This window comes from Phocoena sinus, chromosome 7, assembly GCF_008692025.1.
Source record: "Phocoena sinus isolate mPhoSin1 chromosome 7, mPhoSin1.pri, whole genome shotgun sequence".
In the NCBI taxonomy this organism is placed as follows: Eukaryota; Metazoa; Chordata; class Mammalia; order Artiodactyla; family Phocoenidae; genus Phocoena; species Phocoena sinus.
Window position 1 is genome coordinate 101,204,022 of NC_045769.1, and position 72,089 is coordinate 101,276,110.

General features: G+C 37.7%; 2 pseudogenes; both read right to left on the bottom strand.

Annotated features, from left to right (window-relative positions):
- Positions 1-5,497: 5,497 nt before the first annotated feature.
- Positions 5,498-15,519, bottom strand: LOC116756389 (annotated as a pseudogene).
- Positions 15,520-17,422: 1,903 nt separating this feature from the next.
- Positions 17,423-45,000, bottom strand: LOC116756390 (annotated as a pseudogene).
- Positions 45,001-72,089: the final 27,089 nt, after the last annotated feature.

Consider the following 72,089-nt stretch of genomic DNA (forward strand, 5'->3'; position numbering starts at 1 on the left):
AAGCTAAATGCATAACTAGTCTCAGCAGATTTCTATGTATGAAAATGTTCATATCCAAAGGTTTTCAAAAGGTTTCTGTTGAAGTAAAACTTAGCAGTGATATAAGGGAATACACGTTCACCTAATCATATGACTTATCAGGCTACTGAAGATAATTGAGGACTTGAAGCATTTTAGGTAAGAACAAAAATCTTAGTTCCAGGTTTCTTTTTCCAGGGAGACATAGCATCAATGGTTCTGCAGAACTGAGATAAGCATAGCTATACCAATCCCCCAAATTCCCAAATATAAAATTATGTCTCATGGCCTTATCAAATTTTCTCCTGTTCTGGGTTGTATACCAGTGAAAGGGAAATGCACTGGTGTACAATGCTTTAGATACTTATGATTAACAGAGAAAACAGAAATTATAAGGCCATATAACTGGATGGATGCTCATGGGAACAATGAATACTATAGATACAATTAACAAAGCAGGTCTCCCACCCCAAAGTCAAGATTCTGATTGGGAAGGAAGGAAACTCTAAGATTCGAATTTAGTGACATCTGGGGTGATGCATTTAAAAATCTTGAGTTCCCATGGCATTTACTATTGTCCTGCTCCTCCCTATTGAAGGCCAGTTCTATCCCCATACTGGAAGATGATTAAAAACCTTTATTGATCTGCTTTCAATTACTTTTTGGCCATTACGTCATTAAAACAACATAATAGAGTCAAATAAGTGCTGGACCTTGAAAGGAGGAAGAATACTGTACACTAAATGACCTGCAGAACTAGCTATTAAGTACAAGCAAGAATTGGGAGTGTATTTATATGAATGGATTCTGAGACTTCTAGATCAAGGGCCTTAAACATGAAATTGGATAAAGTTGAGATTGTTCATAGGGGATCCATCTTCTATTTTATAGGATTTTACACTCCGGAAAAGACCCTTGGAAATAGAACCAACAAGTGGAAACCAGAAATGCCCTAACCACTGTGACAGATAGTGGACACAGGGATCAAAAGGCTCAGAGAATTAGATATGCTAGAGAGGAGATCCTATGAACACTTTATATTAGGGACTTAATGTGAAAAACTGTAAAGAATAAATATAACCTCCTAAACAGTACTCCGGGATCAATTTAATTCAAGGAATAGTAAAGAGCTATTTATTAAACTCTCCCAAGGGCATATAAACAGAAGAACTTGCAAGGTAAAGAAAATTAATTAAAAATTTTCATAGAAGAACAAATTCAAGACAATAATTTATGACTATAATGTTTAGAGAATGGGAGAAGGAAAAGAAAAAGGCTTTTCAAGGTGTTAATGGATGTGGATTGAACTTTCCAATCCCATATTAGAGTGAAAATGTGAGGAGTAGGGAAGGAAGGACATAGAGCACAGACTGGCATTTTCCCAATTGTAACATGTGTTTACAGGTTTAAATTTCCCCAGGGAACGAATGACAATATTTTTAATGACCGAGGGGATGACCTCTGCTTCTGTGTGTGTATTGGAGCTAAGCAGTTTCGTCAGTCTGGGGCATCTTCTAGCCTGCCTTGTGTCTCAGTTGAGTACATTTAAAGGGAATGGGAGTATAAATATCTCTTAGAGACACGGATACTGTGTTGATTGACAATATTATACAAATAAAGAAAATGTGAAGTAAGATAAGTGTTCAAAGAGAGGTAGTTTATGTATGGTAGTGCAACTCTAATTTCTATTTGTCAGAACTGTTGTATCTGACATGTGAGCCTTATGTAAGGATTTAGATAAAATCAAACATAATACCCATAACAAGCTATTAAAACTTGGATTATTTTCACTAAAATCCTTCAAGTTATGACTACATCAAGAACAATAATATTCATTTGCAATATGCCTGATGCTTACCTGCCCATACTTCCTGCACCTCTGCTCAAATTTTACATATATGATTAAATTTATTACATAAAATTGTATATGAGTATATATATATATTACATATAACTGTATGCGATATAGTTACATGGGTATGTATATACTTATACATATAATTTATTTTTAGGTTTGAAGGTGAATTCCTTGGAATTTTTTCCTGAATTCAGTTTAAATTGATATGTGTAAGAAAAGTACTTCGAAGGCAATCAGCTTATTGTGTTACAGTGTTCTGAGGAAGATAAAATTACTTTGGCCTAAGGTGACAATAAAGTTTCCTTGATAAATGGGATAAGCTTTCTAATTTTTTTCTCTTTTCACTTGGAGGTTGAAGGGAGAATGATGAAATGTTCAGAAGTAATTGTTCTATCACTGTCCATGGAGTTGCTGTCGTAGCCTAGAACCTCTTGTTATGGTGTCTTAAACTATTCTTTTTTTCTTTTTTCTTTTTAAAACATCATTATTTTCATAATTATGTTTCCTTATAGAAGGATCAGCATGAAAATCATCAGCCTTGTATTCAAGATCCATTATGGCTTGAAAGTAGCCAGAATTCTATTTATTGCCACTTGCCCATAAGTCACAGTAGAAACAACAACAACAAAACAACAACAAAAAATGTTATCTGGACACATAAGACCATATTCTTACTTTTAGTCAGGAAACTTCCCCATTTTTCACCCATTTAAAAGTTATTGTTGAACACTCCAAGGGGAAGATACTGTGCTAGACTTAAATCAGTCCACTTATATCCTAAACTTTCTTCAGGACCCATCTTAGTAGACCTCAAAAAAAAGTTCTGGATTCATCCTGACTTAGATGAACACCCTTGGTTTTATTCCCACATAACTTAGGTGTACCTAAGTAGGCTCTGAATTATTCCAAGATGTTCTAGAACATGTTCCCTTGAAGTTGTACTCAAGCCATTTAAATTTACCTTGATAGCTATTGCTGCCTCAAATAAAGTTTCTTCCTTAAGAGCAAGGAACCATTTCTCTTTGTCTTTCCCATTTTTCTTAATAGAGAGTAGTACAATACTACAGTACTTAGCAATGTATTCCATATTTGAATACATCTTATTTTATAAATATGCTCTATACGTCAAATTTTATTTTGTGCTGTCCTCTATTGGTTTATGTTACAATTATGGCAGCTCTCTTCTTATTGATCACCCAACTTCAGTTGGCCATACCACCACTCTAATTCCTTTCTCTCTCTTACCTATCTGTTTGCAGCCACAAAGGCTGTTAGTTAGCTGGTTGGTTACTTTAAACAGTGCTGGAAGGTACTAGGGAAGCTGGCTACCTAAGAAACTCTGCAAAGACTGCATCAGCATTATTTATTTTCTTAAAAATGTAATTATCAACAGAAATTCCCAATGTTATCAAACTACCCTTCTTCCAGACATATCCAAATTATCTTTGGGACCTGTCATTTGATAACCTGGGTTTATTTTAAAATATTTATTTATTTTATTTTTGGCCGCATCAGATCCTAGTTGTGGCATGTGGGGCTTCTGTAGTCGTGGTGTGCGGGCTGCAGAGCACACAGGCTTAGTTGCCCTAAGCGGCATGTGGGATCTTAGTTCCACCACCAGGGAATCGAAACTGCATCCCCTGCCCTGGAAGGCGGATTCTTAACCACTGGACCACCAGGGAAGTCCCAATACCTTGGGTTTTCATAACCTTGTAAGGTCCATAGTTTCATGGGTAATGCCCTTCTGGTATCATGCTGTGTTCTCTCACTCTCTAACTCCCTATCTCTCTCCCTTTCCATCTTTGTTCTTCAGCTGATGGATACTTAGGAAACCTCCTAGAAGCGAAAACAGCATGACATTATTTATTACACAACTGGATGATGAGAAATTCCCCTCTCCAGTATGGAAACAAGACGGAAAAGAAGACAGTACAGTCAGCTTCTTTATATACTTGAAGTTAAAGGAATTATACAGTTGCATAAAATGAACAGTTAGTGAGATATAAAAATATAAACTGTCTTCTATTGTGCCACTTCATATGAATTCTATCATATCAAATCATAACAACCCTGTGAAGGTATAATAGTCATTGTAGCAGCCAGCATGTATCTAATTGGAAAATAACTGATTAACTACTCTATGACCTTAGGATGTATATCTGTAGGAAGCTCTCCATATGTTAATTCAGTGCCTACAGAAAATGTGATTGGTAGGAGAGTCAACTTTTTGTTTGTTTGTTTAAATGAGGCCTACAGAACCAAGAAAGTTCCCCAAGTTATACAGCTAGAGTGACATTTTATGGATAAAATCTAAGTTCTTGTCATCCCAAACCTAGGCCTTTTCTCCAAAGGCCTATTTGTGAAATAAGAGAAATTGTTTTAACTCTTCCCCCTTAAACCCTCTCTGTCCATCTGGACTTTCATAGTCTTGAATAATACCATTGGTTCTCAAGACACCTACATCTCTCCCCTCTCTTATAACCTCCCCAAAAGCTGTGTGTTTTTTTTTTTTTTTTGCGGTACGTGGGCCTCTCATTGCTGTGGCCTCTCCCGTTGCCGAGCACAGGCTCCAGACGCGCAGGCCCAGCGGCCATGGCTCACGGGCCCAGCCGCTCCACGGCACGTGGGTTGCTCCCAGACCGGGGCACGAACCCGCGTCCCCTGCATCGTCAGGCAGACCCTCAACCACTGTGCCACCAGGGAAGCCCAAAGCTGTGTTTTAATAATAAAATATTTAAAAGATCTAATTCACACTGTAATGAGAATGTTAAGAATAGCTTAATGTGCTACTTTTTCAGATATGTTACTTTTTTTTTCCAAAATTACCTTCTTTTTTGATGTTTATACTCATAAATTTCATCTTTCACATTTTGCTTATCCTCACCCTAAAAATGTAAACTCAATTACAACAGGTCTATTGCCTGTCTTATTCAATACGTCATTACCAGTGTAATGGTATGGAGTGAGTATGTGATAAATACTAATTAATGAATTGTTTGATACTGGTTATTTGTTTGAATGAATCCAATATTTTTTAAAGATTTTTTTGATGTGGACAATTTTTAAAGTCTTTACTAAATTTGTTACAATATTGCTTCTGTTTTATGTTTTGTATTTTTGGCCACAAGGCAAGTGGGATCTTAGCTCCCCACCCAGGAATCAAACCCACACCCCCTGCATTGGAAGGTGGAGTCTTAACCACTGGACAGCCAGGGAAGTCCCTAATATCCTAATATTTTTCTTTCTTTCTTTCTTTTTTTGGCTATCCATCTAATTTTTGTGTGTGTGTGTGGTATGTGGGTCTCTCACTGTTGTGGCCTCTCCCGTTGCAGAGCACAGGCTCCGGACATGCAGGCTCAGTGGCCATGGCTCATGGGCCCAGCCGCTCCGCAGCATGTGGGATCTTCCCGGACCCGGGGCACGAACCCGTGTCCCCTGCATTGGCACGCAGACTCTCAACCACTGTGCCACCAGGGAAGCCCTATCCATCTAATTTTAATTATTCTGCTTAAAAGGTGGAATGAATTCCATAGCACAACTCTATTCCTAAGGCCTGTCAGTATTATGAATAAAAATCAACAAAATTTAACAACTGATTATCAATTTATTAAAAATGTTGATTTAAGCATCTTCAATGGTGACTTCAACCTCGATTCCTGGCTCAATACTGATGGAAGTGATCTGCTTGACAGTCTCAGAAGGATGTGCAGGTCAATGAGTTGCTTGTGGATCCTCATCTGAAAATGATCCCAAGTCTTAGAACCTTCACTGCAAGGAGTTTTCCTTGTAGTTTCCTTGTTATTCTCAAAGTTTTGGTAGGGATCTGAACCGGTCCTTTCACTTTGAGATTCTTTTCCTTCGCACCAATGATCAGATCAGCACATACCTTCTCCAAAGGCTTCATGTTGCAGCTGGTGAGGGTGATTCTAATCTGGTGAATCACCACCTGTGTCTCCATGGGATTCTTTCTGCTATCTTTATTGTTTTATTTTATTTTTCTGGAGTATAATTTTATTTTATTTTTTTGGAGTATAATTGCTTCCCTCTTAAGCTTCCCTCCCACCCCCCAATCTCACCCCTCTAGGTTGTCAAAAAACACCGAGATGATCTCCCTGTGCTATGCAGCTGCTTCCCACTAGCTATCTATTTTGCATTTGGTAGTGTATATGTCGCTACTACACTCACTTTGTCCCAGCTTCCCCACTGTGTCTGCAAGTCCATTGTCTATGTCTACATCTTTACTCTTGTCCTGCCATTAGGTTCATCAGTACCATTTTTTTTTTTTAGATTCCATATATATGCATTAGCATACGGTATTTGTTTTTCTCTTTCTGACTTACTTCAGTCTGTATGGCAGACTCTAGGTCCATCCACCTCACTACAGATAACTCAATTTTATTTCTTTTTATGGCTGAGTAATATTCCATTGTATATACGTGCCGCATCTTTTTTATCCATTCATCTGTCGATGGACATTTAGGTGGCTTCCATGTCCTGACTATTGTAAATAGTGCTGCAATGAATCTGATTGAAAAATGAGCAGAAGACCTAAATAGACATTTCTCCAAAGATGACTTACAGATGGCCAAGAGGCACGTGAAAAGATGCTCCACATCACTAATCATTAGAGAAATGCAAATCAAAACTACAATAAGGTATCACCTCACACCAGTCAGAATGGCCAACAAAAAATCTAGAAACAATAAATGCTGGAGAGGGTGTGGAGAAAAAGGAATCTTCTGCACTGTTGGTGGGAATGTAAATTGATACAGCCACTATGGAGAACAGTATGGAAGTTCCTTAAAAAACTAAAAATAAAACTACCATAGGACCCAGCAATTCCACTACTGGGCATATATCGTGAGAAAACCATAATTCAAAAAGAGTCATGAACCAAAATGTTCATTGCAGCTCTATTTACAATAGGCAGGACATGGAAGCAACAGAAGTGTCTATCAACAGATGAAGAGATAAAGAAGATATGGCACATATATACAATGGAATTTTACTCAGCCATAAAAAGGAATGAAACAGTTATTTGTAGTGAGGTGGATGGACCTAGAAACTGTCATACAGAGTGAAGTAAGTCAGAAAGAGAAAAACAAATACCGTATGCTGACACATATATATGGAATCTAAAAAAAAAATGGTCAGAAGAACCTAGGGGCAAGAAGGGAGTAAAGATGCAGACCTATTAGGGAATGAACTTGAAGATATGGGGAGGGGGAAGGGTAAACTGGGATGAAGTGAGAGAGTGGCATGGACATATATACACTACCAAACGTAAAATAGATAGCTAGTGGGAAGCAGCTGCATAGCACAGGGAGATCAGCTCGGTGCTTTGTGACCACCTAGAGGGGTAGGAGAGGGAGGGTGGGAGGGAGGGAGAAGCAAGAGGGAGGAGATATGGGGATATATGTATAACTGATTCACTTTGTTATAAAGCAGAAACTATCACACCATTGTAAAGCAATTTTACTCCAATAAAGATGTTAAAACAACAACAACAACAACTCTATAAACAATAAATTCTGGAGAGGATGTGGAGAAAAGGGAACCCTCCTGCACTGTTGGTGGGAATGTAAATTGATACAGCCACTATGGAGAACAGTATGGAAGTTCCTTAAAAAAACTAAAAATAGAGCTACCGTATGATCCAGCAATCCCACTGCTGGGCATATAGCCTGAGAAAACCATAATTCAAAAAGAGACTTGTTCGGCTCTCTTTAAAAGCCATGACTGTAGCACATCTTCCTGACCGACTTGTTCCTCAGCAAAAGTGAAGAGCGGTGAGTCAGGAGCAGATGCGTGTGACCCAAGGCTCCTCTGCAGCGGTGACAGAGTCTTCCTCAAAGAGCTTCTTTCATTTTTAATTATATTTTTTATCTTATATTTCCATGGCCCTTCCACTATTTGCTTTTAGCTAATCACTAATCCTAAAGTGAGAGACTGTATCAAACTTCTGAGAGCAGTAAGTAAAAAATCACCTGTGGGGCTTCCCTGGTGGCACAATGATTGAGGGTCCGCCTGCCAATGCAGAGGACACGGGTTCGTGCCCCGGTCCGGGAAGATCCCACATACCACGGAGCGGCTGGGCCCGTGAGCCATGGCCACTGAGCCTGCGCGTCCGGAGCCTGTGCTCCGCAACGGGAGAGGCCACAACAGTGAGAGGCCCGCATACCGCAAAAAAAATCACCTGTGTCCACATTACCGAGGTGACAAATTCACCTGTAATTCATAACACACATGATTTATCTCCACAGCTTAGTTTCTTTTTCTTTTTTCCTATTTTTCCCATTTTATTTCTTATGTTCAACTCTTTTATACATCTAACATTATTTTTATGTGCCATGTAAGAAAAAGATCTTTGATTTTTTAAATATTAGCTCATAATTTTTGTAAAATAATTTACTGAGGAAAACACGGGTTTGAAAAGGCTAGTCTAGGCTTGATATAGAGATTTGAACATTGTGAGCATAGAGATATATTTTTTGAAGCTGACAGGTTGGATGTGATCTCCAGGAAAAGTGTTCTGAGTATGAAAGCATATACCCTTAAAATTTTTTTCTACTCAAATTTATTTATTCTTGGATGAATTTAAATAACTTTTTCTGAATTTTCTATTTCATTCCATCTATTTGTGTATTTATTCTTATGCATACATAAGAATGTACAAGATTATAGATTATGCAGTGTTTCAATTTCCAACTATATTTCTTGATATCTTCTATTATTTATTTATCCTTATAAACTCAAAAATCAAGTACTCATGATATCTGCTTTGCCCCACAAAATGTCTTAGTAGCTTCTACCTAACAGCCTGTTCTTCATACTAAGCTAGGGTTTATAATGAAGGATCAATGAATTTAAACTATATTACTTCTTAAGAGAGCTAACATCTGAGAAATGTGGAGAGAGTTCCATTGACATGACTGAGTATTCTCTATTTCTGGTGAAGCTGCTGAACTAATTGTTGATTTTTATATGTTCTGTATAAAGAAGTCAGACTTGGACAGAGAGAAACCTCTGAAAGCACTTGCTTTAAAATTAAAATCAGTTAAAATCATGAATTTGAAGATAAATCTAAGTGAGGTAGTTCCTATGGACCCTGTATTAGTTTGCTAGGGCTGCTAGAAGAAAGTACCACAGACAGAATGGTTTAAATAACAGAAATTTATTTTCTCACAATTCTGGGGATGGAAGTTCAAGAACAAGGTGCCAGTAGGATTGATATCTACTGGTTTCTCTCCTTGGCTTACAGACAGCCACCTTCTTGCTGTGTCTTCACATGGCCTTTTTTCTGTGTCCATACATCTCTGGTGTATTTTCCTCTCTTTGTAAGAACACAAGTCTTATCAGATTACGGTCCCACTCATATGACCTCATTTAATCTTAATTAACCCCTTAAAGGCCCCATCTCCAAATATAACCACATTGGGGGTGAAAGCTTCAGCATATGAATATCAAGGGGATACAGTTCAGCCAATAATAGATCCTATGGACTTGCCATGCTTTCTTTACCCCTCTAGATTTGGGAGTTTTGGTGGGACTATGCAATAAGTATTTCTATATTAACGCAAAATGTTGTTTGCTTCCTCTGAAAATGGAATAAGTTCTTGATGTCATTTTCAGTTGGTTCCTTTATGCACTAAATTTTGTTTTAAATAAATTACTTGTAGTTTTTTTCTTCCTGAATAGTGACAACCTTCTATATTTTCTAATGTTTCTGTAAGAATATTTTTGCTTTAGAAAACTTATCAACAGTATTCAGATACTACAATCACATATGCAAAAATCAAAAATCAATCATTTAATTCAATTAATCTTTGTAGTTTATGAAGTTTCATATGCATAGTTTTAGTTGTTCTTCCAGACTCACTTGTAAGATAAGTTGGGTGTGGGTGGATATGAGGCTATTCAGAGCAGATTTGACAGGAGGTAACATGTAGGAGAACTACTGAAGAATCATCCTGAGATGAGCCTTCGACAAAAGACATCAATGTTAGTTCCTTTTCCTCCCTACTAGGAAAAAAAAAAGTAAGAGTAGCAATCTCTAATCTTCTTGATGCTTAGAAGGATCAAGTTCTAAGAGAAAAACTAAAATGAAAGAAGAATTTAAGGCAAGAATTTTATGTGAAGGGGCCACCCCTTGACTGGTAGCAAGATAATGGCTACAAAGCGCAAAGAAATTCCCAGGCATACAGAGAAGAGTGTACTCTGTTTATTCAGAGCACTACAGCAGGTTGGCAAGAGAGATGTGTGGTAATCTCCTTGGGTTACACTGTTACAAAGGGTAAAAAAAAAGTGTATGTTCTATGTAAAAGAAAAAGCAAGGAAAATTCCTTTTCCTGCAATACCTATAACCCCATGACTTCTCACCTCTTCATAACCTTGGCTTTGAGTTGAGGAACGATATATTATATACTAAATTTTACCTCATTTTGTATGAAAACAAACATAAAAATTACTCTTTCTCTGTGATGACTTTGTATACAACCCAGAAATGCCCTTCTTGTTTCCAAGCCTCTCTTCACAGATCTACTTCTTTAGCCAGATTTTTAAAATAAGAATAGTTGCACTTAGTGTATACTCAAACGTACAGTTTAAAAATAAGATAGCAGGGCTTCCCTGGTGGCGCAGTGGTTGGGAGTCCGCCTGCCGATGCAGGGGGTGCGGGTTCGTTTCCCGGTCCGGGAGGATCCCACGTGCCGCGGAGCGGCTGGGCCCGTGAGCCATGGCCTCTGGGCCTGTGCGTCCGGAGCCTGTGCTCCGCAGCGGGAGAGGCCGCAACAGTGAGAGGCCCGCGTACCAAAAAAAAAAAAAAAAAAAAAAAAAAAAAATAAGATAGCAATATTCTGAATATTTCTGAAAATAAATGTTTTCTTGTTTGTATTTTACGTTTGTGGAGTCAGTGATACAAGTACAAAACAGGAGATGCCAAGAAGTCAAGAGAAATAAGTGAGTTACTCACAATGGGCATGAAACTGTTAAAGAACAAAGCCTTCTCCAGGTGCAGGAAGCTTAGCCCTATGATCAAACAGGCTCTTGGTAGTGCAGGTATGTGTAGTAATCATCATGAAGTAAGCATAAAGACAACATCTTTAAAATGGTGGTGATGTAATGCTGAGGCTAGAAGATATTTCTTCTTCACTTTCTTATGAAGATAGCCTGTTTCCAGGAAAAGGAGATATTCAAATATCTGATCCCACTTGAAGGGAAACATACAGGACAGCTATAACTTGTTATTCAGTAAAATATTTATTAACCTACTAGGTATATATTAAGTGGAAGGCACCAGAGGTGTAGAAATGAGCAGATTTGTGCAATAGAGTTTTGGACACAGATAAGAATAAAAATGCGCAGACATGAAAACAGAAACAAAAATAGAAATGAACAACTCCAAGCATAAAAGGTACAATGTCTATAGTAAAAGGAGTAAGTTTGGATTAATTAAATACTGTAGAAAAAGAAATTAACAGTAATAGTACCTGATGTAACTGAGAGGACTGAGAAAAGCATGAACCTGGTTTCCTCCTGACTCTACTTCACATTTTCCCTTTGTTAATTTTGCTTTGTATCCTTTTGCTGTAGTAAATCATAGTCATGAGTAAGACTATACTGATTCCTGTGAGTTCTGCCCTGACATAGTTGGTGTTAGAAGTGGTATGTGCTAGCGTGACCTTGACCCACTGAAATATGGCAAAAACATTGTTTGGGAAAAAGCAAGTTAAAAGGGTGGAGAAGGATAAACCTCTACTTGTTGGGTGTCTATAAGTTAGCCATGGTATGAAAGAGCAGCTGAATTGCTGTCTATTGTGAAAAGTAAAAGTTACATATGGAATTTAAAAATGATTTATCTACTCCAGGAGAATCAGCTTGCTGGATTCTCTAGCTATTTTTGGTAATCCAACTACAGTGAGGCGAAAAGAATGCTGTCTGGTAATGTCTTTGGTTGTTGTCTCTCTTCCCAGTGGAAGGAGAAACAAAGAGACGAAACGTTCCCAAATGTGATCTTTAGATAGCCCAGAAATGTTAAAAGTTTATATTTTTTCTCCTCCAAAGTGGGAGAAGAAGATTAAATCAGTTGCCAGAACTGGATCAAAGCTTTAGATAAACCAGACTGGGGATAAAAGGAAAAATACTCTTGCCATTTTTTCATCCTAACTGCTTCTTCGACTGCTGCAGACCTCCTGCCTCCGCTGTGCATTGCTTCTGGAGCTCCCCCAGAAACTGTGAACTTAAACCTGTAAATGTGAAGTTTACTGATAGAAGTTATAATAAATTTACAATAGCATATAAAGAGATTTTTAATTGGCTTTGTACTTTGTGATTATTGCATCTGCATGTATAATAAAATTTTTGTAAATGTTTGTAATTTCACAAATCCTAGAGGGAGCATCACAATCAGGGAAAGCTGCAAAGAAATGTGCTCTTAGGATAGAGATTCCTTGCTTTTTATCATGGGTGAGTTGGTTGGAATTGAGGTTCTTGACGTATTTTAAAAATATGGCTTTGTAACTGATGTTTCTGATTCTGATTTTTGCCTACTATTAGAGCCCCTGAATAAAGGGAGATACAAGAACAGAGAGTCAATCTCCAGATGGAGATACAATTTTGATACTATAAAAACAGTTTTTAATTGCTTATGAGCTCTTATAAAATAAGATATCTGACCCTTAGAGGCAGATACTTTTCTAGCCTAATGTGCATATTTTTGAGTGGATCAGTTTGGACACTCAGACTTACAAGACAAAAAAAGCTCAGGAAATCTTTGCTTGTCACTTGGAGTTGGAATACAGCTGTCTGGTCCTATTGAATTTTGGCTTTGCTGCTGCTAACGAAAAGCCACTGAATTTTTTAGAATCTGAATTCAGATACTCATTACCTGGATCTAACTCCAAGCTAAAACCTAATATTGCCTGTTATGGGCTGTTTTGGCCTCAGCATGTGCTATACTAAAATGAGGCAGGCATACTTCTCTAACAAACAGAACTCAGATTCCAAGACTGCTGCAGGTTTAGGATCTCCCTCTGTGGGATCATAAACTATGAAAATATCCTTGATGCTGACTAAACCATCTGTGTCATATACAAATGCCCACAGAAAAGGGCTTATTCTCTGATGGAACTATCTGAGCTCTGGACCAATTTTATATTTCTGAGACTGATTGCATTCCTAACTTGTGCTCTCTGCCAAAGGCTGAAAGTTGGGAAGAGGGCACATCATGGGGATGGTGAAGCCTCCACCCACGTCCGACAGATGAGACTCTTGACCCACTGGGGAATGTTCACTGCTGTTGACCTGTGTTTGGCTTTTCTGATTAGTTATAGCCTGCAGTCATAAACCGATAGCTTGAGCCTACTTCCCTCAACTTTCTCCTGGTGCCGCAATTCAGTAAGCAATTTTATTACTAAATGCAGCTATTTCCAGAAAAAGGAATTGTGTTTGGTAGGTTGCTCACTAGGTGAGTGATCAGAATGAAAGGGATGGAGGGTGTACAAACTCATTTCAAAAATTTTTGAAAATTCAGGATTTTGTTCTAATTTCTAAACATGAAGTGTCTTTCTGATTAAGTTGTATACAAGACTCGTTTTTTGGTTTTTGTTTTATTTTGTCTTTTTTTAACTGGAGAAAAAGCTTGGACTCTCTTGCATACAACTTTTCTACATGAATGATTTGGGTAACAGTAGGGATAATTGAAAAAGTATAAAGTTATGATTGCTGAACGAGATACACTTACTTTTTACTAACAGAGTAAAAACAAAACCCCGGTACCTGGGCAGACATGGGGAATGAAGAGGGGATTAATGATCTTTATTTTTCAAAACTGTCCCTGGAAGCTTTTTCCTCCTACCGAAGCAAAGAGAAAAATCCCCAGTGTTGACTTTCCAAGCTGCTGTGAGCATTTTGAATCAATCTTACTGCTGGGCTTATGATCACACTTGTCTCTGAGACAGCAGCGGGTGGCCTCAGCACTTTCCACGCAGAACACCTCCAGATGCCATTCACATTTGCGATGAGGATGAACTGGTGTCAGGGACAAGCAAAACTATTTGGAATTGACTGTCTCAGGCGGTTCATTTGAAACCAAGAACTGAACTGAGTTAAGTGGACGGGACTTAGAATCCTAGGGCAATAGGCCCCAGGGTGGGAGACCACATCAAGGGCACTATTAACTTATACTGCCTAATTAATATAGATCCTGTTTGTGGGTCCCTAACAATGATAAATTCTTTATTATATTATAATGTCCTGCATGTGCCCTCTGGGATTATACTTTTTATGTGTGTATCCTGCCAAGACACTGCCTTACTCCTGGAAGGCATTCAGGTCGACTTGAACTTACAGACCAGAATGCTGCTGTGAGTAAATTGATGCTGTGGGCCAGGTTAAAAAGGGTAAGGAGGACGGCACTTGTTTTCTAAGATAGACTTTTATGGTAAACGGGATTTGTTTTAACTGAATAAATTCATGACCCCTAAAGGTTATCACTGAGATAGCACTGCAATTTGGTGGGTTCTCCTGATAATAATTTTGTTGTAAATATGCCTTGGCCAGAGGGCAAGAGGAGGACCGTGCAGAAAAAAGTTGAAATAACAGGGCTGAAACTGCTTTCCTTAGTAAAGCCTGCTTGCAAGGCTGGCCCTGGGCTGGGGTCTGTTAACTTAGGTTTCAAGGGGGTTCCAGTCATCCCCAAAACTAGTAAGAGTGGTTCACTGTGCCTAAATTGTTTGTACAACAATATGTTTTATGCTGAACACCTGCTTTCCTTCTTGGAGTCTGTAATTTTGATACGTGATAGCCAGAGGGTGCATGCATAACCAACTCCCAATAAATGAGTCTTTAATGAGACTAGTGAGTGTGTTTTACACATGTTGTCATAACTCACTGCTAGAGAAATTATGTGTCTACTGGGAGAGGACTTTTGGAAGCTTATGCCTGATTTCCTTGATACTTTACTACATGTGGCTTTTCCCTTTGCTGATTTTCTTGATATTTGTATTTGTTTACCAGAGCTGTGTAACAAAATACCACAGACAGGGTGGCTTAAACAACAGAAATGTACTTTCTCAAAGGTCTGGATTCTAGAAGTTCTGGATTGACATGTTGATAGGGTTGGTTCCTCCTGGGGCCTCTCTCCCTGGGTTGCAGACGGCCACCCATTTTCTGCCTCTTCACATGGTTGTTTCTCTGTTCATGTGCCCCTGGCATCTATCTGTGTGCCCCAATCTCCACTTATAAAGACACCAGTCATATTGGATTAAGACCCATTCTAATGGCCTCATTTTAACTTAATCACCTTTTAAAGGCTCTGTCTCCAAATACAGTCCCATACTGAGGTACTTGGGGTTAGGACATCCATATATGAATTCGGGAAAGGGTGGGAGAGGCATGATTTTAAGCCCAGAACAGTATTTATTGCTGTAATAAATCATAGCCATGAGTACAACCATATACTGAGTTCTGTGAGTCCTCCTTGTAAATTTTCAAACCTGGAGGTGGTGTTGGGAGCTTCCAACAAAATCAGTATATAGTCATTTTTTTGTAAATGTTCTGTGTGTGCTTGGTATGAAAAAAGATTATTTACCAGTTTTGGGGTATGTCATTCTATATGTGTAAATTTTGTCAACTTTGTTAATCATGTTGTCTTCATGGTAATTTTTTTTTCTGGAATGTTTTTTGGTGTCTTTGTTATTTTATTTTATTTATTCTATTTTATTTTTCTGCTGGTTTTCTCTCCTTTCTGTGTACCTTATTTTTGCATCGTGAATCAGGCATTTAGTTGAAAAACTATTTGTAGCAATTCTTTTGTAGAAAAGAGGATTTACTTTTTCTCTTGCAAGGTGCCTGGAGACAATGGCAATCTAAATCAGTTCATTCAACTCCAGGTTTTGAAATGATTTGAAATTGCTTTACAGTCACTAAGTCTGAACTACTTCCAATTAAACCATAATTTGGGGATGTAGCTTTTAAGAACCCAATGTACAGTTTTTCATCCAAGTCCTACAAGGCTGTTGATACCTCTGATACCCATCTCAGGCATTTACTTTCCTTTACTCAGTTAAAAAATCCCCTAGAAAAAGTTTTTCTCAGTTTTATTTCTCTGAATTTCCATTTTCTCTTGGATCTTATTCTAAGAATGTTTCACAATCTTGTAAGCTCTCAGGATGTTTTTTACTTTTTATCAAGCATTTCTGATCATCCTCAGTAGGTAGATAATTCCAAACTAACTAGTATAAAAGTAGAGGTCCTCTTAGCCTTCATTTCTCATTTATCAAATGTTATTATATCCCTAGTTTGAAGGTTTATGATGATGGTCAAACTAGATGTTTGAGTCAGCCCTTTGAGAAGTTTCTTGGCTGTGGTCTACATATACAAACTCCTTGTTTTCTTCATTTGATTAGCCAGATCAAAGAAATAAATCTTTTGGGATAAGCCCTTTTTTAATGTCTTTTTTTAGTAAATGATACATTCATCTATCACATGAACATTGTGCTGTTAGAAAAGGCATTTTAACCTTATTTACTAAAAGAAAACTTCTCATTTGATGTGAGATCTATGTTTTTTTCAAAGATTAATTCAAGATCTTTGTCTTTCTGGGAGACAACTATAATCTACTTTTCTCTTAATAAATATCACTCTAAACCTTCTAATATATTTTATATTAAATATTGCTTGTAAATGTACTTAAATCCTACAATCGTCTAATGAAAAACCATAGCATTTATAGATAGAAAACTGTAGAAGCTGCTCTGGGAATAGATATGTTCATACACTCAACTTTTTTTTCCTTTGGCCACACCACAGGGCATGTGGATCTTAGTTCCCGGACCAGGGATAGAACCTGCGGCTCCTGCAGTGGAAACATGGAGTCTTAACCACTGGACCACCAGGGAAGTCCCCATACAGTCAACTTTTGTATCCAATTATTTCAAAATATTCTCAGGTGTCTTATAAGTAAAAAAAAAAAAAAAAAAAAAAAAGAAAAAAAATGAAAAAGTGTACTCAAAAAAGCTAGAAAAGTATTTTGAAGGAAGTGTAGAGGAAACAAGCTACACAATTTTGAAATAACGTGTTTCCAAAAGAACTTCTATCACCAGTAGTAAGCACTAGGGAGAAGAGAGCTCTAGACCTCTCCTTAGCAAGTATAAGTTTCTTTTATGCTTTATCAACTCTTCTAGAAGAGCAGAGTCTGATTGGCAACTTAAATTTCCACTGAATTGTATTTTAAAAGGTAACATAATACTATTGAAAATAAAAGAGATGCTGAAGGTTCCAAGCACAGTAGAGTTATACATTCTTTTCCACAGAACTGATGAACAACTAGAGCATGTTTGTGAAGTTATATTTATTAATAGAATTATATTTGTAATGCAATTTAGTGGATTTTTCATTAAAGGAATTGTGCAATAGTTTGTTAATGGATGTAGCTGTTGTCTGATGATATTTAAGCTTGAACTTTTAAATATTGGATTTTTTTTCTAGTAAAATTTTAAAATTATAATATGAATCTCCAACAGCTTGAAATAAAAATTTCCATGGTCTTCAATTGAACTGTATGCCGCTTTCTTTTAGAATGTCCTGTTTTTCATTAAAATAATCTCTAAACCACTCTATATGTTCAACCTTCTGCTTAACACTCAGATATGGGTTTTTGGAAAGGCCACAGGTCATCAAATCCATGAAGTGGCGAATTGGTCCTTGTTTTGGAAAATCCTCCAGGTATTTATCCAGAAATATATGTTCATGAAATTCTGAACCATCATCATCAAAACCTGCTTCGTTGTTAGTTGGGAACTCCTACAATTTCCCCTCTTTTGTCAACTGGATCATCTCTTCAAAACCATTCTGAAAGTGTTGCTCTTTGACTGCCACTAACTGCTCAGAAAATTCTACATCCCAAAGAGAAGGTGCTGCCTCTGTTTCAGGTGCCTCTTTAGTAACTGCCTTAAGCTCAAAAATATTAAGCCTCTTCCCCTTGAATATATTTTTCCTAAAACTTTTTCTCAGATCAGCAGCCTTCTCTTGGGCAACAAAATCATCAGTCCTTTCATCAAACTGAATCTGATGCACTGGTCTTGTGCTAACTCTCGCTGTGGCAGATCTGGCAACTTTCATATCTGATATGATGCTAGTGAAACTAATTTTGGGTGTCTCTCCATCCTTCTGTGCCCTCGAGTCTTCCTCGTGCTGCTGGAGCTGCTTGAGCAGCTCTGACTTGTTCATCTGCTTAACAAAAGGGAGAGAGTCTGCAACCGCGGATGCAGCAGCCACAACTCAGGGACTCACTTCTCTTTGGGGGTCATCTTCTGGAGCTTTCTGAAGTCTGCCAGTTGAAGCCTCCAAACTTTTAAGTTGGCTTCTGTTGGGTGGCTTTGTTGTTTGTACATTTACTGTGCTTAATTCAACTTTCATTCCCTTAAGAATCTTTTTACGTATTCTCCTTTACACTGTGTTGGCTCTCTGTCTCCTTGGAAATCTCACGAGTTGGAACAGACTGCTCATCTTTCTTGCTATAGATCACGCTGTTAGTGACAAAATATCTTTGGATATTATTTTTTGTCCTGACTGTGTTCATGCAGAGACGCGAGTAGCACGATGGCGGCCGCCAATACCTCTGGGCCTCCGGAGCACAAAAGGAGGCGGGAAAGGGGGCGAAGAGGGAGGAGCGGAGAAACAGAATTGGGCACACAGGGGCGACAACGCGTCCTCTACATATTGGATATTTTTAAAGCAGTATTGCTCATAGCAATATGGGGATGAATGTAAGGAAATGGAATTTTGATTTGATATCTACTGCTTTTGACTGTTCATCATCTATCTCCTCTTCATTGGCAATGAAATGGTGAGTTTCCTTTGGAAAACTACCCTTTGTTTCTCATGCTCTCTTGATTCTACCCTTTTCTAATTAAGAGGAATGTGACTCCCTAGGCCAATCAGACGCTTCCTGTTGGGAATTTGAATCTTGAGCAGCATGGTGAGTATAACAAAATGTTTGGAGCTCATTTATCCCAATAATAGTGGCCTGAAAAGTCCAATCAGTTCGGCTGCCTTGGTCCCAGAAGATGCCTTGTGTCTTGTCCTCTGTATTACCTGATTACACTGCTTTCCTTTATTTGTGCCATACCAAATTCTTCCAGTAACTTTGCCCTCCTTTTCTAAGTTAATCAGAATTGTTTTCTGCACACAAGTGCCTAACCAACTGGTGATTTTTATACAGAAAGCACATGGAATAATAGGTAAATCTTTTCATTTTTTCTAATTTCAATTTTTAATTGTTGTTTTCATAGAAATACATTTTATATTGGAGTATAGTTGCTTTACAATATTGTGTTAGTTCATAGTGTACAGCAAAGTGAATCGACTATACGTATACATATATCCACTCTTTTTTGCATTTCTTTCTCACTTAGGTCACCACAGAGCATTGAGTAGAGTTCCCTGTGCTACACAGTAGGTTCTCATTAGTTATCTATTTTTTACGTAGTATCAATAGTGTATATATGTCAATGCCAATATCTCCCAATCCATCCCATCCCACCACTTTCCCCCTTTGTATACATATATTTGTTCTCTACGTCTGTGTCTCTATTTCTGCTTTGCAAATAAGATCATCTATACAAATTTTTTCAGATTCCACACATATACCTTAATATATGATATTTGTTTTTCTCTTTCTGACTTACCTCACTCTGTATGACAGTCTCTAGGTCCATCAAATGACCCAATTTCATTCCTTTTTATGGCTGAGTAATATCCCATTGTGTATAGGTACCACATCTTCTTTATCCATTCCTCTGTTGATGGATATTTAGGTTGCTTCCATGACCTAGCTATTGTAAATAGCACTGCAGTGAACACTGGGGTGCACGTATCTTTTCAAATTATGGTTTTCTCTGGGTATATGCCCATTAGTGGAATTGCTGGGTCATATGGTAGTTTTATTTTTAGTTTTTTAAGGAACCTCCATACTGTTCTCCATAGTATCAATTTACATTCCCACCAGCAGTGTAGGAGGGTCCCCTTTTCTCCACACCCTCTGCAGCATTTATTGTTCAGAGATTTTTTGATGATGGCCATTCTGACTGGTATGAGGTGATACCTCATTGTAGTTTTGATTTGCATTTCTCTGATACTTAGTGATGTTGAGCATCTTTCATGTGTAATGAAATTTCTGCTTGTGCTAAATTTATCTACTGCAGTGGTTCCAAAAACTGGCTTCAAATTAAAGTCAATGAACTTTAAAAGCATGTTAATTGCCAATTAATTCAGACTGTTGAACATGAAGACCAAGCAAAAATGTGTTTTGTTTGTTTGTTTTATTGTTGTTGTCAGTGCTTTTCATTTTAGCTTATTGTTTTAAATGTGGTTTTATTCTCTTATTTCAAAGAAAACATCTTTTATTGTGAGTTCTAAAATAATATTCCATATTCCCCTCCCTTTTCCTAAGGTCATACAGTCTTAAAGTATGGTTTAGCTCAATTTTTATAATATCTTTTATCTTGGGTCAGTAGTAGTTTTATTTGTTTCATTTTTATAGAAAGATTTGTAAACAGTAGAAAATACCAAATAATTTATCAAGATTTGTATTGAAAAATGTAGTCCCCTGACTCTTTCATTTCCTATTCCTATTTTTCCTTCTCTGTCTTTGAACTAAGATTTTCCTTCTGGTATTTATTTCATATTATTAAGTAAATAGTCATTTTTTCCTAATTTTTCAATTTTACATAATAAGTATTGTAATTATATTAGTCAGTGTTTTTCAGAGAACCAGTACCAATGGGATATATATTATTATTTATATTATTATTGTATAAGTATTATATTATCTTACTATATATGTTCTTATTGTAGGATATATATCAATTTATTTATTTATTATATATTTATCATTTATTTGTATACATATTATAAGGAATTGGATCATGTGATTATGGAGGCTGAGATGTCCCAAGATCTGCAGTTGGCAAGCTGGAGACCCAGAAGAGCTGATGGTATAGGTTCTAGTCTGAGTTTGAAGACAGAAGACCAATACGTTATCTTGGAATCAGTCAGCCAGAGAAAGCAAATTCTTTCTTACTCAGCCTTTTTATCCTAGTCAGGCTTTCAATGGTTTGGATGAGGCCCACCTACATGGAGGAGAGCAATTTGTTTTACTTAGTCTACTAATTTGAATGTTAATCACATCTAATTATGCTAAGAAGTGAGCAAATAATGTGTGATCTCTCATCTATCTATCTATCTATCTATCTATCTCCCTCTCTCTCTCTCTCTCTCTCTCTCTCTCTCTCTCTATCTTTGGAGCTGGAGCCCCATCCCTTATTCAATGCTGTCACTACTATTGGGTTCATGTCACTCTAATTCAGTTATATTACCCTAACGTTGCCCCTGTCTCCTTCACAGAGGCAAGGTTCTGTAAGCAATTGTTTAGCTTTCTTTTGGTTATGATTAATGATTCTTGGCTTTGGAGTATATTTTACCCAGTAAGCAAGACAAAGCCAGATAAAGAGGAATCTCAGTCTCAAAATCAGTGTCATGGAAAATATTAGTGATTAATAAAATTCCATCTGACAACAACTTAGATATGCAATATGTTAAATTGGAAATAACAATGAAAATAAATAAAAAGAATATCTTTTCTCATGTTCTCAGTGAAAGAAGTCCAATAAAAATTCAGCAAACTTCCTTAACACCCATACACGTTTCCCGATTATTTTGTTTTTTGATGTGTTCTCTCATAAAAAATAGCTACGCCCTTTGGAATATGATTGATTCCATGTTTTGGGGCAGGAAAAATTTAATTTGAACTTTGAATATACTATTATTGCCAGAAGGAAGGATTCTTTCAAGGCTGCCTGGTGGGAGATGGCTAATATTAAAAAGACAAAAGGAACCATATTAAAGGGGCTTATAATGGCTGACTGTGACAATTTTAAATTAATGATGACAGGAAAAAACTCTCAGAATTAATGGAAACAAATTCAGTTCTTCAAAGGCCATGATTTCATAGTAACATATGAAACTGAGAGAACTTCCCTGGTGGCACAGTGGTTGAGAATCCATCTATACCAATGCAGGGGACATGGGTTTGAGCCCTGCTCAGAGAAGATCCCACATGCCGTGGAGAAACTAAGCCCATGAACCACAACTACTGAGCCTGCACTCTAGAGCCTGTAAGCCACAACTACAGAGTCCACACTCCTAAGAACCCATGCTCTGCAACAAGAGAAGCCATCGCAATGAGAAGCCCGTGCACTGCACCAAAGAGTAGCTCCTGCTCGCCGCAACTAAAAAAATAAAAGCCCACTCAAGCAATGAAGACCCAACACAGCCATAAATAAATAAGTTAATTAATTAATTTAAAAAAGAAAGTGAGAAATTAACATAAAGTGTATTCATTGCAATACAAAAGTAGGAGAGTATTATTGTATACACATTAACTGTTTTTTCTATTAAGTATATGTTTTTTATAAACTGCAAAGATGTACATGTCCTTATTTCTCTCAGAGTAATAGAGAATAATAAATTCTGTGGTGGGGGGAAGGAGTGTTACTTATGCAAATAATTCTAGAGAGGTTAGTGGCTGTACCATGATCAAGAAAAATAAAGTAGTCCCAATGCCGTGTAAAATAGACAGGTAGATGAGGGTCCTGCAGTGTGTTTCAGTTTGGTGTATTGGCTAAATTGTTCCATAGAGGAGAATTTAACATGTAGATGTGATCCTTCATCTAGCATGAAAGAACATCTTTTGAAGGACCTACTAAATGGAATTACATACAGATAAAATATCCTTATGTTTGCTTGTTTGTTTCTGTTTTTTCCCAACATTTTTATCCTAGTAAAATACACATAACATAACATTTACCACTGTAACCATTTTTAAGTGTACAGTTCAGTAGCATTAAAATACATTCATGATGATGTCCTACCATCACCACCATCCATCTCCACAACTTTTCATCTTCTATAACTAAAATTCTATACAAGGTAAACAAGAACTCCCCATTTGCTCATTTTACCCCAGCCTCTGGCAACCATCATTACATTTCGTCTCTATGATTTTGACTACTCTAAATACCTTATATAAGTAGAGTCATACTGTATGTGTCTTTTATATGACTGACATATCATTTAGCATAATGACCTCAAGGTTCATCCATGTCATAGCATATGTCAGAATTTTCTTACTTTTTAAGTCTGGATAATATTCCATTATATGTATATACCACGCTTGCCTTATCCATTCATCTGTCAATGGATACTTGGGTTGTTTCCACATTTTAGCTATTGTGAATAACGCTGCTATGAACATGGGTGTATAGACATCCATATAATTTTAATAATATCTAAGAACAGACAAAACATTAGATTATATAATACTTACTAAAAATAAGAGTGTTCATAATTTGTCTCAAAAGCTAGGTTAAAAAAGTCTTACAGGCGTACCTCAGAGGCATTGTGAGTTTGGTTCCAAGCCACCACAATAAAGCAAATATCACGATAAAACAAGTCATACAAATTTTTTGTCTTCCCAGTGGGTATAAAACCTGTGTCTTGTGTTTACATTATTCTGTAGTCTATTAAGTGTACAGTAGTAGCATTATGTCTAAAAAAATAAGGTTCATATTTTAATTAAAAATTCTTTATTGCTAAAAAATGAAAACCATCATCTGAGTCTTCAGCAGGTCATAATCTTTTTGCTGGTGGAGGGTCTTGCCTTCATGTAGATGACTGCTGGCTGAAAAGAATGGTGGTTGCTGAAGGCTGGGGAAGCTGTGGGAATTTCTTAAGACAAGAATGAAGTTTGCCCCATTAATTGCCTCTTCCTTTCGCAAACGATTTCTCTGTAGCAGGCCATGCTGTTTGATGGCATGTTTCTCACAGTAGAACTTCTTTCAAAATTGAAGTCCATCCTCTCAAGCCTGGCTGCTATATAATATTCTAAATCTTTTGCTGTCATTTTCATAGTATTTTGTTACATGTTACAATTGTCATGATACAATTTTCATAGTATTTTCACCAGGAGTAGATTCTATCTCAAGAAATCACTTTTTTTGCTCATCCATAAGAAGCAAATCCACATCCATTAAAGTTTTATTATGGGGTTGCAGCAATTCAGTCACATCTTCAGGCTCCACTTTTTTTTTTTTTTAACATCTTTACTGTAGTATAATTGCTTTACAATGGTGTGTTAGTTTCTGCTTTATAACAAAGTGAATCAGCTATACATATACATATATCCCCATATCTCCTCCCTTTGTGTCTCCCTCCCCTCTAGGTGGTCACAAAGCACCGAGCTGACCTCCCTGTGCTATGTGGCTGCTTCCCACTAGCTATCTATTTTACATTTGGTAGCGTATATAAGTCCATGTCACTCTCTCACTTCATCCCAGCTTACCCTTCCCCCTCCACTTCTTATTCTAGTTTCTTGTTATCTTGACCACTTGTTACTCCACTGAAGTTTTGAAGCCTTCAAAGTCATTCACCAGAGTTTGAATCAACTTCTTCCAAACTCCTGTTAATATTGATATTTTGACCTCTTTCCATGAATCACAAATATTTTTAGTGGCATCTAGAAGGGTGAATCCTTACCAGAAGGTTTTCAATTGGCTTTGCCCAGATCCATCACAGGAATCACTATCTTTGGAAGCTGTCGCCTTAGGAAATGTACTTCTTAAATAATAAGATCTGAAAGTCAAAATTACTCCTTGATCTATGGGCTACTGAATGGATGTTGTCTTAGCAGACATGGAAACAACATTAATCTCATTGTACATCTCCAACAGGGTTCTTGGATGACCAGGTATGTTACATTGTCAATAAGCAGCAATATTTTGAAAGAAATCTTTTTTTTTTTTCTGAATAGTAGGTCTCAACAATGGGCTTAAAATATTCAGTAAACCATGTTGTAAACAGATGAGCTGTCATCCAAGCTTTGTTGTTTCATTTATAGAGCACTGGCAAATAATACTGCTGTTTGGATTTTAAACAATCTTTACATCTTTATGTTGTCTCCTGACTTCTGTTTTTCAGTGTATGTGCTCAGTTATCCACTGAAAACTGAAGCCCTCCTATTTTAGTCAAAACCATACAAAAACTCTAGAAATTATCAAGCCACTAACAACAAAATATCAGAAAGAGAAATTAAGGAGACAATCCCATTTACCATCACATGAAAGAAACTGAAGATAACACAAATAGATGGAAAGATATACTGTGTTCTTCAATTGGAAAAATCAGTATTGTCAAAATGACCATACTACTCAAGGCAATCTGCAGATTCAATGCAATCCCTATCAAATTACCAATGGTATTTTTCACAGAACTAGAACAAAAAATTTAAAAAATTTTGTATGGAAACACAAAAGACACTTAATAACGAAAATAATCTTAAGAAAGCAGAATGGAGCTAGAGGAATAAGGGTCCCTGACTTCAGACTATATTACAAAGCTACAGTAATCAAAACGGTATGGTACTGGCACAAAAACAGACATTGAAGTATGTACATTGTTTTTTAGACATAATGCTATTGCATGCAATAGATTATAGTATAATGTAAACATAACTTTTATATGCTCTGGCAAACCAAAAAAAACTGTGATTTGCTTTATTGCAATATTCACTTTAGTGCAATGGTCTGGAACCAAACCCACTATATCTCCTAGGTATGCTTGTATGTCAATGAAGAAATTGGGTTAGGACCAGCAAGGAAGTGATTTACTGAGACTTGAAGTAAAGATCACTCAATAGAAGTAAAGATCACTCCTCCATGCCCTGTTCCCACTCTGTTCCAGGTGCTTATTCTGAGAATCCCTTGTTTTATAGCTTAATTTCCAAGCATGTGTCTCTACCTTCACGTGTGCCCCCTGAACCTGCCCTCCACAAAGTGGCCAGAGTAACCTACCTCAAATGTTCAGTAAATATCCCAATTCTCTGCTGAAAACTCTGCAAAAATATTTTATCATCCATGGAGAAAAAGTTAAATTTCTTAACTCAAAAGATGAGATCCTGTTCCCTGTCTATCTCTAGCTTCACATTCATAGCACTGTATGCCTCACACTTAACCTTTTACCAAATACTGAGCTGTTTTTATTTCACACACATAATGCAGAGGGAAATTGTATCTGCTTCTCAGGATCGTTTTAAAATGATATATCTAAAGAACTTAATATTTGCCTCAAGGAAAGTGCCCAATAAAATGACCTTTTGAAAATTAATAGTATATTGTTAATTCCATATATGACTTCCTTCATTCTGTTTCCTCCCTGTGGGACCCCATCAACTCCCCTGTCCCCTTCCCCTTTCTTGATCTTGTTAACTCCGACTTCCTTCCCTCCCCCACACCCCTCCCCCAACACATCTCACAGCTCATGTCCTTCAAGAATAGATACCTACCTGCTGTTTGCTGCCCCAGGCTCCTTTTATCATTAAGATATAAAGATATCCTTCTGAAATTTTATCTTTCCCACTTGTCTTTCCCACTTCTCTGGATTTGTCTCGAGAACAGTAATGAAGATTTACTCATTTTTGCATTCTCAGCTTTCAGCATAATAAATGGCACCCGATAGGAACTCAATATTTTTTAACATAAGATACAGCACTATTAAAGAAGTGATACTTGAAACACCCAATGTGCACAAGAAAAGCTAAAAATTATTGCAAAAATATTAACTTATTTCATACATGTTGATCATTGCTGAGTTATGGCAGTCACTGTTTTGTTTTGTTTCAACAGCTGTCTATTCTGAAGCAGTGCACAACTAAATATGACATGCAAATGTTGTAGTAGTTCTTACACAGGCATACTTCAGGTTTGGGTCTTCTGACATATTTCTTTCTGTTAATTAAATCAGAATATCTGGAAGAAATAAATTCAAAATCCCACAGAACATTTTTTGCTGCTTGAAACTGGGAATTAAGTCAAAGAAATACAGACTAAATTAAAAAGAAACCATACACAGAAATAATACATAAAGGAATGTAAACTGTTTGTTGTTGTTGTTTTTTAATTTCAAGTAATTAATCTCTGGTTTAAGTTCTGAAATGTATTTGAAACCCATAAATAGGAAACTATTGTATATTTTTGACCCAGTCTCATCTGATTGCCTGACTTGTTACTCTAGTAAATTGGATATTGGTTAATTGCATACCTTATCAATCTGCAAGCTGCACCAGACGCTCTTTAAAATGTAATGATTCTAGATAAATACTGTTGTGGTTTTCATTTCAATTTTTGATCACATCATAATAATACAATATCTTCTCATTACATTTCACTATAGATCATGTCCTGACAATTTTTTTTCTAACCTGCTTACCAAATGTTTCTTTTTGCAGTATTACATTTTGTTAAAGTGGGAGTGCTTTAGAGTAGGTGACATCCTTCCTAATCAGAAGCTATTGTTAGTCATCAAAATTAACTTAAGTCAATGGAATAAAAAAAAATGCAGAATAGCATTCTATTAGATTGACCTTTGAAATGTTTTCATTTGTATAAGCAAATTTAGTAACCAAGGTCTTTAAATACTCACTATTATTTTTTCCTCCTTTAAGGGTAATACAGATGAGTTTTGGCAGCCACATAAGAAAATAGGGTATCTCTTGGAAAATATAGGGTGTCATCTTGTAAATATAGGTAACCATATAAAAAATATAAATGCTATTGTGTTTAAAGAAATAGAAATGTGATGAGTAATATATACATGAGCTTGAAATGCTGTTTCAACTAAATTCCATTTTTTGTCATTATAAAAACTGAATTATACTCATATTAAGAAAGAAATATATATTTTTAAAAAGTAAAAAATTCACCAAGACTAACTTTCATTCTTCTTGTGTACATATATATTTTTACATATCAGGTTTTTTCTCTTTATTGATCATAAGCCATTAGTAAATATTATGTCACAAATCATAACAATCCATTTAATTCTCAATAGTATCAAAAATAAATTATAAATAGCATACACAAAATTAACAGCTTCAAGAAACGTGTGTTTTCTTTTTGAAGAAAACGTAAATCAGAAATTACAAAGGATAAAGGTGACAAGTTAAAAGCGGATATATATACACTACTATGTATAAAATAGGTAACTAATGAGAACCTGCTGTATAGCACAGGGAACTTCACTTCACTGTACAATAGAAACTAACACAACATTGTAAAACAACTATACCCCAATAAAAAAAGAAAGAAAAAAATATAAAAGCTGGTATAACTTGCAAAGGCAGTGTTAAAATATGTATCTCTAGTCAAAAGATGTAAATATTTTCTCTCTGTTCACTTGGCTTCCATTGTCTCATTCTCGCTTTTCCATGGTATCTTAGTTTTTTCAAGGATATGCCCGTTCCCCACACAACTCATTTGCTTTAAGGCAATTTGATCTTAACTTTCAATCTACAAGTGCATCCTGATTTAGTTAGTCCACTCAATACTTCTAATTATTAAGCCACCACAGTTAGGTAGGAGTGACCTAAGCCAGTCCAAATAAAAGTCACGTCTTTTGTTTAGAATGCTGGAACAAAGATGCTCTCCCTTTCTGTGTGCAGGATGGAGTCTGATGGGATGCCTAGAACTCCTGAAACCATTTCGCTACCATGAGATAAGTGGCCAGAACAAAAAGTTGACCCATAAAGGAGAGAACACCAGAGAGAATTAAGACAGAGATCTGATAAAACCGTAGCTGAAACCCAGACTTCTTGCTGTTTGAACCAATAAACTTCCAATATTTATTTGCTAGGGCTGCTGTAACAAAGGATGACAAACTGGGTGGTTTAAATGACAGAAATTTAATGTCTCACAGTTTGGAGGCTAGAAGTCTTTTTTTTTTTTTTTTTTTTTTTTGCGGTATGCTGGCCTCTCACTGTTGTGGCCTCTCCCGTTGCGGAGCACAGGCTCAGCGGCCATGGCTCACGGACCTAGCCGCTCTGCGGCATGTGGGATCTTCCCGGACCGGGGCACGAACCCGCGTCCCCTGCATCGGCAGGCAGACTCTCAACCACTGCGCCACCAGGGAAGCCCGAGGCTAGAAGTCTGAATCAAATAAGCTCATGATCTGAGAATCCAGGCACTTTGGATTTTGGGGGGATAATATCAACTCACTACATTCTGCCCTCTGGCCAACTAAAATTCACATACTTCCCATGTGCAAAATACATTCACCTTAACATCCCCGAACATTTAACCCAATCCAGCATCAATTCTAAATCAAAAATCTCATCTAAATATCATTAACTCATAAGGTTCCTAATCTTACCATCTAAATCATCTATATCAGGTATGGGTGAGACTCTGGAAATGTGCCATCCTGGGTCAAGATTTCTCTCCATCTATGGACCTGTGAAACTAGAAAACATGCTATCAGCTTCCAAAATACAATGGCGAGACAGGCATAGGATAGACATTCCTATCAGGAGGAGGAATTAGAACGAATAAAGAGGCCAGAGGTCCCTAGTAAGCCCAAAACTTGGCAGGAAAAGTCCCAGTAGGAAAATCTCTGAGAATAATTTTCTGTGGCTTGTGATTTGTTCTCCGGGTCCATAGCGACAATAGACCTGCCCCCTCTGCCCTCTGTTTCTGCCACTATTTTCTCAGAGTCATTCTTCCTTTTTCTTAAAGTTAGCACATATTCACGGCCTAGTAGCTCCATTAGCCTATATCTTGCCTGTAGAATCCCAAAGGTCTGACAGCCTTCCTACATTTTAGTCTTTTTGTCTCTTTCATTCCTAGCTGGAAGTGTTTCCGCTGGTGTAATATTCTCAACATCCATGCCTGTCTTCTATGCATGAGAAGGGCATCCACATCATTAAACAAACAATAGCTCCATAGTTCTTTGCTGGATAATCCCTTCTCTACTCTGGGCTTCTGTTGAGATGGCTGATGGGAGTCATGAATCACAGCCTAATCTTCTTAGCAGACGGTTGTCCTTGTCTTTCCCTCTAGGACATGTTTTCTCAATAGTAAATTTCCTAATTTTAGCATCCTTCACTATCTGGATAGAACGAGAATATACCAATGATCAGGGGCTGGTTCTTTTTTTTTTTTTTTTGCGGTACACGGGCCTCACTGTTGTGGCTTCTCCCATTGCGGAGCACAGGCTCCGAACACGCAGGCCCAGCGGCCACGGCTCATGGGCCCAGCCGCTCCGCGGCATGTGGGATCTTCCCAGACCGGGGCACAAACCCGTGTCCCCTGCATCGGCAGGCGGGCTCTCAACCACTGCGCCACCATGGAAGCCCGGTTCTTTTTTACTAAAGAGTTCCTTCCTCAATTTATCTCTTTCCTTTTGCATTTTACCATAAGCAACAAGGGAAGCCAAGCTGACTTTCAACATTTTGCTTAGAAATGTCCTCACATAATATCCAAGTTTATCACATACAAGTTCTACTTTCCACCAAACTTCCAGTCAAATTTTCTGCCATTTCTATAACAAGAATTGCCTTTTCTCCAGTGTCCAATAACATGTTCCTCATTTTCTTCTAAGGCCTCACCAGAGTCATCTTTGATGTTCCTATTTCTACCAACATTCTGTTCATGTATATATATATATATATGTATTATATAGATTATATATAAATATATATATATATATTATCTAAGATGATAGAAGCTTTCTTCTATAGTGTTCCTCACTTCTTTCTGAATCCTCACTGCAATCACATTTAATTTCCAGATTTCCAAAATTCTTCTCTTCAAAGCAATCTAAGCTTTTTCTTAGAAAAACCTAAAAATTCTTCCAGCCTCTATCTATTGCTCAGTTACAAAGCCACTTCCACATTTTTAGGTGTTTGTTACAGCAGTGCTCTACTTCCCAGGACCAAAATCTGTACTAATTCTCTAGGGCTGCTGTAACAAATTACCACAAATTTGGTGAGTTAAAATGACAAAAATATATGGTATCAGAGTTTTGAATGATAGAAGTCCGAAATCAAGGTGTCAGCAGGGCCATGGTATTTTGAAGGCTCTATGGGAGAACTCTTCCTTGCCTCTCCCTCAATTTTGTAACCTTGGCTCTTTGTAACCTTGGGGCCTCCTGGCTTGTAGCTGCATCACTCCAATCTCTGCCTCCATCATCGTGTGGCTTCCTTCTCTATATCTTTCTGTGTCTTCTATTTTTATAGGAATACTAGTGATTGGATTTAGGGACTACTCCAAATCCAGGGTTATTTAATGCAAAGATCTTTAACTACTTACATCTGCAAAAATGGAAGATTTGAATTTGAGGAGAGGGGACACTATTCAACACATTACAGTTTGCATGTCATAACGTTTTGCTTTCATTTTATTTTACAGGACACCCCAAATTGTTTTCTTGTACCTTTTTCTTTACCACAATCTCCAAAGGATGACTGTTTCTATTCACCCTTTTCTCTCCCCAGGAGTACTGTTGTTGGTAGACTGTCTCCTTAAGTTGTAAACACATTTTAGATTTGCCCTGTATCTTGTGTTAGAAAATATCAAAGCACATTTTCATTATTTTTTTAATACATAGAGAAAACTTTTTCCTTCTGGGAATAATTTTACATCTTTCTTAACTTTTCCAGAAGTTGTTTTCATATCTACTTGGTTCTCTGAAATTATTTTTGTTGATGGAGCTTGAGGAATTGTTCTACCAGAGATTTATCATTATTTTTCTACTTATAGTAATTTGAAGTTTAATCAACTGCCATGTCCTCAGCTACTTTCTCCAAAGTCTGCATTTTAATAAAAATATTAACCATAGACTATAGTTTATTATAAAGGTATATTTGAAAGCTTTCTGAAGTAGACAACTAGAAATAACCTTATTATTATTTTAGATTATATTATTTGTTTAATTATATGCTGGTGAAATTATATAATTGACAAATACCAGTTCTTGTACAATTAAGTAACACATGCATAAGAGAGGTGACAAACAGGTGTGTGTGAAGTTAGGAATACAAAACAACAAATTCTTGAGTAAAAAGTTGGAAACAAAGACTTATGCAGATGCTTCTAAAATAAACAGATTTCAGGACTTCCCTGATGGTCCAGCGCTAAAGAATCTGCCTTCCAATGCAGGGGACTCGGGTTCGATCCCTGGTTGGGGAAGTAAGATCCCACATGCCGTGGGGCTACTGAGCTTGCGGACCTCAACAAGAGAGCCCACGTACCCTGGAGCCTGCACACCACAACTAGAGAGAAACCTGAGAGCCACAATGAAGATCCTGCATGCTGCAACCAAGACACAACGCAGCCAAAAACATAAAATAAAATAAATAGATTTCTCTGTTAGCTAAATCATAGAGTTTTGACTGTGGTTTAGGGTGTTCATTAGTACTTTTTTATTACAATTTACAAAATTCTAAGGTAGTTTAAGCAAATGATAACAATTATACGAAAAATAATAAACCATTAGCTCACTTAATTGAAATAGAAAATTAGAGTTAAAATTACTTCAGACATACCTGAATTGAGGTGGCCAATTGGTGATGTTAGACTTTAATTCCTTGCCTTAAATTCAGGATTCTCAGAGTGTATGGTCACAACAGAGGAAGAAGGTATCTCTTCAACCAATGGACCTGGAAATATACACACAAATGATCCAAATTGGCCTCCCTCGGTTCATTGGGCCATTGTCCATCAATATCTGAGTGCAGAAAGGGAATGAGTACCATGATTGACCAAGCCTAGGTAATGCGTCTACTCCTTGACTCAGGTTGATGACATTGTCTTTACCTGAAACACACTGACTCAGCAAGATTATCATGGAATTGTGGAGACACTGGAAAGAAAGAAATGTTAAGCCATGTTACTTCTCTCAACCACTTAACTCCAGAATAAAATATGAACATTGATTTTCTATTTGAAATTGTCACAAGCGACCAGGCATCCTTTTGAATACTAAAAGTATATGTTATTGCTATTTTGAAACTGTTGTTTGTTGGATTAAATTAAAAATTATGGTATAATGACTATGCTATTATTTCTTTTTTGATCACATTCCAAAGCTGGAATAATGTACTTCAGGATTACTTTGTTCTCATCCTCTAGTTCCTGGGAGTGTGGCTCAGAGAAAGACTGTCTGGTCACTATTAATCAGGTGGCATATGGGCTGATGCATCCAGTCTGAAGACCTCAAAACAGAATCTCTCCATGAAGAGATTTATATAACCCTGCTGATTTTGGCTCTGTCATGTTCATCTTGTTTATTAATACAGGTGCTACTGTCTTCTCTCTACATGCAGACAACTGGGGAGAAATTAGTGAAGTTCTTTTTTGGACTACATCTCTGTGCAGCGTCAAAAATTGAAAAGTCCATTATTTTCCCTTTTGATAATCACAGACTGTTTAAGGAGCAAATAAGCTCTAAGAGTTAGAAGGAAGGAAATTGCAATCTCAAATTTCCAAATTTCAGTTGACTGAGATATAAAGGCAAGAAGAAATAGAAGCTAATTATGAGTTTAATTGCTGGGAGAAAATATCACAGTATGGAATATGGTTATCAAATATCTGCCTTTTCCCTCATATTTATTTCTGGGAGTGAAGCAAACTAATTTTTCTGATGCAGTGGCTGTATTTACTTAGCAGAGCAAAATGAGTAAGATATGTATGCAATTACAAACACTTAAAATAATGACAGGGTTATTGATTAATTACTTAACCAATAGGAGCAATTGAGACAATGCACAATTGTAATTTTTATTCTACTCTTTTCATTTATAATTTTGCCGTGAGCATTTTCCAATATCATTTGCCTTGTCAAAATATTTTTAGGGGGACCTTGAAGATGGCGGAAGAGTAAGACGCGGAGATCGCCTTCCTCCCCACGGATACACCAGAAGTACATCCACACGTGGAACAACTCCTACAGAACTCCTACTGAAGGCTGGCAGAAGACCTCAGACCTCCCAAAAGGCAAGAAACTCCCCACGTAACTGGGTAGGGCAAAAGAAAAAACAGAGACAAAAGAATAAGGACGGCACCTGCACCAGTGGGAGGGAGCTGTGAAGGAGGAAAAGTTTCCACACACTAGGAAGCCCCTCCGCGGGCGGAGACTGCGGGAGGCAGAGGGGGGAGTTTCGGGACCGCGGAGTAGTGCACAGCGACGGGTGCGGAGGGCAAAGCGGGGAGATTCCTGCACAGACGATCGGTGCCGACCAGCACTCACCAACCTGAGAGGCTTGCTGCTCACCCACCGGGGCGGGCGGGGCTGCGAGCTGAGGCTCGGGTTTTGGTTTTGGACGGAGCTCAGGGAGAGGACTGGGGTTGGCGGCTTGAACATAGCCTGAAGGGGTTAGTGCACCACGACTAGCCGGGAGGGAGTTCGGGGAAAAGCCTGCACCGGCCGAAGAGGCAAGAGACTTTTTCTTCCCTCTTTGTTTCCTGGTGCGCGAGGAGAGGGGTTTAAGAGCGCTGCTTAAAGGAACTCCAGAGACGGGCGCGAGCCGCGGCTAAAAGCGCGAACCCCAGAGACGGGCGCGAGCCGCGGCTGAGGGCGCGAGCCCCCGAGACGGGCGCGAGCCGCGGCTGAAAGCGCAAACCCCAGAGACGGGCGCGAGCCGCGGCTAAAACCGCGGACCCCAGAGACGGGCGGGAGACGCTAAGGCTGCTGCTGCCGCCACCAAGGGGCCTGTGTGCGAGCACAGGTCACTCTCCACACCCCTCTTCCGCGGAGCCTGTGCAGCCCGCCACTGCCAGGTTCCCGGGATCCAGGGACAACTTCCCCGGGACAGCGCACGGTGGGCCTCAGGCTGGTGCAACGTCACGCCGGCCTCTGCCGCAACGTCACGCTGCCTCTGCCGCCGCAGGCCGGCCCCGCACGCAGTGCCCCTCCTTCCCCCATCCCCCAACCCCCGGCCTGAGTGAGCCAGAGGCCCCGAATCAGCGGCTCCTTTAACCCCGTCCTGTCTGAGCGAAAAAACAGACGCCCTCCAGCGACCTACACGCAAGAGGCAGGGCCAAATCCAAAGCTGAGCTCCTGTGAGCTGTGAGAACAAAGAAGAGAAAGGGAAATCTCTCCCAGCAGCCACAGAAGCAGCGGATTAAAGCTCCACAATCAACTTGATATACCCTGCATCTGTGGAATACCTGAATAGACAAGGAATGATCCCAAATTGAAGAGGTGGAATTTAGGAGCGAGATCTATGATTTTTTTCCCTTTTCCTCTTTTTGTGAATGTGTACGTGTATGCTTCTGTGTGACATCTAGTCTGTATACTCTAGCTTCCACCATTTGTCCTAGGGCTATATCCGTCCATGACTTTTTTTTAAAAATTCTTTTTCTTAATAATTAAGTTTAATTGTAATAACTTTATTATACTTTACCTTCGTTCTTTCTTTCTTTCCTTCCTTCCCTCCCTCCTTTAGACAACGAATCACCCCAAATTGAGGAGGTGGTCTCAGGGAGCAGGATTTATGATTTTTCCCCCTTTACCTCTTTTTGTGAAGGTGTATGTGTATGCTTCTGTGTAAGATTTTCTCTGTATAGCTTTGCTTCCAACATTTGTCCTAAGGTTCTATCCGTCCCTTTTTTTTTTTTTCTAAATATTTTTTAATTCAATAACTATATTATACTTTATTTTATTTTTACTGTATCATCTTTTTTTCTGTCTTTTTTTCCTTCTTTCCCTCCTTCCTTCCTTCCTCCCTCCCTCCCTCCTTTCTTTCCTTCTTTGCTTCTTTCTTCCTTCCTTCCTTTCCTCCTTTCCCTCTTTCTTTACTCATACTTCTACTAATTCTCCCTACTTTTTCTCCCTTTTATTCTGAGCTGTGTGGATGAAAGGCTCTTGGTGCTCCAGCCAGGAGTCAGGGCTCTGCCTCTGAGGTAGGAGAGCCAACTTCAGGACACTGGTCAACAAGAGACCTCCCAGCTCCACATAATATTAAACGGTGGAAATATCCCAGAGACCTCCATCTTAACACCAGCACCCAGCTTCACTCAACGACCAGCAAGCCATAGTGCTGGACAACCTATGCCAAACAACTAGCAAAACAGGAACACAACCCCACCCATTAGCAGAGAGGCTGCCTAAAATCATAATAAGGCCACAGACACCCCAAAACACACCACCAGACGTGAACCTGCCCACTAGAGAGACAAGATCCAGCCTCATCCAGCACAACACAGGCACTAGTCCCCTCCACCAGGAAGCCTACACAACCCACTGAAACAACCTTAGCCACTGGAGACAGACATCAAAAACAACGGGAACTACGAACCTGCAGCCTGCAAAAAGGAGACCCCAAACACAGTAAGATAAGCAAAATGAGAAGACAGAAAAACACACAGCAGATGAAGGAGCAAGATAAAAACCCACCATACCTAACAAATGAAGAGGAAATAGGCAATCTACCTGAAAAAGAATTCAGAATAATGATAGTAAGGATGATCCGAAATCTTGGAAGTAGAATGGACAAAATGCAAGAAACAGTTAACAAGGACCTACAAGAACTAAAGATGAAACAAGCAACGATGAACAATGCAATAAATGAAATTAAAATCACTCTAGATAGGATCAATAGCAGAATAACTGAGGCAGAAGAACGGATAAGTGACCTGGAAGATAAAGTAGTGGAAATAACTACTGCAGAGCAGAATAAAGAAAAAAGAATGAAAAGAACTGAGGACAGTCTCAGAGACCTCTGGGACAACATGAAACGCACCAACATTCGAATTATAGGGGTTCCAGAAGAAGAAGAAAGAAAGAAAGGGACTGAGAAAATATTTGAAGAGATTATAGTTGAAAACTTCCCTAATATGGGAAAGGAAATAGTTAATCAAGTCCAGGAAGCACAGAGGGTCCCATACAGGATAAATACAAGGAGAAACACGCCAAGACACATATTAATCAAACTGTCAAAAATTAAATACAAAGAAAGCATATTAAAAGCAGCAAGGGAAAAACAACAAATAACACACAAGGGAATCCCCATAAGGTTAACAGCTGATCTCTCAGCAGAAACCCTACAAGCCAGAAGGGAGTGGCAGGACATACTGAAAGTGATGAAGGAGAATAGCCTGCAACCAAGACTACTCTACCCAGCAAGGATCTCATTCACATTTGATGGAGAAATTAAAACCTTTACAGACAAGCAAAAGCTGAGAGAGTTCAGCACCACCAAACCAGCTTTACAACAAATGCTAAAGGAACTTCTCTAGACACGAAACACAAGAGTAGGAAATGACCTATAGTAGCGAACCCAAAACAATATATAAAATGGAAATAGGAACATACATATCAATAATTACCTTAAATGTAAATGGACTAAATGCTCCCACCAAAAGACACAGATTGGCTGAATGGATACAAAAACAAGACCCTTATATATGCTGTCTACAAGAGACCCACTTCAGACCTAGAGACACATACAGACTGAAAGTAAGGGGATGGAAAAAGATATTCCATGCAAATGGAAACCAAAAGAAAGCTGGAGTAGCAATTCTCATATCAGACAAAATAGACTTTAAGATAAGGACTATTAAAAGGGACAAAGAAGGACACTACATAATGATCAAGGGATCGATCCAAGAAGAAGATATAACAATTGTAAATATTTATGCACCCAACATAGGAGCACCTCAATACATAAGGCAAATACTAACAACCATAAAAGGGGAGATCAACAGTAACACATTCATAGTAGGGGACTTTAACACCCCACTTTCACCCATGGACAGATCATCCAAAATGAAAATAAATAAGGAAACACAAGCTTTAAATGATACATTAAACAAGATGGACTTAATTGATATTTATAGGACACTCCATCCAAAAACAACAGAATACACATTTTTCTCAAGTGCTCATGGAACATTCTCCAGGATAGATCATATCTTGGGTCACAAATCAAGCCTTGGTAAATTTAAGAAAACTGAAATTGTATCAAGTATCTTTTCCGACCACAACGCCATGAGACTAGATATCAATTACAGGAAAAGATCTGTAAAAAATACAAACACATGGAGGCTAAACAATACACTACTTAATAATGAAGTGATCACTGAAGAAATCAAAGAGGAAATAAAAAAATACCTAGAAACAAATGACAATGGAGACACAACGACCCAAAACCTATGGGATGCAGCAAAAGCAGTTCTAAGGGGGAAGTTTATAGCAATACAAGCCCACCTTAAGAAGCAGGAAACATCTCGAATAAACAACCTAACCTTGCACCTCAAGCAATTAGAGAAAGAAGAACAAAAAAACCCCAAAGCTAGCAGAAGGAAAGAAATCATAAAAATCAGATCAGAAATAAATGAAAAAGAAATGAAGGAAACAATAGCAAAGATCAATAAAACTAAAAGCTGGTTCTTTGAGAAGATAAACAAAATAGATAAACCACTAGCCAGACTCATCAAGAAAAAAAGGGAGAAGACTCAAATCAATAGAATTAGAAATGAAAAAGGAGAAGTAACAACTGACACTGCAGAAATAAAAAAAATCATGAGAGATTACTACAAGCAACTCTATGCCAATAAAATGGACAATCTGGAAGAAATGGACAAATTCTTAGAAATGCACAACCTGCCAAGACTGAATCAGGAAGAAATAGAAAATATGAACAGACCAATCACAAGCACTGAAATTGAAACTGTGATTAAAAACCTTCCAACAAACAAAAGCCCAGGACCAGATGGCTTCACAGGTGAATTCTATCAAACGTTTAGAGAAGAGCTAACACCTATCCTTCTCAAACTCTTCCAAAATATAGCAGAGGGAGGAACACTCCCAAATTCCTTCTACGAAGCCACCATCACCTTGATACCAAAACCAGACAAGGATGTCACAAAGAAAGAAAACTACAGGCCAATATCACTGATGAACATAGATGCAAAAATCCTCAACAAAATACTAGCAAACAGAATCCAACAGCACATTAAAAGGATCATACACCATGATCAAGTGGGGTTTATTCCAGGAATGCAAGGATTCTTCAATATACGCAAATCTATCAATGTGATAAACCATATTAACAAATTGAAGGAGAAAAACCATATGATCATCTCAATAGATGCAGAGAAAGCTTTCGACAAAATTCAACACCCATTTATGATAAAAACCCTCCAGAAAGTAGGTATAGAGGGAACTTTCCTAAACATAATAAAAGCCATATATGACAAGCCCACAGCAAACATCATCCTCAATGGTGAAAAACTGAAAGCATTTCCACTAAGATCAGGAACAAGACAAGGTTGCCCACTCTCACCACTCTTATTCAACATAGTTTTGGAAGTTTTAGCCACAGCAATCAGAGAAGAAAAGGAAATAAAAGGAATCCAAATCGGAAAAGAAGAAGTAAAGCTGTCACTGTTTGCAGATGACATGATGCTATACATAGAGAATCCTAAAGATGCTACCAGAAAACTACTAGAGCTAATCAATGAATTTGGTAAAGTAGCAGGATACAAAATTAATGCACAGAAATCTCTGGCATTCCTATATACTAATGATGAAAAATCTGAAAGTGAAATCAAGAAAACACTCCCATTTACCATTGCAACAAAAAGAATAAAATATCTAGGAATAAACCTACCTAAGGATACGAAAGACCTGTATGCAGAAAATTATAAGACACTGATGAAAGAAATTAAAGATGATACAAATAGATGGAGAGATATACCATGTTCTTGGATGGGAAGAATCAACATTGTGAAAATGACTCTACTACCCAAAGCAATCTACAGATTCAATGCAATCCCTATCAAACTACCACTGGCATTTTTCACAGAACTAGAACAAAAAATTTCGCAATTTGTATGGAAACACAAAAGACCCCGAATAGCCAAAGCAATCTTTAGAACGAAAAAAGGAGCTGGAGGAATAAGGCTCCCTGACTTCAGACTATATTACAAAGCAACAGTAATCAAGACAGTATGGTACTGGCACAAAAACAGAAAGATAGATCAGTGGAACAGGATAGAAAGCCCAGAGATAAACCCACGCACATATGGACACCTTATCTTTGATAAAGGAGGCAGGAATGTACAGTGGAGAAAGGACAGCCTCTTCAATAAATGGTGCTGGGAAAACTGGACAGGTACATGTAAAAGTATGAGATTAGATCACTCCCTAACACCATACACAAAAATAAGCTCAAAATGGATTAAAGACCTAAATGTAAGGCCAGAAACTATCAAACTCTTAGAAGAAAACATAGGAAGAACACTCTATGACATAAATCACAGCAAGATCCTTTCTGACCCACCTCCTAGAGTAATGGAAATAAAAACAAAAATAAACAAATGGGACCTAATGAAACTTCAAAGCTTTTGCACAGCAAAGGAAACCATAACCAAGACCAAAAGACAACCCTCAGAATGGGAGAAAACATTTTCAAATGAAGCAACTGACAAAGGATTAATCTCCAAAATTTACAAGCAGCTCATGCAGCTCAATAACAAAAAAACAAACAACCCCATCCAAAAATGGGCAGAAGACCTAAATAGACATTTCTCCAAAGAAGATATACAGAATGCCAACAAACACATGAAAGAATGCTCAACATCATTAATCATTAGAGAAATGCAAATCAAAACTACAATGAGATATCATCTCACACCAGTCAGAATGGCCATCATCAAAAAATCTACAAACAATAAATGCTGGAGAGGGTGTGGAGAAAAGGGGACACTCTTGCACTGCTGGTGGGAATGTGAATTGGTTCAGCCACTGTGGAGAACAGTATGGAGGTTCCTTAAAAAACTACAAATAGAATTACCATATGACCCAGCAATCCCACTACTTGGAATATACCCTGAGAAAACCAAAATTCAAAGAGAGTCATGTACCAAAATGTTCATTGCAGCTCTATTTACAATAGCCAGGACATGGAAACAACCTAAGCGCCCATCATCGGATGAATGGATAAAGAAGATGTGGCACATATACACAATGGAATATTACTCAGCCTTAAAAAGAAATGAAATTGAGCTATTTGTAATGAGATGGATAGACCTAGAATCTGTCATACAGAGTGAAGTAAGTCAGAAAGAAAAAGACAAATACCGTATGCTAACACATATATATGGAATTTAAGGGAAAAAAATGTCATGAAGAACCTAGGGGTAAGATAGGAATAAAGACGCAGACCTACTGGAGAACGGACTTAAGGATATGGGGAGGGGGAAGGGTGAGTTTTGACAGGGCGAGAGAGAGTCATGGACATATACACACTAACAAACGTAGTAAGGTAGATAGCTGGGGGGAAGCAGCCGCAAGGCACAGGGATATTAGCTCGGTGCTTTGTGACAGCCTGGAAGGGTGGGATGGGGAGAGTGGGAGGGAGGGAGACGCAAGAGTGAAGACATATGGGAACATATGTATATGTATAGCTGATTCACTTTGTTGTAAAGCAGAAACTAACACACCATTGTAAAGCAATTATACCCCAATAAAGATGTTTAAAAATATATATATATATTTTTAATTGCTGCATACTATTTCTTTAAACATCTTTACCATTATTTACTTAACAAGCTTAGTTTATGAATGTTTCCAATTTTTACAAATCCAAAAAGAGCCAAATCTTTTTCTGGGCTTTGAAATACTTCCAAAAGTTTTATTTCAAGAAATATAAGGTTATTAGTATTTTAAAATTCTTAATACATAATCCCAAATGGCTTAAAAAATGATACCAGTTATACTATACTAAATATAAAATTATATAGTAGCAATATTAATCGTAATTATTTGACTTTTTTTAGCTTTTGATTTGCATTCTCACAACTTAATAGTGTTCTTTATATAATTTAAAAAATTTTTAAATTAACATCACTTAAAGATTGTATGCTACATTGGTTTGTGAGGGCTGCCGTAACAAAATACCCCAGATCCTTTGCTTAAACTACAGAAATTTTCTTAAGTTTTGGAGGCTAGAAGTCCAAGATCAAAATGTCAGCAGGTTTAGTTTCCATATTTAAACCATCATTTTTTAATATAAAATCTCAAGTCACCCTTGATTATTATATAACATTTGAAAAATATGGTAAATTATAAAGAAAACCACTCATATAATCCAAAACTCTACTGCCCAGAAATGTGTCATGAAAATGTTGCTCCTTCCTTTTCAGAAATTTTATGTATTTATATCCAACTGAACTTAATTAGGGCCATACTAAATATAGTGCTGTTATTTTTAAATCCTGACATTACATTGGGTACAATTTTCATGAAATAAAATATACTTTAAAAACATACCTTATAAATATTATATATTTTACTTGTATTTCATAATTCACTTATATTTCAAAATTTATTTTATCTTTTCTCCTTTTTATTCAAGATAGGAAATTTTAGTTTTTCACACTTTCAAGTAACACTGTACTGAACAAATAAATTCCTGTACAAAATTCTTATGTATCAATGATAATTTCTAGGTTATACATTCCCAGATGTGCAACAGCTGCCTAGAATTTGAATCTCGCTACCAAGTTTAAAAAAAATCTAATTACAATCCTTGTCATATAATTCCAAAATCTGATTCATCTCAGTGCTGGCATTAGTTCATTGACTTTTCTTATTCAAGTTGCGATTTTCACTGCTTTTGGGTATGGAGAGTGATTTTTTTAAAAAGTGTCCCGGGTATTTTCGCTATTATGTTGGAAAACGGTGAGTCCTATTTAAACCTTTTATTTTAGCAGACAGTCACCTGAAAAGGAAGAAACAGCTTATCCAGGCTAGGTCGGTGGGTGCTTCTAGATGGGGGGAAGGGAGTATCCATCCTGCAGGGACAAAGTGCCAAGCCTTGTGACAAGGTCTTACCTTCTGTGCTGCACAGGTATGTGGAGTCTCTATGTAGGGCTGGTAGGGACAGAAAGTACTTCCTGGACAGATGCTTGTTAGAGCAAGATGCCTTTCACCAGTGCTGCCAGGCCACTCAGAGTCTCAGGTCCTACAGGAAAGGAGAGAGCTTCCCTCGGTTTGCAATTGACCCTCCTCATTGTGGCCGTCAGCAGGATTCCTTTGGATCAAGAGGAGGAATAATCCTCCCTGGGCCACCTTCCATTGCTATGTTGGTAGTCAGAAAACTGTGGGCCATGGTTACTTTTTCTGTTCGGTGGCAATTGTAAGTCATTCTGTTGCCTATGTTGTTACCCCAATCCTGGGTCACTATCCAGTCTGCTTTTCACTTTCCATCTTTAAGCGTTCTTGGTTGCCTCCTCGTGAATTTTTTCTAGGGTTTATAGCTGTGAGAAATGAGTCTACACCACCTTGTAACAGACCGGAAGTCTCTCCATGATATCTTTTAACTAACTATTCCTGAGTTTATGTGTATACTATATTTTTTCTTGTGCCTCTCTTGAATAGCACATTATCACACACATACACATTATCACACACATACACAGTATAAGTCATATCAGCAGTGGCTTCATTACAGATGCAGTCAACTTCACAGCCATAAAATCATGTTTCTTTGAGAAAAAAAAAAAGCGTGAAATTACCTTTAAGAAATATAGACATAAACAAAGGTTTTTACTCCAGGACACAGCATAGTACTCTGAGGGTTTAAGTATCTGACTTAGCAATACTTTGTCACTGTTCTTCAGAGAGGACATTTTCTATCAAAAGGCAAGGTTTTATTGCCTCTAAATGGAATAAAATCCTTTCTGCTTTTTTTCAGTCTATCTTGCCTCCTGTGGCTATTGCAGCTGTCTCAGGCTTCAAATTTGAGATATGTCTGTAGCATGAGTAAAAGAATACAATGTTCTGAACTTGGCTCTTCCATGCTCCTTCTCTGGTTTTCTGCTGAAGCCTCCAGCAAACTCCACTCCTTCTTTGAATTTTCCTTGACGAGAGTCAGTGAGTGACCAGCTGTGCATAATATGAAGATTCTGGAAACAGCATTTATGATGCTCTATGCCCAAGGTTGGAGGTGTCCAGCACATTCTATTTAGAAGGAGAATGGTATAATGGAAAGAACGTGAAATTTGCAAGTAAAGAAAACCTGGTTTTTTAAGCTCTACTTCTTACTAGCTATGCGACATTTTGCAAGAATCTTGAGGCTGAGTTACCCCTTCTGTAAAATGGGGAATAATGCCCCCATATTTTGGAGGAAGATTAGGATTACTGTAAGAAAAAGACGATACACACAGTACAGATTTAATAAACACAGCTATTAAGGTTATGTGCAAAACCACAAGAAAGATAGACACTCAGAACAGCCTCCCAGAGTTGCCAATATGTCTTTCCAGCTCGTTTCTGCCTAGATCTGCTTCTCAGCACATTAGAGCATGAACAAGGATGCTGCCCTTACCCAGTCGATAGTCCATGAACGAGTATTTGTTTATTTATGTCAACCACATTTTTTCTCCTCCTCGGTACGTCATATGAAATTCCCAGAGAGAACTGTAGATGTCTGACATTTTCTGCTCTGTATTTCTAAATCCTACATATGTCTCATTACCCTTCTTCCTACCCAACTTGTTCACACAGTCCCCTTTACGTATAGTTTTTGTGTCTCAGTTGACCTCGAAGTAGGAAGGACATAGCTTGCTCTGTATTTGGTCTCTGAACTGAGCCTCACTCATTTTTTTAACTAGTCCTCATTCTCCATGCTATTATTAACTCTAAAAAATTCTCCTTTCCTTTCCGTACTTGGTTGTCTCCTTTTTGATATCCAGCATGATGCGCATTCGATAAGTAATGGTGATCCTGGGGACAGACACTGACAACGGCAGGGCCGGTAAATGGCTCCACCAGCAACTTGTGCAGTAGCCATGGGAGTAGGCTTTAAAGACAGGAGTAACATCTCAAAACAAACTTCACTTTCTTTATAAGTTTGCCTCGGGATGGTCTGATCATCATGAGAGTTTGGAGACCAATGACTTTTACATAATTTCAGAGCAAAATAAATATGAACAATTGATGCATTTTTAAAGTGATGACATGACTAAGATGGGTCTCATTTGTCCACTCTCCACTTCTGGGTTAGAGACAGCAAAAAGACACATTTGCATGAATTTTGGAAAGTAGAAGTGAAGTGGCAGACATTACTCTCTGAAGGTTAAGTTCAGTGAGAGACTGCAAAGGAGCTGGGGAGTTCCAGCTTGTCCTGGCTCACCCCACTTCATGGCCAGCTCTTCTTCCTGGCTTCTGCCTGACCGGCAATAATCCCAAGAGCACCACTGGAGGAAGAGGCAACAGTCTTCTACAGGCATCTCCATAAGCTGTCCTCCATGCCCACACCCTGGCAGGTGGGCACCCCTGGCTTACCAGACTTCCCTGCAAGCTCTGACTTTTCCACCTGCATCAGTGTTTAGGAGGGCTGGTTAAGGACTTTTCTCTGATCCTCCAGAACCCTTTGTGGCCTTAGTTCCCAAACTCCTCTCTCAATTGTGTTATGTCTAGTTCCTCTCACAGGTGCTTATTCTATAATAGTCATAATAGTTCAACTTCCCTGATCTAATCCTGACTGACACAGAAATGTTCTTTTTCTTTTTTTTTCAGTACGCGGGCCTCTCACTGTTGTGGCCTCTCCCATTGCGGAGCACAGGCTCCAGACGCGCAGGCTCAGCGGCCATGGCTCACGGGCCCAGCTGCTCCGCGGCTTGTGGTATCTTCCCAGACCGGGGCACGAACCCGCGTCCCCTGCATCGGCAGGCGGACTCTCAACCACTGCGCCACCAGGGAAGCCCAGAAATGTTCTATTTTTAATTTTCTATTTATAATTATAGCTATTAGCAGTTGTTTGTTTTATTTCTGATTCCAAGGACTATAGATTTAAGTAGTATTTTATGGACACATATAAAGGATATTTTATTGCTATTAATGAATGGAATGTTCAGCATCAGGTTTTTATCAAGAGTATCCTAAATATTTTGTATTAAAACAATAAGTTGAGTAGAGGGGTCAAGAGTATGATTTGGGGATCAGTAGACCTGGTTTGAATTCCATCTTCCTCATTTATCATTCGGGTGATGATTATTTTAGTTATTTAACATCTCAAAATGTCAGTTTCTTCACATGAAAAACTGAGATAATATTTATTTCGTGGCGTTGCTCGAATTATTTAATTCATTTAACGAAATCTCTGGCACATAATAGGTAATATTATTATGAGGTGACTACCATTTATTAACTCTCTGTACTAAGCATGCACTATGCATCACCTTTAATTAACAGCACTCAGTGTGATAATTCTTATAGTTGTTCTTTTCTGGACAGGAAGATTGAGGTTCAGGCCCTCCTCCTTACGACTGAATGTACTAACTTATAAATATGTGTCATAAAAAAAGCTTTATTTAACCGTATGGAATAATAATCAGGAAATATAGTAATTTTGATTCACCAGACTAACTGAAGAGTGAAAAGACATGAATAAGCCAAAGAGGTAGGTCACCCAAGATTATATTTACCTCACGTTTCATCATGAATCACATGCATTTCTCCAGGAAATTTGTTTCCTAAATTAACACAGTGAACTTGTTTTGCACCTTCTCAGTAAATATGACAGTGCAAAAACACAGAGTTAGTTCTGACGGGTAATTGAAAAACAGAAGCAAATTGACCTCATGTTCAAAACTTTCCACTGATAATTCTCCACACACACATAGTTCGCTAAAGCCAGCTAAAAATTAATAGACTTTTAAACCTTAGAAGAGCACATCGACTTCTGTGGAACTATTACAGCAGCAGTGGCTGTTATGAGTTGTGTAATCAAACTTTTTGTAATCTTTTCCCTCCAGCTCTGACAGCTAATATCTGTGCATATTTGAACATATCTTTAAGTCACCCTGAGATTCAGTTCTGTCATCTGTAATAGGAGAATAACATGTACTACTATGGGAATCGTGCGAACATTAAAATGAAATTATATAAAAAGACAGTTTGATGATATACAGACAAAAGACTTGAAAAGACATTTCACCAAAAAAGATAGCTAGATGGCAAATGGTCCATGAACATATGCTTAACATCATTATTCATTAAGGAAATCGAAATTAAAATTACAACAAGCCATCACTATACACTTGTTATAATGGCCCCCAAACAAAATGAAACTAAACAAACAAACAAATCTAACAATAGCAAGGGCTGGAGAGCATGCAGAGCACCTAGAACTCCCATGCACTGATGATTGGAATGAAATATTATGCAGCCACTTTGGAAAAGAGTTTGTATTAAGTAAAATATACACTTGCCCTATGACCTAGTAATTCCACTCTCAAGTATTTACCCAAGAGAAATTAAAAATTATATTCACGCAATACATTTTATATCTAGGTTTATAGTAGATTTATTCATAGTCACCAAAAGGAGAAAGATCCAAATGTTCTTCAGCTGGTAAATGTGTAAACAAACTGTCAAAACTCCATACAGGGAATGCGCCCCAGCAGTAAAGGGAGTAGACTACTGATGTGACAGCATGGATGATCTCAGCTGTGTCAGGCTAAGTGACAGAAGATAGACTCAATAAAAAATCTATGTGGATGATGGAATTGTTCTAGATCTTGATTTTTGTTATAGTTACATTGAAGTATAATGGTGTCAACACTCAAAGAACTGCACACTGGAAAGAGTGGGTTTACTCCATGTAAATTACACCCCAATAAAAAGACAACCTTGCATTTGTTCAGCTTTTTGTAATTTACAGTGTGCATTTTGTACATCTTCTATTCTCCCTTCAGACAATTTAGGTGGTAGATATGATTCTTGTCTTCATTTCACAGTCAAGAATGAAACACTGAATACAAACAAAACAGGATCAATTCCAGGTTTCCTAACCAGATTTTCTCTCTGGCAGACATTAAGATGCTGAGGTGTGTTTCTATGAACCTAAGTAGTTTGATATTTTGAAAACACCCTATGGTATTTTTCCTATTTAATAGCTTTGTGACAAAAAATATCCCAAGGTATCACACTTTTGAAGCTATTTTTTCTCATTCTAAGAAAAGAGTGCAAACTTTCCTGGGATAATGGACTATCCATTGAATTTTCATATTTTGAATCTTTATTCTTTTGCTATTCTTTTCCTGAAAAAAAAAAAGTTAAATCATACATCAACACACCTCCTGCAAAACTACCCCAAGGGAGCTGCTTGTGGCGAACCTAAGAACAGGTTAGCTTTGTTTCTTCCTGTAAATTTTCTCTCCAGGGATGGTAAATGAGACAAGCTAGCTGGTCAGCTTTGAAGACACTCAAAGCAATCTTGTGGCACCATGCAGATTACTTTTCTTTAGTGAGACAGACATTTATCCTGCTTCTTTTCTCCTGTAGAGAAAGGCAGCCACACAAAGACATTTAAACCTGATGCGACAAGCAGAATAACCACTCACCCTGACATAAAAGTACTCCCTGAGGAACAATAGCAGACCTCTTTTCCCCCAGTATTTAACCATCAGATGAACTGAGAGGCCAAACCAGGGCACTAACACTTTTCTAGCTATTCAGACTGGTGACCACCAACCCCTCAGTGTAATTAGGGAACAATCTTAATCTTCTACTTTGCTAAAGAAATTTAGGCTGATTTTAAGTGGGAACCACATGGGTACCCTCATAGGAACTGAGACAGAATTTACTTTGGTTCCTTGTAACTTATGAGCCACATTCACTAAAGGGGAAGGATTAGTGGAGAACCATTAAAAGACCCATAGAACATGTGGTTATTTGGCATCAAATTGAGATATGTAGGAAGGGTCAGATGGTTATTTGGCATCAAATTGAGATATGTAGGAAGGGTCACTGAATTTAGAGTCACTTCTATGTCTGCTACTTACTTATTATTGGTAACTTTAGAAAGGCCTGGGGCTTTTGTTTGGTGGTTAGTCAGGACTCTTTGATCATGAGACAGAAAGTCAACTGAAATAACTGAGAGAAATGGTGGTTTGGGTATGATAGTACCAGATGTCTTTTGGAGCCTAAAACAGAACAAAAGCTGGGTTGGCAAAAGAGCTGAAATAAGAGCTGGGATTACAACAAAACACTCTGCTCCCAGGTGAATTTCTTTATCAAATTTCTGTCAGATGCCCCCTTCTAGAACAAAAAAAAATGTAATCAGAGGGATGAACAACTAGACTGACAATATTGAAGGGTAGTAACCTCTGGGCAAGTAAACTGTGTGGGGCTGGGAATAATTTCTACTATATCTTCTCTGCCTGCCACTCTGTAAGCAGGGGTAGGGGAAATTTCTAGTCAAGCATTCTAGTGATGCATTCTGGTTATTCTCTAGTGTGGTGAACACATACTTTCTGCAAGTGTGGTGCCCACATACTTTGCAATCGAGTTGGCAGAGATGCTGCTTTGTACAATGTGGATTCCTGGGCGCTACCAAAGATTCCTCAGGCTGGAATGCAGGAATTGGCATTGTCATAATATTCCCTAGAACATTCTTAGGCACATTAAGAATTAGGACCCAGTGCTCCACACCTTTCATTTGTAATGGAAAATAATCAGTTTGATGCTTGCTAAAGTCCTTCTAATTCTAGAAATGGACTCTTCTTACCAAGTGTAAGGTCTAGAAACTATAATCTGCTATATGGAACCTTTTGAGTACACCCAAATGTGGAATTTGCAGGGGTACAATCTGTCAAATTTTTTCCCTAATATATCACTGGCACTTAGAGCAGTGACTGGAACATAGTAGGCACTCAATAAATATTAGCTGCCTTTGTTAAACTATTGAATGCTCTTATGCATATTATTATATGGTAGCAAAATAATGCAAAAGTAAATAGTAAAAGAGAAGAACAATTACTTTTTTGTCTAAGAATAGACTCACAGTGCTGCTAGATCATAAGCTGGAGTAGTACATTGTTAATCCATATTCATCTCTTTATGTACTCTTTATATTCTCTTCTTAACCTTCATCACTTATAGTGAGCCAAACCACCAGCTTCCACCCCAAATTCATGTTCTTTTCACTGCAAGACATTATTTCCTCATGGGCTTTTTTTCTTTCTAGTTTGTAAGTATCAGCAATTTGAATAAATTTGCTCATTCAAGTGCAACCCATCTGAGTTTACCTTTACTAGTCAAGTGAAGTATAATAGCAAATCTCTGTAGGTATGAGACAGAACTTTGGAAAGACATCTACTATCTTGATGACATATGTAGAGTACTGATGATCTTGTTTATCTTAACCAATCCCCTCCAATGTTTTCTTTTTTTAATGTTAAATATATGTTTAAATATTTTGCTGTACATGACCAGCACACCCAGTGAAATGATCAGTAAAACCAGTGAAATCATACAGAAAAATACAATTAATTCCACCTATCACTTCTTTATCTCCTAAAAAGAAAAGAAAAAAAAAGCTTACAGCCTGACATATAATATGTATTCACACATAGAAGTTTTTGTTGTTGTTTGTTTTTGTTGTGTTTTTAAAGGGAAGGTATTCTCAATCTCAAGATTGCTTTGGCTATTCGGGCTCTTTTGTGTTTCCATACAAATTGTAAAATTTTTTGTTCTAGTTCTGTGAAAAAATGCCATTGGTAATTTGATAGGGATTGCATTGAATCTGTAGATTGCTTTGGGTAATATAGTCATTTTCACAATGTTGATTCTTCCAATCCAAGAACATGGTATACATGGTATATCTTTCCATCTGTTTGTATCGTCTTTGATTTCTTTCATCAGTGTCTTATAGTTTTCTGAATACATGTCTTTTGTCTCCTTAGGTAGGTTTATTCCTAGGCATTTTATTCTTTTTTTGCAATGGTAAATGGGAGTGTTTCCTTGATTTTGCTTTCTTATTTTTCATTGATAGTGTCTAGGAATGCAAGAGATTTCTGTGCATTAATTTTGTATCCTGATACTTTACCAATTCGTTGATTAGCTCTAGTAGTTTTCTGGTGGCATCTTTAGGATTTTCTATGTATAGTATCATGTCATCTGCAAAGTGACAGTTTTACTTCTTTTCCAGTTTGGATTCCTTTTATTTCTTTTTCTTCTCTGATTGCTGTGACTAACTTCCAAAACTATGTTGAATAATAGCAGTGAGAGAGGGCATTCTTGTCTCGTTCCTGATCTTAGTGGAAATGGTTTCAGTTTTTCACCATTGAGAATGATGTTGGCTGTGGGTTTGTCATATATGGCCTTTATTATGTTGAGGTAGGTTCCCTCTATGCCCACTTTCTGGAGAGTTTTTATCATAAATGGGTGTTGAATTTTGTCAAAAGCTTTTTCTACATCTATTGAGATTATCATATGGTTTTTATCCTTCCATTTGTTAATATGGTGTATCACATTGTCATAGAGAGTGAAGTAAGTCAGAAAGAGAACAACAAATACCATATGCTAACGCATATATATGGAATCTAAAAAAATGGTACTGATGAACCTAGTGGCAGGGTAGGAATAAAGACACAGATATAGAGAATGGACTTGAGGACATAGGGTGGGAAGGGGAAGATGAGACGAAGTGAGAGAGTAGCACTTACATGTATACACTACCAAATGTAAAATGGATGGCTAGTGGGAAGCTGCCGCATAGCACAGGTAGATCAGTGCCATGCTTTTGATGACCTAGAAGGGTGGGATAGTGAGGGTGGGAGGGAGGTTTAAGAGGGAGGGTATATGCGGATATATGTATAGTTATAGCTGATTCACTTTGTTGTACAACAGGAACTAACACAACATTGTAAAGCAATTATACTCCAATAAAGATATTTAAAAAAATAAAGGGAAGGTATTATAAACATTTTGTTGCAACTTGCTTTTCTCAATTAATAGCACCTATGTATATCTCTCCAGTTATCAGATTATCTAAATCGGTTTTAGAATTTGGATTTAACACAACGTTTTTAACTCTTTACTATAAATAGATATTCAGATTGGCTTCAATGTTTTGCCAATATGAACCATATTACAGTGAAAAAATTTTCACATATATATTTAAACACATTTAATTTTCTAGAGATTAATTTTTCAAAAGTGTGGGTCAAAGGGCATCCAAGTTTTCAACTTAAGTGGGCTCTTCCAAATTAGTTTTTTAATAAAAGTTAATATTTTCTCTAGCAATATGTCCATTTCATAATACCTTCACCAATATTAGATGTTGCTCTATTATTTTCTCTTAATTTTATAAGACAACATTGTGTCTCACTATAGCTTTACCTTTTATTTTCCTAAACTACTGATAAGGCTGGGTGACTTTTTATACATTCATGAGTCATTTTGCTGCAATTAAATTTCAAAGAACTTGGAACAATTATTTAAGTTACCCCTTCAGGAACCTCCTTAGAAACATTCCCTTTAACTTGAAAAATGAAAATAGGTTACTTGGTGTCAAGTATATGGATACTGACATTGTGAGAGAGTGGGACACTGGATGGGAATGGGCCTCAGTCTTGATCAGGGAGAAGTGTGAGGAAAGCCATGTGGGGGAGCTTGAGCTACTGGCAAAAGCTGGGGACATTTAGAGCTAAAGGGAGACTAGACCCAGTGTCCTTCTGGAAGAACTCTGGGTACATGGAGAAGCAGGGCTGTGCTATTACATCTGGATAGAACAGAACTTAATTAAGGAGGAAGAATAGATGTAGAGAGGCTTTGTTTTCTCAACCACATGCCAGGCCAGACTGGAAGAAGAAACAAATCTGCCAGCAGATCACAAATGAAACGTGCTAAGTAGTGACCAAGAGCCAAGTTTTCACATGTAAATCAAATGTAGAAACACCAGCCAATGAGTCCTGTAGTTTTGTGTAAATTCTGGCCCTACTTAGAAGGCTATGTTTTCTTCTGAGAAAAACAGAATAATCAGTTAAAGCTTCTGAGCAGCAACCAGATGGCCAGGGGTATGGGTGACCACAAAGCCCTGGTGATTTACTGAGGGAACACCTTCATTACTCCCTTGCCATCTACATCCTGTGGAATGTCAGGCCCTTGTATGTTTACAACAAAGGAAATGTAGACCTAACTGGATGAAATGACCTCTGGAAGCCTCTCCCATTCCTTGAAGCCATTTCTCACTCCAGACCCTAGATATCCACCTATTCCTTTGTAAGCCTGATGCATTTGGAATTCTCAAATCTGTTGATATGGTCATTGCCGTGCACCTCAACTTGAGGGGTAATCTCTTTCTAAGCCTCTGAGCAAGCAGCCACCTTTTACTCTCCAGGGCCCCTCTACACAGAGCTATCATTCTTCTGGCAGCCTGGGGACAGCAGGCTTACTAATTCACTTCTCTCTGCTTGGAGATAGGTCAGCTTGAACATGCCCGGGGTCTTTCTGAATGACCTGATTCAAGGCAGGCTAACCTTTCAACAGAGAGAGTCACAGAGAATTGCTGGTTCTCTGTGGGAAAATCACACAAAAAGAATGATTCTGCTGCCCTTTGGAGAAATTGAAGTCTGCCTGAGATACCCGTTGTTTCTTCTATTCCAAAGAAGATGCATTGTCCACAGAGTGAACACCAATCAACTGAGCTAATTTAACTATCTTAATTCAAGGAGGGTAAGCAAAGAAAAAAGGACTATTGGAATACAATGTCACTTCTGATTTTTCCCCCTTCAAACTGGATGGTCAGTCCTCCAGATGAGTCACTTTTTCAGTGACTCATTTTAATGGAATAGACCAATGCCTCTAATTCAGAAAATCTGTCTCCTCTTTAAAAACAATTTTGACATAATCCCATTTACAATATAAGTAAGTGGTTGCCAGTTCTCAAAGTGTTTATCCCTGAGTATAATATGATACAGCAAAATGGCACAAGATGCAGGTCAAGAGAGTTGACAGAAATAAAGAGGGAGGGTCATTTTTGAAGATGTTGCCAGTGGGGCATGTTATTGCTAAAACACATTGTCGGAAGCAAATTATATATTATAGCAGCCTCATTGATAGAGCTGCAGCTTCTGAAATAATGAAGATGCAAAATTACATGGTATTAATCCTTTGGTACCTCCATCTGATTCTCTTTAATGACATTTCATGCTTAATAATGTCATAATGATATATTGTATTGACTGTTCCATAAACAGAATGCCATGTGAGCATATGTCATGTGCACGCATGCATAGCAAACGGAAAAAGAGAAGACTTAATTGTATGTGTGAAAGATAATGTCAAAATACTTTTACAAGTTAGGTTACATTTTATTACACATGTGGTCGGAGATGATGTTCTGTATCAAGCTGATAAGGTCAAATTTGGCAGATCCACATTACATTAATAGTGCTTTATATGAGATGAAATTCAAGTAATCACTTTGGAAAATTTAAAGAATGAGATGATTCGTATATTTAACTCTTCCTAATTTTCTATTTTGGAAATTAATTGACAACTACAATACCAATTATTCAATTTGACCAACAGCTATTGGACTGTTCTATACATCTGTTAGGTTTTGACTATCTCCTGACCCCCAAAGTTCACATCTGTCTCCGCCACAGAAGACTGTCATCTTATCCCAAGGTCCCCAAAAGTCTCAACATATTAAGCATCAACTATGAATCCAAAATCTCATTTATATCTTAGAAGTCCCAAATATTATATAAATTAAGTATCTGTGAGACTCTAAGAATAATTTATTCTGGGGCACAATTCCCCTCCATCTGTGGACCTAAAAATACTTAAGAAACAAGTTATTGGGTCCCAAAATATTGAGACCAGCTCAGAAAAACATTTATAGCATTCTGGCTCCAAAATTGAGAGAGTAAAAGGGAAAAAAGGAGTCACCCTTATCAAGTACTTTGGAAATCCAGCCAGGTGAACTCCATTTGCTTTCAAGCCCTGGAAATAATCCTCTTGGACTCATGGCTCCAACCTCTGGGCTTACAGCACTGTCCCCTGGATTTGCAACTCTGCCTTCTGTTCAGGCCAGGAGAATTCTGGAGGCCTTTGATATTGCACTCTTTCTGCCCCTTTCAGTGCAAGCTGGAAGAAGTTCTGCTGTATAACGTTCTCAAGAACCATGTGGGTTTCCTAGGTATGTTAGTGGGGATTCTCTCCATTAAGCAAGAGGCTCATCTATAGACCTTTCCTAGATAATCCCTTCTCTATTTTTGTTTTTTACCGATATGGCTGAGGGAACATACCCTTATGTTTCTGAGATGTTCTCTGGTATCATTGGTCAGATCTGTGGGTTGTACCCTTAATCTCTTCAAAGAGTCTTTGTGTGACTGAATGTTCTGATCTTTTCATCTTTCTAAGATGTTAGCAAAAAGTTGCACAGCCACATCCTCAGTCTTTATTCTAGAGTATGCTTTTCTGATAGGATAGCTCTTAATTTTAGCAGTTTTGCCATCTGGAGAGGCTGAAAATTCCCCAAACTACCTAATCCTACTTCCTTTTGGTTTAACAAGTTTTTCCTTAAATCATTTACCTCTATCCTCTCTCATTTTACTGTAAGCAGTAAAAAATAAACCAGACCACATCTCTAACACTTTACTTGAAAATCACCTCAGATAAAGGTCCAATTTCATCATTTACAAGTTCTACTTTCCATGTAACTTCAGGACCCAATTGCCCTAGGCTTACTGCCACTATGTAACAAGAATTTCCTTTCTTTCACTTTCCGATAACATTTTCCTCATTTCCTTCTGAGGTCTCAACAGCAGGGACTTAAAGGCTCATATTTCTATTAACAGTCTGTGCATAATAATTTGGAAATTCTCTGAGATGACTTGCATTTTTTCTGCCATGCTTCTTACTTCCTCTGAGCCCTCACTAGCAGAATCTTTAATATCCATATTTATGTTGACAGTCTGTTCAAGGCAATCTAGACATGTTCTATCATGTTTCTCAAAATTCTTCCAGCCTCTGCCCAATTCCCAAGCCACTTCTTCATTTTTAGGTATTTATTACAGAAGCACTCGACTTTCAGGTATCAAAATATTCAGAAATTTTCTATTGAAGCTATAACACATTTTCACAATGGTAGTGTTTTAAAATAATACAATAAGTCAGATATCTAACATAGGTCTCACCAGGATAAAAATCAAGGTGTCAAGAGGCCTGCGTTCCTTTCTGGAGGCTCTAGGGGAGAAGCCATTTCCTTGCCTTTTCAGTTTCTAGATGCCACTGACATCCCCTGGCTCATGGCCCCCTTTCCCCACCATCTTCAAAGCCAGCAACACTGCAGTCTCTTTAATATTTTTGCAGTCCTCATATCTTTGACTCACTACAGCTGGTAAAATTTCTCTACTTTTAAGAATTCATATAATTAGGTTGGTCCCACCTGGATAATTCACAGTAATTTCCCCATCCCAGTGTCCTTAATCTTAATCACATCTGCAAAGTCCTTTCTGCCAGAAGGTAACATATTTATAGGTTCTAGGGATTAAGACATAGATAACTTTTTCTCTTTTAGGGGTGTGAGTGGGGAGGGGTGCATTATTCTGACGACCACACTATAGAACTCATTGTCCCACAATAAAATTAATCAGATAGGTGGAGAAAAATTCTGTTCATGATGAGTCAGGTAAAAAAGAAAGCTTGAGGATAAAGCATTTCCTTATTTAGTGGGTTAAAAAATAAGACAAATCTAAAAACATCTCGGTTTAAGGAGTGATTAACTCATTTATAATAAACATATGCACAAATTCCCTACTGTGTCATTTCCTGGCTAGTTAACAATTTCACATACCATAAAAAATTGAATAAAGCTTTAAGGCCAACCTTGAAAGCTATTTCCAAAGGAAAAATAAATTGGAAACTCATCTTCTATCCAGTCTATCCTCCATGTGTAGATGTGCTCCAAGAAAGTGTTAGAATTGAGGTCAATACCAAAAGAGACAGCGTATCTTTATATAAACTCAAGCTAACAAGATTAATAATTTAGGAAATTGGCAGAATAAAATGAGATTTGCTCAAAAGTTGTAAGGAAAGTAAGGACAGTAAAAATCAAATTTATTTCACCAAAGTCTCTGGACACTTGAATGAGTCCTTAGTATTGGAAGAAACAATTTTAATATAAACAAAATGAAGTCATACTCCAAGCAGCTACTGTGATTGGCTTCCCCAAATCCATTTCCAACTATTAATTCCCCTGTTGCCTTTAACTACAGAAGTTTGAAATTGAAAACTGTGTTTCCTAATCTACCTACTATAGCTCTGCATAACCAGGACATCCAATTTAGGTGTGTAAGAAAATGTTTAGGTCATCTGTAAGATTCAAATGGATAAAACATTGCTTTCTTAACTACAGCTGTACTATTTCCCCCTTCTTCCTGCCTTAGATGGGAAAAGGAGGTTTAGAACTGAGGAAGTGATATTGTTACCATAATGTCAGGGTAAGGAGAATTGCAGAGGTTCTGGCCCTGACAGCGTGAATCCCACAGAAACTGCCTATCTTTTAAGCCACTGTAAATCAAATCTTCTTTGAGTATAATCTTAACATGTTGCTAAGTAATAAAATCAGTGAAAGATTTATAGTAATTTTAGTTTTATAAAAATATTTAGGGAAATGAATGAATGCTAAAGATCTGAATTGGGGATGGGGAAGGGCAACTGTTTCATAATACATTGGATCATTGAATATTATGCGTTTTTTTTTTTTTTTTTTTTTTGGCAATATGCAGGCCTCTCACTGTTGTGGCCTCTCGCGTTGCAGAGCACAGGCTCTGGATGCACAGGCTCAGAGACCATGGCCCACGGGCCCAGTCGCTCCACGGTATGTGGGATCTTCCCAGACCAGGGCACGAACCCGTGTCCCCTGCATCGGCAGGTGAACTCTCAACCACTGTGCCACCAGGGAAGCCCTGAATATTATTCTTATACTGATGCAGGACCTTGTCAGATACAGAGAGCTGGACTGAGCAAGGGATAAGGGGGAAGACCTAACTCACGCTATTGGGAGAAGATATAATTACCAAAATCACTGTGAATAGAAAAAAAAAAAAAAGAAAAGAAGAAAAAGAAATGTAATCAGAGAGTAGAAGCCATAGTCTTTGGGAATAGTGATCTTAGAGAGAAATAATGATTTTTCTCTGTTTCATCAAGCATGCTTGAATTGTATTCTGTCAATTTTACAGGTTTATTTTTACAAAACTTTCATATCTTTTACAACTGTCCTTTCATTGACGATGTCAGATTCATGGAAAGAATTTTGAAAGTCACCTTATCTTTATGGGAACCTGGCCTGTACTCTGAAAGTGTCAGCAGCCTGCCTGAGTTTAACAGGGTCTTATTCATGTCAAGTAGGCTACAAGAGAAATAGAGACACAGACAAATGTCACATTGAACATTCTTTATTTGGGAAAGGGCTGAAGAATTAAACTGTATATTCCACAAAATAAGGTGCTTCCCACTTGTGGCATCTGATAAGTCTTAAAATATCTCTGGGATTATCCAGATTTTACACTCAGATGTCTTCCAACTACTTTGCATGCACCTGAGGGAATAATTGACACTATTCTAGTTTATAGGGAAGGAATAAGTTCTGGTTCTATTGGACCATTAAGTTGTTAAATGGTTATGAACCGCTTCTGCCCCTCCTTAAGGACCATCACCACTAAAACTTCACTGCCTTCATTTGGGTGTTTGATTTGGGCAATTCCACATGCTCCATAAGAAATAATTTAGTATGTCTGTGAGATAGATGACAGGGTTTGGATCTTTTCTCCTGGGAGATTTAACCTGGAAATTCTTTTTAATGCTAATGGCAGTTATTCCTGTCAAGGCTGGCATATTGATGGAGGAATACACTCCTAAATCTGTTTTTACAGTTTGTGCATACTTTGAAGGATTTTACCACCATATGCTCTTCAAAGATTTGTTGTCATTCGACCCACAGTGGTTACAAAGTAACATGTATATCGTTGTTACAGGTACACTACACCTCTATCCTGAGAAAGAAGTCTACACTAAAAATGTTAAAGGCTAGAGGAAAGGGAAGAGGTGTAACCTATGTGATGAAATAGAATCTCACTTATACCACAGCAACCTGGAGAGACATAGATGGTCATTGGATGAGAGATGTACACATTTTTCCTTATTATGTGTCTACAAAGGGATGAAAGAAATAAAGGAAGGGTAACACCAGAAACTGTTGCTCTCTGTGATGAAAAATCTGACTAGGAAATGGCATACAGCTTACTAGTTCAGGGACAAGACTGACAAGGTTCGAATTCTGGCCATGCCTCCATTTACCTGCATCATCTTAGCAAAGCGATTTAGTATCTCTTTGCTTCAGATTCTTCATATGTAAAGTTGGTAAATAATAATATGCCAACTTTGAATTAAAATCAGCTCATCTTTCACATGTTTTAAGAAGACAATTGTTCTTGCCTAACCTACATTGCCATTTTGGTGGGTTGTGGGAGAAGAAACTTAACAATATATGTGACCGGGGTTTGAAAATAAATAAGTGTAAGTGAAGATTACTATCCATGTAGGCCCTCATCTATGCAGTAACATATTTAAAGTCAAAGACACTATAACTGAAAGAACTCACTCATTTCTTCTGTTAAGCCCAACTGCTGCATATACCAAAAAATTAAAAAAAAACACTTACAGTATATGATTTTGAATTATATAAATATTGCCCATTCTGTAAATCATGATTATTTGTTCAGTTTTCCTCCAGAAATCTGGTGTGTTATCAAATATATCCCCACAGATTCCATCTCAACTTTCTTCTATTAAAGCTACTAAAACTACTCTTATCATTTTTTCCTTCAAAATTTACTTATCAATGTTTCAAACAATAACAATAATAATAAATTACAAAGTGTCTAATAAATTATCATGGAGGAACGCTTCAAAGTATCTGCAAAATTTGGATTAGACTTTGTAATAGCTGGTGTGGTAGGCAGAATGATGTCTCCACAAAAATGTCACATGCTAACCCCCAAGTCTTGTGAGTACTTTATATAGCAAAGTGGACTTTGAAGATGCAGTTAAGATTATAGACCTGAGATGAGGAGATTATCATGGATTTTCCAGGTGGGCTCAATGTAATCATACAAGTTCTTAAAATCAGAGACCATTTCCCAGTTTTGGTGAGAGAGACATGACAGTGGAAGGAAAGTCAGGAGAGATTCAAGAGAGAGAGGGATTCAATCCACCATTGCTGGCTTTACATTAGATGGAAGGTCATGAACCAAGGAATGGGGGCAGTTTCTAGAAACCGGGAATGTCCCTTAGCTGACAGCCAGCAAGGAATAGGAGATTTCATGCCTACAACAACAAGGAAGTAAAATCTGTCAAAATGAGAATGAGTAAGGAAATGGATTCTCTCCTAAACCTTCCAGAAGGGAGTACAGTCTTACTGACCCACGTTGGACATCTGACCACCAGAACAATAATATAATAAATTAATATTTTTAGGCCTCTAAGTATGTGGTAATTTATTATAACAACAGTAGGAAATACAGTTGACATACATTATACCCTATGTGTTTATTATTTTTATTATTTTGCTAATATATTATTCCTAATTAATTTAGTAGAGTTGTGTGATTATCTAGGACAATTCTTGGTCCTCAATTTACATATGTAACCCATTCCTGTGGATCGATATCTGAGCTCTGCTTTATATGCTTGTTTATGGATATTCACAGAAGTAGTGATGGGCTTAAAGGTGTAATTCTTTAAGATAAGCAGAAGGGGATGGGAATTAACCTTGGAACAAGTGAGTATTCTGGGAATGGGGATAACTTCAGTGCCTAGCCAAAGACAACCGTGAGCTAACTTAGAGAAGGCCATCGAGACAGTTTCTTTTAGAAAACTCTAGGGGGTTCTCAAAAATTGGATTTCTTGAGAAATCTTGTGCCTTGAAAAAGTTAACCAATTCCAAAGTTGGAGTTAGAGAGCTCAACAAGAACAGTCATTCCCAACTGCTTTTTGGTCCACGACAGCATTTAAGTTGGTCCCTGAAATCCCACTTCACCAATGTTTGTTGGCTTCATGTTGAGAACTTGGGGATGTGATATGCCCAGGAAACAAGGAAATGGCATGTGTGAGGCATGAATGAGAACCTCTCTGGCCACCCTATCTAAATGGCAACCTTGTCGAAACTCCTGATTCCCTAACTCACTACATTTTTCTCCTAAGCACATCTACAATATCATATAAATGTAATGAGGAGTCTGACCCCATTTTTTGATGTTTGACTGCTGACAGCTTTAAAACCTCACTGCCTCTCTTTTTCTCTTGTGTCCCACATCTGAACAACGATAAGAAAGCCTGGGTGATCCCTGTTAGTACCGGCAGGTGATTCAAAGTACGCAAGCCCCTGACCACATGTGTAAACTCTCCACCAGCACAGACTCTTAACCACAATAAAAGCCCAAGCCACCTCCCTTCCATGCTCTCTCAAGCCACTACAGACCTGGTTGAGAGTTCTGCTCTGCTCTCCTTAGAGGCCCCAATCATGTAATAAATATTTTTACAGCCTCTTTATGAGTATAGTCAACTATACTCTAAGAACTAGAGTGCAATGCTAAATAAGAGAAACTTGGTATCTATTATATATCTTTATCCACTTAGGAAATATTTATCAAGCATCCTGTGGTGAATAAGACAGATAAGTGCCTTGATCTCACAGAGCTGACAGCTATCTTCCTAATCTACTTCTCTTTTTGGAAATGTGAAAATATTAGATTCTGAACTCTACCAACCTAAGAGCCAATGTTTAAATGTTAAAAATTAATACCATTCTTCAAAAATATTACTTGGGTTTTATTCAATCATCCAATATCTTGTTGATTAGTGAGTCAGAGACAAGTTTACCTCAACTTTCCTTCTTCTTGAGTATGCAGGAAGACTACATTCCCAGCACCTAGATGGAGAGACATATAACTGAATTCCGGCCTATAATAGGTGGAAGAAGTAAATTGTAAGCTACTTCCACTTCCAGCCTCAGAAATTATCCATGAAATACTTTTCCCTTTCCATCATGATTCTGGAATCCATGAGTTTCAGATGATTTCATGATAAAGTACAAACTGTCTGGACCAGCAGATCACCCTTTGGAGAAGAATCATTGAGTATAGTTCCCTCATGAATGACTGTCACAAGAGCAAGAAATAAAAATTGGTTGTGCTAAGGCTTTGAGATGTAGGGGTTGATTGTTACTGCAGCAGAGCCTGGACTAACCTGACATGTGAGGTAAATGAGATATTTATTTTCCTGAGTATTCCGATGCCTAATACAATTGTTGGTCATATTATCTCCAATGATAATATCTCTTGATGTCAGCAAATATACTGACCACTTACCATTTTTAAGAATATCATTAAGAACAACTAGTGCAGATATAAATGGAATTGTTCGATCTTTGCTCATTTTTAGACTGTGATATTAACCCATCCATTCACTATTGACTGTATTAGCTGTTCAATTTGAGTGGATCAAATGCTGGATATTTCAAAGAAGAACAAAAATCTGTCACTTGGTATTTCATTACTGTGACAGAGAGGTAAAAATAAAAACATTGCCTTAGATATTTCTGTTGCTCAGTTGGCTCCCTTCTCATTTATCATTAGCTGCAGGGAATTGCCCTCTAAATGATTAATTAAGGCTGGTGTCCTGAGGTACCCAGCACTCCTAAGTGATAATTACTTGAGATTAAAAGCCAAAGACCAACAGGCTTTAAAGTGTTTAATGGGGCAAAGTAACAAGGCTGATGTATGTGCTTCACTGGATTTGTCACAGAGATGGTCTAGAAAACAGATGATTCTAACTTACTAGGAAGAGTATAACTTTCAACACATGCTACTCAAATATCACGAAGCTCATGGAGCCAGTAAATCAACATTTCTATTACAGAAGCAGCACTTGAACAAAAGTCAGAAGCTCCTGAAGTGGCAGCTGTTAAAAAATGTGTCAGTGGAAATTTTTCCCATTAATTTTTACTTTAAATCCATAACATTTCCATGCGTTCATGGGGTTATCTTCATAGGTACATATTTTGGATTACTATTATACAACTTTGGAATAAGACCTGGCAGCTGTGTTGAGGATCCAATCCCTTCATCTCCTATGACAGGCTAATTGGACCATTTGACTTTTGGAAGACAATTTGTCTCAAATATTAGGAACTGGGATTCAGAGAGCCTATGGAGTCTGTCTTCATCATTTGAGTTGAGAGTTAAGCAACTTTTGGTGGGCATCTTCTACCTTGTGTCTGGAAAAGAAAGACCACAGATGTATAGGGAGAGAACACTGAAGAGACATCAGGGGACGAGTAGAAATGATGGACTACACAATCCCAGAGAAAGGGACACTAAAGTGTAGTTATTTTGGTTTTGGTTTCTAATAATAGCTACATCTTTCTGAACTTGAATGTGGTGCAGTGTCCATTTGGTTTTATAATATGGTATATTTGTTTGTCTAAGTGTGGAAGTAGTCTTTTGTTACTACCACCGCCATTAATAACAACAAAACACTAAGAAATGAGTGGATTTTAAGTTAACTTAAACACAATATCTAAGATTGCCTTATATCATCTTTCTGATATTAAAATCACCATTTAGTTTCACTTACCGTCTGCCATAGAGAGAGTAGGTACTGAGTATAAAATGAGTGATTGATCCTAGACACCAAAGGAACACATAGTCGCTCGTAAATCCATGGAGAAACCATGGTTATTCATGATAGATTCAACTGGGCACTTGTGTGATTTGGATGGATTAATCACCAGAGACTGGAAATTAAGAGATGCATGATAGCTTTTAATTTTTTTCCCCCAGTTCTTACTCTCTTGTTTAGTTCTTACTCTCCTGTTTAGTTCCCCTGCCAAAGGGAAAAGCAGCAATGAATGTTACGATTTGGGAAGATGCTTTCTAATTTCAATGCTCAGCAACCACAGCACTAGCTGCGATATATTTGCAGCAAGGAAATTGTTTGGGGAATATAATTTTTACAGGATGTAACAGCACTATATGCTTTTCACAGCTTCCACTCATAACATTTGTGATATTTCAGGGAAAACTGCAAACTTTTATAAAGCTACAAAACAGACCTCTAAGGGGACCCATTTTAGCTCAGTTAATAAAAGTTCTCAGAGTATTTCAAGTTTTAAAAAATATGCAAAGCATGGAGACCAAGACATCAGGACAGTCCTTCTTTCAAAATAAATTACCCTGGATCCCAGAAGAGGGGAGAGTTGAAAACTAGCATCAATATATGAGGAACTTGTATGGGCTTTGTGGCATATTTTCTCTAAACTTCTTTCTATTTAATTTTATATTGGAGTGATATAGAAAAAAGTGAGGATTTTTTCAGACTTATTGTTCCTTAACTTTAGGTTGGAGTGATATATATAAAATAAAAACTGAAAGAAGGAAAGCAAAAGAAAAAGAGACGGTGTGGGAACAGGTATTAGAAATTCCACTTAAGCATTTCTCAGAATAATGGTGTTACAATGAAAAGTCGTAAAAGGAAAATAAAGTGCTATACATTTTCACTTTTGCTATGTGGGGCATTATAGTTCATAAATGTAATTTTGTAGTTGATTAAGAAGGACATAAACTAGAGATCAGTTAAGTAGCTGTGAAAAAATTTGGCAACTTAAACAACATTACTGTGCTTTAGTACACTTGTCAAATGGAAAATAGGAAATTCAAACTAACACTTTTACCTGAATTTGATCTTAATTATATTCAAAAAAATTTTACATGCCTTATTTACTGTGGTAGATGCTTCAAATAGTTTATACAAACTTCAAAAAATATTCTAGCCTTAGTAATACCAACTTTAGAGTATTTTTGAAGATTAAGTGAGTATTTGGAAGCATGTAATATAGTCAGGGTTAGAAACAGAATTCCAACATATTGGATCTATTTTAAATATGACTCAAGTGAAGAGTTAATTTAAGTTGTACTAGTTCCTTCTAACATAAAATTGAAAGTGAATAGTCTTAAAATATATCCTTGAAACAGAGAAGTTTATAGGCATGTTCAAGGTTTCATAGAGGGAGAGTGAAAATTCAAACCTACTGAGTAAGTTCAGTACTCTCTCACTTTACCAATTTTCTCATAATATATGGAATAATGTATGTTAAAATGTTTTCTGAAGTGAAAAATAGTACAAAATATGTGTATATTCATGCAAGAATGATTCAATAATTCATCCTTTTGACCAATTACTATTCTACATATACTCACGTGACAAGCACTGTGGTAGGATTTGGGACACAAATTCAAAAGACAAAATGCCTTCCATTTTCCAGCATAACACATGAGCAAGTAAACAGAAAAAATAAATCCGGAATAATATGATATGAGCTGGAATGGAGGCATATTCTAAGTTCTATAGGAATAAAAAGGCATAGACCTGCCTAGGTCTTTTGGTGGAAATAAAGGTGGAAGAGGATGTATTGAAAGCTTCCCAAAGATGGCAGTTATTCCCCCCTACTTTATTGAAGTATAATTGACAAATAAAATGGTATGTATTTAATGTATACAATGTGAAGATTTGATATATGTATACTTTGTGAAATGATTACCACAATCAACAATTAACACATCTATTACTTCATATAATTACCGTGTGTGTGTGTAAACGTGTGTGTGTGGTAAGATCTACTCTCTTAACAAATTTCAAGTGTATAACACATAATATTAACTATAGTCACCATGCTGTCCATCAGATCCTCATAATTGATCTATCTTATAACTGAAAGTCTGTACCAATTTGTAACTAGTGGGAGCCGGAACCAAACTCAGGTTCGGCTGCTCTTTGCTCAAAAGTCAATGTTCAAGAGACAATGGCTGATGGAAAATGAAAGACGCTTTATTCAGAAAGCCAGCAACTTGGGGGCACGGCAGACAAGCATCCCCCAAACCATCTTTCAGTTGCCGACCAGGCAGCAAGAACTTTTCAAAGAAAGTTTCAAGGGTGTGCAGATGGGAATTACGTGTAGAACAGCATAGTTAGCTCCAACAAGTATCTTGAAACTGGTCATGTGGTGGTCTGGTCAGTGTCATCTTGATTGTTTTAAGCACAGTTCATCTTCAACTCCAGGGTCAGTTTATTCCTATTTCCTTGAGGCCAGTTCTTGGAATTATGCAAGCCATAGGCTCAAGATGGAGCAGCTTATGTCATGGCTACAGTCTGGTCATCATGCAGTCAGCTTTTTCCCTCTGATGGTTGTTTTAGTATCTGCAAACAACTCAAGAATATGTATTAGATACTGTTATCTATGTCCTTTAGGGAGGAACTAAAGATTCTGTGACTCTATTGTTCTAATCATTAACTGCTTGAGCCTGCTCTTTTGTGACTCAGGGGAGGCCTGGGAGACTACAGATCTTCTACAAACAAGAGACAGGGGACACAGAAGGGCTTTTGTAGCTGGGAGGGCCCTGCAGGGTCCTGCTGAGTTTCACTTTGACCAACATCTCCGCATTTCCCCCACCTCCCACCCCCTAGCAACCTGAATTATGCTAAATGGAATAAGCCACACAGAGAAAGACAAACACTGTATGACTATCATGTAAAAGATCATGTACATGGTCAGAGAGTAAGGTCAAGTTCCAGGTGTGGAGAATTCCCTTCTATCTCTTGTTTTCTCTTAGCTAAGCATACCTGGACATACTCAGACTTATTACTGCTCCTATAATTCTTGACCCACTGGCAAGGAGACTAAGTCACTCATCCCTTAGTACTAGAGTCTAAGTATTATTTTGTTCTGTTTCACGTGTTCACTTTCCTCTGGGTGGATAATTCAAACCAGAGATATCAACATAGATCCACACATCTTAGATTAAGGGCAGAAGTCAGATGTAAGAGGCTACCCCAGATCTTGTAGACTAAGCTGCTTTGTATAATCCATTTGTTACAAGAGTTCTACATTTGGTGTAGACACTTACCTATCTATTATTAAAGTTACACTTTGTTTCTTAGATCAATTAAGGTAGCACTCAACTGCAAATATATTGTAAATACAGCAAACAGTGGATCAAGCAGGATTTCTTGGTTGGTGGTATCATTTTAAAATTTTTATTCTTTTCTTACATAACAAGAAGACTAGTATTAGAGGTAGACAGCCCAAGGTCGATGAAGATGATAAACAATCATACAACGAGTACACGAGATAGCTAATTAGTGATGCAGCAGTCCAAAGAAAGAGCTAACTTTAGCGGTTATAACATGGATTATTTTAGAAGTTTCAGCAGTAGTAAACATTTATGCTTTTTAACAGAAAGTTCCTGAATGCTTTACATACAATAAATCTATTAATCTTAACAACGGCAACAACAAAACTCTAAGAAAAAGAGCATTATTATTATGGTCCTTGTTTATAAGTGAGGAAATATTCCTAAGCAGAAGCTTTGAAGCCTGGAGTAAATATTAGTATATCAGACAAATGTTAGACAAGTAGCACAGTGTCGGGTGTAATCTATTGTAGAATCAGGACACATAAACAATGTATAATCAGAGTCCCAAGCAGAAATCACAGAAAATTTGCAATCAAGCCAAACTGACAAAGGAGACTCTGAAAGCAGAGTCACTACATAGTAACTGCTAATAAACTAATAAGGGCATTAGCCTCTAGTTTGCTCTGACAAGCTGTCCTTAACTGATATCTAAGAAGAGTCTTGAAGTAGGATTCAATCAGCAGGATTTTCCTCCCACAGTGTAAACTGTGCTGGGTAGGATGTGGGGGAGGTGATGACAATGGCTCATTTCCCCTGGGGTATAGCCTGGAGTGAGGGCTAAAATTAAGGGGAAGTATCCACACTCCTTGGTGGATATTGCTGGACAATAGTCATCCTGAAATGAAACTGGTTATCCAAATTATTAGGACAATTTAAAAGTAATTTGATTTCTGCCTCAAAGGATACAGTCAACAGAATGAAAAGGCAACCCACAGAATGGGAGAAAATGTTTGCAAATCATATATCTGATAGAGTTAATAGCCAGAATATATAAAGAATTCTCACAACCCAACAAAAAATCAAATTGAAAAAAAATGGACAAAGGAATTGACTAGACATTTTTCCAAAGAAGATACACAAATGGACAACAAGCACATAAAAAGTGTTCAAAGTAAATAAAATCAAATGCAAATCATGATGAGATATTATGTCATACTCATTTGGATGGCTACCAGAAAAATAAATAAATAAATAAAATAAAAAGTGTTTGTGAGGATATGGAGAAAATGGAGCTCTTGTGCATTATTGGTGGGAATGTAAAATGGTGCAGCCATTGTAGAAAACAGTATGGCTGATCCTGAAACAACTAAAAATAGAATTACTGTATGATTCAGCAATTCCACTTCTCAGTATTAGTGGGGAGGAAAACTTTTCCTCTACCCTCTTAGCTTTATGGTCTAGGGACTGGCAAGTTAAACTAAAAGAAGACAGATTAACAGGAGAAAAGGCATACAATTTTTATTAATATTTTACATGCATGGACTTTCACAGAAAAGAAGTGAAGCTCAAAGAAGTAGTTAGAATTGGGGGCTTATACACCATTTTAACAAAGGAAAGAGGGTTTGGCCTTTGAGGCAGGATAAATCATGGGCCAGTTATTAGGAAATATATGGAAAAACTAATGGAAGATATGAGGTTTTTTAGTAAGTTTTATTTAAGCAGACTCATCTTGGTGCTCATTCTGTCTCTGTCCTTTTGCTGGTATTGGAAAGGGGGGCACCTTCATAAGGGAAATTTATGCTTCATTCACAAAGGGAAACTTGTACTACTTTAGGCAAATAAAGGGAGGACAGAGAACTCTTCTGCATCTGCTGATTTTCAGTTGTCTTAATCTCAAAATAATCCTTATGTCAAAGCGGCATATCCTGATCCCCTTCAACACATAGCCCAAATAATTTAACGTAAGGGTTTCCAACGGATATTTGTACTGATGTCCATAGGAACATTATTCACAGTGACCAAAAAGTAGAAGTGGCCTAAGCGTCTATGGACAGATAAATGGATAAACAAAATGTGACATATACATTCATTGGAATATTAAAACTTAGAAAGGAAGGAAACTCTGACAACATGGATGGACCTTGAGGACATTATGCTAAATTGAAATAAGCCAGTCACGACAAGACAATTAATGTATCATTCCATTTATATGAGGTCCCTAGAGGAGTCAAATTAATAGAGATAAAAAGTGGAATGGTGATGGCCAGGGACTGGAGAGAGGGGGAAATGAAGAGCTATTTTTTAATGGGCATAGAGTTCTAGTTTTGCAAGATGAAAAAAGTTCTGAACATTTGTTGCACAACTTTGTGAATGCACTTAACACCACTTGAACTGTATTCTTAAAACTGGTTAATACGATTAAAAATATGAACATGGACTGCAAGGTCAAGAAAATTGGACTTCTTTCTGTAGGCAGTGGGCAGATGGCCACTGAAAGTGTGTAAAGAGAGAAATGACATAAGCAGATTTGTACTTTGGAATTATAGTCTAACCGACATGAAGAAGATGCATGGGGACTGGGAGGGGTAAGGAGACTGAAAATAACTAAGACTCTATCCAACACACATGAATTTTGAAATATTATGCTATGTGAAAGAGGTCAGTCACAAAAAAACACATATTATATGAGTCCATCTATGTGAAATGTCCAGATTAGGCAAATCTGGATTGATAGAAATTGTATTAGTGCTTGCCTAGGGCAAGGCGGATGGAGGGACTGAGAGGAGACAGAGTATGGGGTTTCTTTTTGGAGTGATGAAAATGGTCTAATATTGATTCTGGTGACATGTTGCATAACTCCGTGAATACAGAAAAGATTATTGAATTAGACATCTCAAATGGGTGAATTTTACCTTAATAAATAAATATATATATAGTATTTAATTTTCTCTCTCTCTCTTTCTCTCTTATATATATATAGTTCTTAAAGTTCTTTCACAGCATCTAATGTGTTTACTATCATAGATTTCTGATCAGAATGGGCTTATTGCAAAGCTCTCATCAGTGGGTCTTCCTGGGCCCCATGAAACTATAATCAAGGCATTAGGCTGAGATGCTATTTTCATTTTCATCCTACTGACTGTAAACTGAGATGTCTCACATTTGCAAACTCTCACTATTGGGCCTTTCTCAGGTAGCACAGGGTTCAATAAACCACAGGATGGTTTGAAGACTGGATTCTGCATAAACGTATTATGGACAGGACACAATAGAAGTGGTAATATTTGCTCCTGGAAAGTCATGGAAACCATGGGATAGGGAGATTACCTGACTCTCCCCGCTTACTTACAACTTCCCACCTGTGAGGGCGTGGAGCTGGGGAACACTGAAGAAAAGAGAAGAGAATGAAGAAGGAAAAAGAAGAGTGTAGAGCATTATTGTGATTGCATTCAATCAAAGTTTATGGAGAAGAATAAACTTTAATAGAAGAAGATATCAGTGCTTCCTCCTACTGCAGGAGCCAAGGAAGATAGACCATTATTGATCGTGTAGAATCAGCCTAGGGAAAACTTCAACATTACCTGGGTGGGATTGTGACTAGAATCCCCCTTTCATATAAGAACTGTATTTCAGGGAAACACCTGAGAGAGATCAGGATTTAGAAGTTGGAAGCTACCTTGATGCTTTAACCTGTCATTTGCATCATGACCTCATAGCTTGTCACATATTCTCTTGTAAAAATGTGCATCTTCTAAGTGCCTGATACTTTGTGAAACTAGTAAAAAGAATAAACACTGACATTATTAAGTTGATCCAGAAAAAAAAAGTCGTGTCTGACAGGACTGTAGAATGTTGCTTTCTACAAATAATGAAGAAAAAATACTGTGGCTCTCTCTAAGGTAATAATTCAGTTGGCAAGAGCAAGCCTGAAGGAGTTTGGCAGTAGAATTTCCTTCTCAACATTCATTACCACCCCTTCAAATCTACATTGAGGTCCCAAGGGAAAAGTGGTGAGAATAATATGAAGTGCTTAGGGTTTTGTTGGCATTGGCTTTTGCAAGAAAAAAGTATTACTATTACAGAGAGAAAATTTTATCTCTATCACAATGAAACTGTGGTTTAAAAACAGATGCTTCTAGAAAGTCCTCCACTCCTCTCTTCACTCATGTGAATTCTTTATGAAAAAATCAAGCTCAAGGTGCTATTTCTCATGGAGCCCATCAGCCCTATCTGATCTTCACCTTCTCACAACAACTTAGTGTTTGCACTGAATTACCCAGCATTTGGTATATATCCTTTTCTAATGATGACTTTTCCATGTATCTCTTTCTGTTTTTCCACTGTAAGAGAATTTCTCTCTCTTTTTTTTTTTTTGTTTTTTTGTTTGCTTTTTGCGGTACGCGGGCCTCTCACTGTTGTGGCCTCTCCCGTTGCTGAGCACAGGCTCCGGACGCGCAGGCTCAGCGGCCATGGCTCACGGGCCCGGCCGCTCCGCGGCATGTGGGATCTTCCTGAACCGGGGCATGAACCCGCATCCCCTGCATCGGCAGGCAGACTCTCAACCACTGCGCCACCAGGGAAGCCCTCTCTTTGGTTTTGAAGTCTAGCTCACCAATGTGCAAGTCAGAGAACTAGAATCCTACGAGAGGAAAATGTGTGCATCCATTAATGTGTAGAAAAAGAAAGTATGATGTCATATTGTTCATTATTTCTGTTGAATTTCACCTCCATCTCAATGTCTTTATTAACCAGCTTTTGACCTTTTAGCTTAATCACATATTCTAGGTTCTGAGAATCAACTCTTAGACTCAAGAACATATGTGGCTTTTCAGTTTTATTTTTACCCTGACCACTTCCATGAAGTTTTCCTTTGAAGTCTTTCTCTATTCTGATTTTTCTTGGCTACTGTCTAACTTACGGGGCCCTGGTCTCTAGGCCAGTGTCAAGATTGGGTTAATTGACTTGTCTTTCTGGCCAAAACACCTTGATCTGCGGCAGGAAGACTTTTATTACATGTATAATCTTCATGCTGCCAGTCATAATTTTGAGCATATAACGGCAATTGAAAATATTTTCATTTAGTTAGGTGATTAAAATTCAATGAAGCAAACCAGGAAACCAAATAAACAGCTTTGTCTACTGGGCTTCAAAAGTAATTTTAATGGATTCCCATTCTTCTGATGAGTTGATTGAATTGATTGGTGACCCTGGCTGTGTGTAGACACAACCTAAATGAACCCAGGTACTTAGTGGATCATTGGTATGGAAAATCCTTTGTTGTCTCTTGATTATACACAAAGAACAAGCAGAGAACAATAGAACAATTGCGTACAATACTGCATCTACTACAGTAATTACATGCTGTCATGACTGATGCTGGTTTTCCAAGCCTCTGAGAGACTAGTTAAAAAGAATAAGCATTTCTTCAAACTTAATATATGACAAGAAGCAAGGTCTCTCTTCTCTGGAGAGCAGCTATTTCTTCTTTCTGTCACTTTCCTGCAAGCATTTTGTATTTCTTTGAAGTAGCAATTGTCATTGTTTGTTTT